Genomic DNA, 72,089 nt, shown 5'->3' with positions numbered 1-72,089 from the left:
TTTGTCTTTGCGTTGTGTTAACACGTTTTGGCGGGCTAGTTGGTTAAGCATCTTGAACAAACAGCGCGAACAAAGACGAGCACAAAAGACAAGAAAGCGAACGACACGGCGCTGCGTTGTGTCATTGTAAGCATGATTTACCAACACGCCCAGCAAGTGGTGTAAAGGAAGAGCGAAAGACGTCATTGTACTCAACTCGCGCCCGCACGAGAACTAAACACCGTTCGCTGCAGTGATTCAAACTTTGTGGACCTATCCGTTTCGAAAAGGAAAACAGAACGAAAAAAAAAAAACGAGCGTCGGTGTCACTGTCAGCCGAGGCAGAACTCCGACCTGCGTTTATAGACAGAGGTCTCGCGTAGTCGGACGTCTTCATCGTTTCAGCATGGGCTCTGCGCGTTCTGTTTGAATGTGTCCAAATTGAGATCATGCGGGTGGATCACATTCTGGGTTGTGTTTTGCCAGCAACGGGTCGTGAGGGATGCTTCGAGGTGAGTTGCTCAAAATCGGTCCGGGAGATACGGTAGCCGTGAAGACATTCGTGACCAGATCACGATTCCGGCCGGACACGTCTTCCCCTGTTTTCAAGCGAAAGCTTTACTAGCCTAGCAGGAGCGAGCGAACTCGCCCCCCCCCCCCCCCCGATAAACATGACGTCACAACCCTGTGAAGTCACGTGACGTGGCGTCGCTGCCATAGCAACGCGACACGTGACTTCGACGCGCCGCCGAGCGAGCCTTCGCCGTCGCTGCGCCGGGGCTTTACAGTCGCGGAGCGACTGCTGCCTGACCACGTGATCTACTCGAGCCTCAGGTGGATGAAAAAAAATTAGCTGCGGTTTAACTTTTTCTGAACCTGCTATACCCTTGTCACACGAGCAGCCTTAACGGCAGTTATACCTACCTGCAGTGACCAGACTTAACCATCGTTACCGTAAATTGAACTGCGGCGCTGCTACAAGCTCCTAAATACAGCAGCAAAAACGATCACGTGGCCTTGACGTTTTCGCAGTTCTTCCTCAAGTTTAAAAACTTGTAAACATAAAAAAATAAGAGCATTCGGCTGGAGATGTAACTTAAATGTATCTATAAATAGTTTTCTTAAGTCTGAAATATATCAAAGTGTGATTGTTCTGACTTTAACGAGAAACATAAAAGCAGTCTTTAAACAGTGGTAGTTTTTGGCTTCGTAGTTATATATTTAGCCGCAAATAGCCCGAGATCCTAGAGCCGGAGTTGATTGTGTAGGCCGAACGGGCGTTTCGAGGCAACGTGCTGCACTTGCGATATTACCCTTGTGGTCCTGCGTCAATGGCACAGTGAGCGAAGTGCGCCTCGGCGAAAAGTACAGAGCGCGCTGGTGATTACCAAGTTGGTGAGACCTCACCTCTCAGCGGCCAGCTGCGTGAAAATCGATGGCACAGCGTGGGCATGATGACGATTTCATGGCTATGTTCACCATGCAGCAAGCGGCGCTTCATCAGTGTCGCATCCAGCAGTTGCGCTTACTGGAAGAAATCGACGCAGCAGAAGAGAAGCGTCAACACGCTGAAAGAATGTGTCGCCGCATCATCGCGATAGCGGCGCGGCTCTGTTCCTCGATCCGAACGTCGGTCATGGGCTTATCCGCGAGGGCAGTCTTGGTACTAGACTACGGTGCCGCACTTGCCAGACAGTGAGTTTAGGGCGCATTTCAGAGTGACCCGCACTACTTTCCGGTACCTCCTGAATTTGTGTGAGTGTATGACGCGGCAGGATACGACCATGCGACGAGGAATCCCCCTGTACAAGCGTGTGGCTATAAGCCTGTATCGTCTCGCGTCCTCTGCGGAAGAACGAACAATCGCCAATGCTTTTGGCGTAGGTCGGTCGATTGTCAACACTATATTTCGCGAGTTTTGCGCCGTTGTTGTACGTCAGCTGGGCGCAAAATTGGTGCGCTTTCCCAAGCAAAGTGAGTTGGCAGAACACCTACGCCAGTTTACTGCTGTCACCGGCTTTCCGCAAGGTGTGGACGCCCTCGACGGCTGTCACATTGAGGTGTGCCCGCCAGAAGAGCACGCCGCGTATTATATTAACTATAAAGGATGGTACAGTACCATCCTTTTAGCTATCGCCGACCACAACTACAGATTTCTGTATACAAATGTGGGTTCTCCAGGAAGAAACCACGACGCCGGTGTATTTGAATGCTCAACCCTTCCCGATATTCTGGCCAGTCCTCTTTTCCAAGCTGAAGGAAAATTTGTGGCAGGAGTGACAGTGGAACCGCTTTTGCTTGCCGATCAAGCGTTCCCGTTATAGTGTCACATCATGAAGCCGTTTTCAAATCCAGGCCCACCAGGTTCACCTACTGGAGTGTTCAATTACCACTTGTGCAGCGCTAGACGCATTGTTGAAAATGCATTTGGCAGGTTAAAGGCTCGTTTCCGTCCGTATCTTACTTAAAGGACTTGAGTGGGACATAATCAATGTCAACCGAGTAATCCGCACATGTTGTGTGATATACATACACAACATTGGTGAGGAAATGTCCGACTGCTGTGATGCAAGTTGGTTTGATGAGGCACGAACTCGAGACACTGGCCGACCTCAGCCAACTTGTACCAGCAGCCGGGCCGAGCCATCAGGTGTTGCAGTACGGAATGCCCTAATGAATCACTTTGTCTCAAGCTGAACATTGTCTAAATCCTTTCACTGCAGCTATTTTCTTTGAGTGAAATGTACTGGAAGTGCTTTTTATATTTACTATGCATAGTATAATCACTTCTACCGCTTCTCCCCCTTCTATGAAATATTTTGCTCCTTGTCTCAGGGTGCTTACACTGCCAAAGTTTCACTGTGAGTTATGCTTTATTGAGTGTATAATGACACGAGAAACATAAGTTGAGAAGCAGACCTGAAAAACAGAAACTTGCATTCCATTCATTTAGTTGCCTCTTTATGTGTATATCTCTTTAAGCATTGGTGCGACTTTATTTTGTGCAACAGGCAGGCAGTGTACCATGAAGGAAGAATCACGGCTATTTCACGGATGCCAATACATTTTCACAGCCTAGCCTAATAGCTGCCAATTCAGGCTTTTTGGAAGTCTTAGCTGGTTCGGGTGGTGCTCTTATCGGAGAGAATACTTGTGCAATGTTATCTCGTGTTCATTTTGAGAAATAAAAATGATTATTTTAACATGTGATTTACAATTTACCAGGGGCGGCCTCAGCCGTCCTACACAAGCAACCGGGCTGAGCCATCAAGTGTTGCGCTTCGAAATGCCCTGACAAGTTACCTTGCCTCAAGCTGAACTTTGGTTGAATCATATTGTCATACCTGTCTTTCGATCTCATATGTAATAAATGTGCTGGCCGTGTTTTGTACTGTTGGTACAGAAAAGTAAACAATGGCACCATTTCCAGTCCTTATGAAGTATTTCGCAGCTTGTCTTTTTGAGCTTTCTGTACTGCTTTACAAAGATCATTGAGGAGTTGCAATTGATTAAGTGTACAGAATGATAGAAGAAAACAAATTCTCCTAGTAGACATAGATTAGCAGGCATATATTGCAGTCATTTACTCGGCTCTTGAGAGGGATGGTCTGCAAACTCTAGTGGTACCTTGTTGTAAACGTCTATTCCAGCACTAGCATGGCTTTTCTCTTTCTTTGACAGGCAGTGATGGCAGGCACTGCAGAATGCAGGAAGCATCAGGGTTACCTTGGCTGCCTGTATGTTTTCACAACCCAGCACGAGGCATTCACAGTGCATTCTTGGTACAGCTAGCTAAACGGCAGGTCCTTTACGTTCAAAATGTGAATTGTCTCGTGCCTTTCTGTTTTAATTTAGAGATATTGCATGTATGTATTCACCTCGTGATCTTTTAAAGAAACTTAGAACAAGGATTACCATGGTTTTTTTTGTTTGACAGGTAGTGGCGGCAGGCGCTGCAGCATGCAGGAAGCATAAGGGTTACATTGGCTGCCAGTGCGAGACATTCACAGTGCATTGTTGGTACAGCTAGCTAAACGGCAGTTCGTTTAGGTTCAAAAAGGGAAGTGTCTCGTGCCTTTCTGTTTTAATGAGAGATATTGCATGTATGTATTCACCTCATGATCTTTTAAAGAAACTTAGAACAAGGATTACCATGGTTTTTTTTGTTTGACAGGTAGTGGCGGCAGGCGCTGCAGCATGCAGGAAGCATCAGGGTTACATTGGATGCCAGTATGAGACATTCACAGCGCATTGTTGGTACAGCTAGCTAAATAGCAGTTCGTTTAGTTTCAAAAAGGGAAGTGTCTCGTGCCTTTCTGTTTTAATAAGAGATATTGCATGTATGTATTCGCCTCATGATCTTTTAAAGAAACTTAGAACAAGGATTACCATGTTTTTTTTTGTTTGACAGGTAGTGGCGGCAGGCGCTGCAGCATGCAGGAAGCATCAGGGTTACATTGGATGCCAGTACGAGACATTCACAGCGCATTTTTGGTACAGCTAGCTAAACGGCAGTTCGTTTAGTTTCAAAAAGGGAAGTGTCTCGTGCCTTTCTGTTTTAATAAGAGATATTGCATGTATGTATTCGCCTCATGATCTTTTAAAGAAACTTAGAACAAGGATTACCATGGTTTTTTTTGTTTGACAGGTAGTGGCGGCAGGCGCTGCAGCATGCAGGAAGCATCAGGGTTACATTGGATGCCAGTACGAGACATTCACAGCGCATTGTTGGTACAGCTAGCTCAACGGCAGTTCGTTTAGTTTCAAAAAGGGAAGTGTCTCGTGCCTTTCTGTTTTAATAAGAGATATTGCATGTATGTATTCGCCTCATGATCTTTTAAAGAAACTTAGAACAAGGATTACCATGGTTTTTTTTGTTTGACAGGTAGTGGTGGCAGGCGCTGCAGCATGCAGGAAGCATCAGGGTTACATTGGATGCCAGTACGAGACATTCACAGCGCATTGTTGGTACAGCTAGCTAAACGGCAGTTCGTTTAGTTTCAAAAAGAGAAGTGTCTCGTGCCTTTCTGTTTTAATAAGAGATATTGCATGTATGTATTTGCCTCATGATCTTTTAAAGAAACTTAGAACAAGGATTACCATGGTTTTTTTGTTTGACAGGTAGTGGCGGCAGGCGCTGCAGCATGCAGGAAGCATCAGGGTTACATTGGATGCCAGTACGAGACATTCACAGCGCATTGGTGGTACAGCTAGCTAAACGGCAGTTCGTTTAGTTTCAAAAAGGGAAGTGTCTCGTGCCTTTCTGTTTTAATAAGAGATATTGCATGTATGTATTCGCCTCATGATCTTTTAAAGAAACTTAGAACAAGGATTACCATGGTTTTTTTTTGTGTGACAGGTAGTGGCGGCAGGCGCTGCAGCATGCAGGAAGCATCAGGGTTACATTGGCTGCCAGTACGAGACATTCACAGCGCATTGTCGGTACAGCTAGCTGAACCACAGTTCGTTCAGGTTCAAAAAGGGAAGTGTCTCGTGCCTTTCTGTTTTAATAAAAGATATTGCATGTATGTATTCACCTCATGATCTTTTAAAGAAACTTAGAACAAGGATTACCATGGTTTTTTTTGTTTGACAGGTAGTGGCGGCAGGCGCTGCAGCATGCAGGAAGCATCAGGGTTACATTGGATGCCAGTACGAGACATTCACAGCGCATTGTTGGTACAGCTAGCTAAACGGCAGTTCGTTTAGTTTCAAAAAGAGAAGTGTCTCGTGCCTTTCTGTTTTAATAAGAGATATTGCATGTATGTATTCACCGCATGATCTTTTAAAGAAACTTAGAACAAGGATTACCATGTTTTTTTTTGTTTGACAGGTAGTGGCGGCAGGCGCTGCAGCATGCAGGAAGCATCAGGGTTACATTGGATGCCAGTATGAGACATTCACAGCGCATTGTTGGTACAGCTAGCTAAATAGCAGTTCGTTTAGTTTCAAAAAGGGAAGTGTCTCGTGCCTTTCTGTTTTAATAAGAGATATTGCATGTATGTATTCACCTCATGATCTTTTAAAGAAACTTAGAACAAGGATTACCATGGTTTTTTTTGTTTGACAGGTAGTGGCGGCAGGCGCTGCAGCATGCAGGAAGCATCAGGGTTACATTGGATGCCAGTACGAGACATTCACAGCGCATTGTTGGTACAGCTAGCTAAACGGCAGTTCGTTTAGTTTCAAAAAGAGTAGTGTCTCGTGCCTTTCTGTTTTAATAAGAGATATTGCATGTATGTATTCACCTCATGATCTTTTAAAGAAACTTAGAACAAGGATTACCATGGTTTTTTTTGTTTGACAGGTAGTGGCGGCAGGCGCTGCAGCATGCAGGAAGCATCAGGGTTACATTGGCTGCCAGTGCGAGACATTCACAGCGCATTGTTGGTACAGCTAGCTAAACGGCAGTTCGTTTAGGTTCAAAAAGGGAAGTGTCTCGTGCCATTCTGTTTTAATAAGAGATATTGCATGTATGTATTCGCCTCATGATCTTTTAAAGAAACTTAGAACAAGGATTACCATGGTTTTTTTTGTTTGACAGGTAGTGGCGGCAGGCGCTGCAGCGTGCAGGAAGCATCAGGGTTACATTGGATGCAAGTATGAGACATTCACAGCGCATTGTTGGTACAGCTAGCTAAATTGCAGTTCGTTTAGTTTCAAAAAGGGAAGTGTCTCGTGCCTTTCTGTTTTAATAAGAGATATTGCATGTATGTATTCGCCTCATGATCTTTTAAAGAAACTTAGAACAAGGATTACCATGTTTTTTTTTGTTTGACAGGTAGTGGCGGCAGGCGCTGCAGCATGCAGGAAGCATCAGGGTTACATTGGATGCCAGTACGAGACATTCACAGCGCATTGTTGGTACAGCTAGCTAAACGGCAGTTCGTTTAGTTTCAAAAAGAGAAGTGTCTCGTGCCTTTCTGTATTAATAAGAGATATTGCATGTATGTATTCGCCTCATGATCTTTTAAAGAAACTTAGAACAAGGATTACCATGGTTTTTTTTGTTTGACAGGTAGTGGCGGCAGGCGCTGCAGCATGCAGGAAGCATCAGGGTTACATTGGCTGCCAGTGCGAGACATTCACAGCGCATTGTTGGTACAGCTAGCTAAACGGCAGTTCGTTTAGGTTCAAAAAGGGAAGTGTCTCGTGCCTTTCTGTTTTAATAAGAGATATTGCATGTATGTATTCGCCTCATGATCTTTTAAAGAAACTTAGAACAAGGATTACCATGTTTTTTTTTGTTTGACAGGTACTGGCGGCAGGCGCTGCAGCATGCAGGAAGCATCAGGGTTACATTGGATGCCAGTACGAGACATTCACAGCGCATTGTTGGTACAGCTAGCTAAACGGCAGTTCGTTTAGTTTCAAAAAGGGAAGTGTCTCGTGCCTTTCTGTTTTAATAAGAGATATTGCATGTATTTATTCGCCTCATGATCTTTTAAAGAAACTTAGAACAAGGATTACCATGGTTTTTTTGTTTGACATGTAGTGGCAGCAGGCGCTGCAGCATGCAGGAAGTATCAGGGTTACATTGGATGCCAGTACGAGACATTCACAGTGCATTGGGGGTACAGCTAGCTAAACGGCAGTTCGTTTAGTTTCAAAAAGGGAAGTGTCTCGTGCCTTTCTGTTTTAATAAGAGATATTGCATGTATGTATTCGCCTCATGATCTTTTAAAGAAACTTAGAACAAGGATTACCATGGTTTTTTTTTTGTGTGACAGGTAGTGGCGGCAGGCGCTGCAGCATGCAGGAAGCATCAGGGTTACATTGGCTGCCAGTACGAGACATTAACAGCGCATTGTCGGTACAGCTAGCTAAACGGCAGTTCGTTTAGTTTCAAAAAGAGAAGTGTCTCCTGCCTTTCTGTTTTAATAAGAGATATTGCATGTATGTATTCACCTCATGATCTTTTAAAGAAACTTAGAACAAGGACTACCATGGTTTTTTTTGTTTGACAGGTAGTGGTGGCAGGCGCTGCAGCATGCAGGAAGCATCAGGGTTACATTGGATGCCAGTACGAGACATTCACAGCGCATTGTTGGTACAGCTAGCTAATTGGCAGTTCGTTTAGTTTCAAAAAGAGAAGTGTCTCGTGCCTTTCTGTTTTAATAAGAGATATTGCATGTATGTATTCGCCTCATGATCATTTAAAGAAACTTAGAACAAGGATTACCATGGTTTTTTTTGTTTGACAGGTAGTGGCGGCAGGCGCTGCAGCATGCAGGAAGCATCAGGGTTACATTGGATGCCAGTACGAGACATTCACAGCGCTTTGTTGGTACAGCTAGCTAAATGGCAGTTCGTTTAGTTTAAAAAGGGAAGTGTCTCGTGCCTTTCTGTTTTAATAAGAGAGATTGCATGTATGTATTCGCCTCATGATCTTTTAAAGAAACTTAGAACAAGGATTACCATGGATTTTTTTTGTTTGACAGGTAGTGGCGGCAGGCGCTGCAGCATCCAGGAAGCATCAGGGTTACATTGGATGCCAGTACGAGACATTCACAGCGCATTGTTGGTACAGCTAGCTAAACGGCAGTTCGTTTAGTTTCAAAAAGGGAAGTGTCTCGTGCCTTTCTGTTTTAATAAGAGATATTGCATGTATGTATTCGCCTCATGATCTTTTAAAGAAACTTAGAACAAGCATTACCATGGTTTTTTTTGTTTGACAGGTAGTGGCGGCAGGCGCTGCAGCATGCAGGAAGCATCAGGGTTACATTGGATGCCAGTACGAGACATTCACAGCGCATTGTTGGTACAGCTAGCTAAACGGCAGTTCGTTTAGTTTCAAAAAGGGAAGTGTCTCGTGCCTTTCTGTTTTAATAAGAGATATTGCATGTATGTATTCGCCTCATGATCTTTTAAAGAAACTTAGAACAAGGATTACCATGGTTTTTTTTTTGTGTGACAGGTAGTGGCGGCAGGCGCTGCAGCATGCAGGAAGCATCAGGGTTACATTGGCTGCCAGTACGAGACATTCACAGCGCATTGTCGGTACAGCTAGCTGAACGACAGTTCGTTCAGGTTCAAAAAGGGAAGTGTCTCGTGCCTTTCTGTTTTAATAAGAGATATTGCATGTATGTATTCACCTCATGATCTTTTAAAGAAACTTAGAACAAGGATTACCATGGTTTTTTTTTGTTTGACAGGTAGGGGCGGCAGGCGCTGCAACATGCAGGAAGCATCAGGGTTACATTGGCTTCCAGTACGAGACATTCACAGCGCATTGTTGGTACAGCTAGCTAAATGGCAGTTCGTTTAGTTTCAAAAAGGGAAGTGTCTCGTGCCTTTCTGTTTTAATAAGAGATATTGCATGTATGTATTCACCTCATGATCTTTTAAAGAAACTTAGAACAAGGATTACCATGGTTTTTTTTGTTTGACAGGTAGTGGCGGCAGGCGCTGCAGCATGCAGGAAGCATCAGGGTTACATTGGATGCCAGTACGAGACATTCACAGCGCATTGTTGGTACAGCTAGCTAAACGGCAGTTCGTTTAGCTTCAAAAAGGGAAGTGTCTCGTGCCTTTCTGTTTTAATAAGAGATATTGCATGTATGTATTCGCCTCATGATCTTTTAAAGAAACTTAGAACAAGGATTACCATGGTTTTTTTTGATTTACAGGTAGTGGCGGCAGGCGCTGCAGCATGCAGGAAGCATCAGGGTTACATTGGATGCCAGTACAAGACATTCACAGCGCATTGTTGGTACAGCTAGCTAAACGGCAGTTCGTTTAGTTTCAAAAAGGGAAGTGTCTCGTGCCTTTCTGTTTTAATAAGAGATATTGCATGTATGTATTCGCCTCATGATCTTTTAAAGAAACTTAGAACAAGGATTACCATGGTTTTTTTGTTTGACATGTAGTGGCGGCAGGCGCTGCAGCATGCAGGAAGTATCAGGGTTACATTGGATGCCAGTACGAGACATTCACAGCGCATTGTCGGTACAGCTAGCTGAACGACAGTTCGTTCAGGTTCAAAAAGGGAAGTGTCTCGTGCCTTTCTGTTTTAATAAGAGATATTGCATGTATGTATTCACCTCATGATCTTTTAGAGAAACTTAGAACAAGGATTACCATGGTTTTTTTTGTTTGACAGGTAGAGGCGGCAGGCGCTGCAGCATGCAGGAAGCATCAGGGTTACATTGGATGCCAGTACGAGACATTCACAGCTTATTGTTGGTACAGCTAGCTAAACGGCAGTTCGTTTAGTTTCAAAAAGAGAAGTATCTCGTGCCTTTCTGTTTTAATAAGAGATATTGCATGTATGTATTCACCTCATGATCTTTTAAAGAAACTTAGAACAAGGATTACCATGGTTTTTTTTGTTTGACAGGTAGTGGCGGCAGGCGCTGCAGCATGCAGGAAGCATCAGGGTTACATTGGCTGCCAGTACAAGACATTCACAGCGCATTGTTGGTACAGCTAGCTAAATGGCAGTTCGTTTGGTTTCAAAAAGGGAAGTGTCTCGTGCCTTTCAGTTTTAGTAAGAGATATTGCATGTATGTATTCACCTCATGATCTTTTAAAGAAACTTAGAACAAGGATTACCATGGTTTTTTTTGTTTGACAGGTAGTGGGGGCAGGCGCTGCAGCATGCAGGAAGCATCAGGGTTACATTGGATGCCAGTACGAGACATTCACAGCGCATTGTTGGTACAGCTAGCGAAACGGCAGTTCGTTTAGTTTCAAAAAGGGAAGTGTCTCGTGCCTTTCTGTTTTAATAAGAGATATTGCATGTATGTATTCGCCTCATGATCTTTTAAAGAAACTTAGAACAAGGATTACCATGGTTTTTTTTTTGTGTGACAGGTAGTGGCGGCAGGCGCTGCAGCATGCAGGAAGCATCAGGGTTACATTGGCTGCCAGTACGAGACATTCACAGCGCATTGTCGGTACAGCTAGCTGAACGACAGTTCGTTCAGGTTCAAAAAGGGAAGTGTCTCGTGCCTTTCTGTTTCAATAAGAGATATTGCATGTATGTATTCACCTCATGATCTTTTAAAGAAACTTAGAACAAGGATTACCATGGTTTTTTTTGTTTGACAGGTAGTGGCGGCAGGCGCTGCAGCATGCAGGAAGCATCAGGGTTAAATTGGATGCCAGTACGAGACATTCACAGCGCATTGTTGGTACAGCTAGCTAAACGGTAGTTCGTTTAGTTTCAAAAAGAGAAGTGTCTCCTGCCTTTCTGTTTTAATAAGAGATATTGCATGTATGTATTCACCTCATGATCTTTTAAAGAAACTTAGAACAAGGATTACCATGGTTTTTTTTGTTTGAAAGGTAGTGGCGGCAGGCGCTGCAGCATGCAGGAAGCATCAGGGTTACATTGGATGCCAGTACGAGACATTCACAGCGCATTGTTGGTACAGCTAGCTAAATGGCAGTTCGTTTAGTTTCAAAAAGAGAAGTGTCTCGTGCCTTTCTGTTTTAATAAGAGATATTGCATGTATGTATTCGCCTCATGATCATTTAAAGAAACTTAGAACAAGGATTACCATGGTTTTTTTTGTTTGACAGGTAGTGGCGGCAGGCGCTGCAGTATGCAGGAAGCAACAGGGTTACATTGGTTGCTAGTACGAGACATTCACAGCGCTTTGTTGGTACAGCTAGCTAAATGGCAGTTCGTTTAGTTTCAAAAAGGGAAGTGTCTCGTGCCTTTCTGTTTTAATAAGAGAGATTGCATGTATGTATTCGCCTCATGATCTTTTAAAGAAACTTAGAACAAGGATTACCATGGATTTTTTTTGTTTGACAGGTAGTGGCGGCAGGCGCTGCAGCATCCAGGAAGCATCAGGGTTACATTGGATGCCAGTACGAGACATTCACAGCGCATTGTTGGTACAGCTAGCTAAACGGCAGTTCGTTTAGTTTCAAAAAGGGAAGTGTCTCATGCCTTTCTGTTTTAATAAGAGATATTGCATGTATGTATTCACCTCATGATCTTTTAAAGAAACTTAGAACAAGGATTACCATGGTTTTTTTTTTTTTTGACAGGTAGGGGCGGCAGGCGCTGCAGCATGCAGGAAGCATCAGGGTTACATTGGCTGCCAGTACGAGACATTCACAGCGCATTGTCGGTACAGCTAGCTGAACGACAGTTCGTTCAGGTTCAAAAAGGGAAGTGTCTCGTGCCTTTCTGTTTTAATAAGAGATATTGCATGTATGTATTCACCTCATGATCTCTTAAAGAAACTTAGAACAAGGATTACCATGGTTTTTTTTTGTTTGACAGGTAGTGGCAGCAGGCGCTGCTGCATGCAGGAAGCATCAGGATTACATTGGATGTCAGTACGAGACATTCACAGCGCATTGTTGGTACAGCTAGCTAAATGGCAGTTCGTTTAGTTTCAAAAAGGGAAGTGTCTCGTGCCTTTCTGTTTTAATAAGAGATATTGCATGTATGTATTCGCCTCATGATCTTTTAAAGAAACTTACAACAAGGATTACCATGGTTTTTTTTTGTGTGACAGGTAGTGGCGGCAGGCGCTGCAGCATGCAGGAAGCATCAGGGTTACATTGGCTGCCAGTACGAGACATTCACAGCGCATTGTTGGTACAGCTAGCTAAATGGCAGTTCGTTTAGTTTCAAAAAGGGAAGTGTCTCGTGCCTTTCTGTTTTAATAAGAGATATTGCATGTATGTATTCACCTCATGATCTCTTAAAGAAACTTAGAAGAAGGATTACCATGGTTTTTTTTGTTTGGCAGGTAGGGGCGGCAGGTGCTGCAGCATGCAGGAAGCATCAGGGTTACATTGGCTGCCAGTACAAGACATTCACAGCGCATTGTTGCTACAGCTAGCTAAATGGCAGTTCGTTAAGGTTCAAAAAGGGAAGTGTCTCGTGCCTTTCAGTTTTAATAAGAGATATGGCATATATATATTTATCGCATGATATGCTTGACATATGGTTTTTAATAATTTGCAACTGAACTATTTGTAACTTGTGGTTGGGCTAGTTGGTGGGAAGACACTACATAATGCTAATGTTGTCCTCATTGTGTTACACTTTGTGATGCAGATACCACTGTTGCATTTCCTGTACACAGAGGGTGACACATAATACACAGATACTGTAGGCAAAATAATATCTCAGTGCCCTGCTATGAAATAGAGGTTCTGAGATTGCCATTTGAGGGCCATAGCTGCTAGCATGTCATTTACCACAAAAGGTGATCTCAAAAACAGAATTTATTTGTTTTTCTGTTCGGATTGAAAATATGCCTGCAGAATTTCCACGCAAACATAAAGACAAATAAATTGAGTTTGTGAAACCACCTGCTGTGGTAAACCGTTTACCACAAAAGGTGGTCTCACAAACAATTCATTTGTCTTTCTGTTTGGATGCATAATATGCCTGCGTAACTTCCAGAAAACTTTTTTGCATCACATTGGATTCCCTCTGTAGCTGTACGAGCTCCTTTCTTAATTCAAGGTTGTCACTGGCAGCCTTGGCCGCACGTTCTTCGGCTTGCTGATGCAGCGCCATCAGGTTACTCAGTGCCGAATTGGAAGAGCGCTTCCTGCTCCTTCTCTTAACGCTGTTGCTAGAACTTGGGCTGTTGGAATGGTTCGCCACTGATGAAGAAGCTTCGTCTGCATTGGTCGCTTGGCTCTCCATTTGTGCAGGATCGCTTGCAGTCGGGAAGTCCATGCCGCTTGAATATGTGGCAACTTCACTTTCCTCTGGTGGGAAATCTACTACTGGCAGCTGTGCAGGACAAGAAAAAACGCATGTAATTTTAAGAGGTCACTGAGCAGAAGTGGATGGAAAATGCAACATTGACATGTGAAACAAAAACCCTTCACATAAAGGTTATCACATGAAACGTGACACGCAAGTAGTGTACAACACCTTGTACAAAATATGGCTATATTTAAATGAAATATATGGCAGTCATGCAGAAGTATAAGTGAATATAACCAGCTTAGCCTGTCTTGCCATCTTGCAGGCCGTGATGTGTAACACACAAGAAATCACAAAAGAAGAAAAAGAAGGTGCGTTTGAAGGCACAGTAATGTTTCAACAACTTTCAGCGTAGTGCTCTGAGGACATTACAAGATATCTGATAAGCATGCAGGCTTATGCACAAAAAGCTAGCTTGCAGCAGAAACTGCGCCCTGAACAGCTCTAGTGTCGTGGTGAAAACAGCTGGTTACCTCCACACTTTCCTCAACAAGGCTTTTGTCATTTATTGGCAGTGATCCAAGGAAAGAATGAAGCTGCCAGTAGAATGGCCATTCAATCCCTTTAGCACCTGTTGTGGTGCCACAACGCCTGTTTCCTGCATAGAAAGTTTTGTTGAATGCATGAAATTCTGCACCATGAAAATATGAATATAGTGTTGCTCCCTTTATGGTAGGCACAAACATAAAAAAACAGGTTACCAGTTGCACTCGAAAGCAGTGGGGCACCCACCTGCCACTTAAAGAAGAAAATGCCACAATTTTTAAACGGACTCTACGATACATGAAATAGTCTTCGCCTGGTACACTGGTGTAGTAGCTTATACGCGAGGCGTTCGCGCAGCTTTTAACTTCAGCGAGCTAAATGAAGGCTGTCGATAAAGCAATGAATCAGACGCGGAGCGAACGCCGACATATGATCGCGCAAGGACAAGAACGATGTCAGCTCATGACAACACATTCCAGAAACGCTGCGTATCTTCTGTCGTTTACAACACGCCGGCGCGGTGTCACGACTGTGGACAAGGCCTAACTGCACCAGGGCTAACAGCACGGTGTGCCTCTCTTGCGCGCCAGTGCTGTAACATCACACAAATTTCCGCCGGAATTCATCGTTTCATTACTAGGAATGAAGACTTCCACTCACCATAGCCGCCATAGCTTTAGCCACTTCCTCCACCACTGCCAAATACATCAACAGCGACTCTAAAAGTGCATTTCGAAAATTTGCCGAAGGAAGGGCCTACTGATCAGGAGTTCCCGGGTTCGAACCCGGCCGCGGCGGCTGCGTTTTTATGGAGCCAAAACGCTAAGGCGCCCGTGTGCTGTGCGATGTGAGTGCACGTTAAAGATCCCCAGGTGGTCGGAATTATTCCGCAGCCCTCTACTACGGCACCCCTTTTTTCCTCTCTTCTTTCACTCCCTCCTTGATCACTTCCCTTATGGCGTGGTTCAGATGTCCAACGATTTATGAGACAGATACTGCGCCATTTGCATTCCCCAAAAACCAAACATTTTTATTATTATTATTATTATTAGTATTATTATAAAGGAAGGGCCCATTCCAAAGCCATCAAAATATTTTAAAAATCTCCAATACCCGCTAGATTTTTTGTCCCCGCCCATTCGGGCCAACCTGGAAACGAGGTGGCGCACCAATTTGCCCGAGGATGCGTAGTTAACCGGGAGGTGCGTTGCCCCGACCTCAGGTCGGCCAAGGAGCGAGTGACGACCTACAAAGAAATTGCTACCCAATTCAAGAAAATTTTTTCCCATAACCACATAGATCTCTAAGTAAAACACAACAAGTCAATTGGCGGCAGCTCCAAACAGACACTTTCTTTAAACTGTACATGTACTCCACATGGTTCCCAGAGCAGTTTAGCCCCGTCTGTTCTCTCTGTGGACACCATAAGGCAGATACACCACACATACTACACTCATGTAGTCAAGACAAGCCGTCGAACAGTCTGCAGCTCTCTACCCAATCGCAGTGGGAGGCCGCGCTGCTCAGCTCGGACCCGGAGGTTAAACTCCGAGTCTCGGAGTGGGCCGAAGAGGTCGCCGAACGACGTCGGTAGGCCACCTGGCGTTCGGCCTAGAAGAGGAGCCCACCGCGGGGAGGGGAACGTCACCCCAACCCACGCCTAAGACCTCTTCTTTGCTAAAGTTTACCTCCTCCTCCTCCTTTACTGAGCCACCGCGGAGGGTGGAGCTTTCAAGGCGAAAACCTTTCTTGGCTCATGAGTGGCGAGGACAGAAGTTGTGGACGGAAGTTGTCCGTACGAACGGTCAATTTATTTATTTACAATACTGCCAGTCCCATCAGGGACCATAGCAGGTGGGCGAACAAAAATGACAAACATGATAAAAATTTGAGCCGTGCACTTTGGAATACAAATCAAACACACGTGAACAGAAAGGAACAAGAAAAATACAAGAAAAGGTAAACATTAGCAAGGAAAAAGAAAAATACATGTCTAGGAGTCGGGTAGAGCATTGCCATAAGGAATTCAATTAGAGCACATGGGAACACAGCAGCGGAAAAAATAAGACTTTCTTCACAATTAATTAACAATCTAATGAAGTGATGAGAGGCGGTTAAGTATGTCAGTGAAACTGCTTTATTCGTTAATTGATAATGATTCTATCCGTGACGTGAACTGAGATAATGTGGTTGCAGTTATGATTGAGGGATCAAGGCGATTCCATTCTCTGATCACGAGGGGAAAGTATGAATACATGAACGTGTCGTTATGGCATGAGTATTCTGTTATCGCGGCTGCGTGTTTATGCCTCGACGGGCGTGATTGCGAGAAAGATATGTATTTTGATACGTCTATCTTGTAGTAGTTGTGCATCAGGTGAAATAAAAATTTTAGTCGTGCTTGTTGCGCTCTTGATGATAGCGTCTCGAAACCCGAAATAGCCGCGAGGTTAGTTAGCGTATTCTAAAACTGGTCGAACGAAAGTAGTATATGCGAGAAGCTTTGTCGATGTGGGTGCAAGGCGCAGACATCTTCGAAGAAAAAATAGTTTGCGTAATGCTTTCGAGGTTATGCTAGCAATGTGCGCGTCCCATCTGAGGTCAGAAGTTAGTGTGATGCCTAAGTACTTATGCTGGTGAACTTTCGTCAGTATTCTGCCATTAACAAAGTACGGAAAATCATAAGGTTGCCTTTTTCTTGTTACCGTCATGCAAACAGATTTAGTCGTGTTTACCGTCATTTGCCATGTTTTGCACCATTCGGTTATTTTGTTCAATGAATCGCTGAGTGACATGTGGTCTTCGTAGCTGTTAATTGTTTTATAGATAATGCAGTCATCGGCGAAGAGTTTGATGTTAGAATCGATATTGTTGGTTATGTCGTTGATGAAAATTAAAAATAACAGTGGCCCCAACACGGATCCTTGAGGTACACCTGATATGACGGGTACTGTCGCAGATTCCATGTTCTGAAACAGTACGAATTGTGTCCGGTTTGATAAGTAATCTGAAATCCAATCTAAAATTTCCCCATCCCCGATGGCACCCCGTAACTTTGCTATTAATTTGTTGTGGCAGACGCGATCGAATGCTTTAGAAAAGTCCAATAATATAATGTCAGTCTGGCTACAGTTATTGATGGCGAATGCAAGGTCATGCACAACCTCTGTAAGCTGTGTGACGGTTGATAGCCCATGACGGAATCCATGTTGGTTTGGAGATAACAGATTGTGTGTATCAAGGAAGTTTGTTAGGTGTTGAAGGATGATATGCTCGAGCATCTTGCAAGCCGTGCTGGTGAGAGATATTGGTCTATAGTTCGATGGTTATGTGGTGTCTCCTGTTTTGTGTATTGGTATAATCTTTGCCTTCTTCCAGTCGTCCGGTAAAGTTGATGACTCGAGAGATTTACGAAATATTAGACCCAAGTATCTGCTGCACCATTCTGCGTATCGTTTCAAGAAATCGTTTGGGATATTGTCTGGTCCGGGTGATTTTTTAGGGTCAAGCGTGAGTAATAGATTAAAAATGCCGGCATCTGATATGATTAAAGGGTCAATGCGTGATGTTTGATTGCCGTAAAAGTCCGGGAGATTACCGTCATCTTTTGTGAAACTTGAGTGAAAAAACGTGTTGTACGCATTAGCATTGTTAGCTCTATCTTCTGGAGACAAGTCGGATAACGGGTTCTTAGTTGGACGGAAATGGTTCCAAAATCTATGCGGGTTGTTTGTCAGAAAGTTAGGCAGTGTTACATTGAAGTAGTGTTTCTTGGCCCGTTTGCCTATCTCTCTGAACTTCGCGATTGCGCACGCTAGTTTTGTAGTTTTAGAAGGACATGAACCATGATTTTTGATAGAAATACGCAACCTTTTCACATGACGTTTAGCGTGGATAACATCCCTTGTTACCCATGGACTGTTTCTTTGTGGACGCTTAGTCTTTAGTGGAACATGATTAGTTATGCAGTGTGAAACCATAGTCTTAAAATGATGCCAAACCCTGTTAATATTGATTGAGGGGTCGGAGACCACTTCACTGAATGCTTCAAATTCATGTGCGTGGTAGGTTAATATGCTGGCATTATCAGCCTTATCGAAGTTCAGTGTTGTCTTTACATAAAAGAAAAATGTCAGAGTTCGTTATGCAACAGTTCTTAACCAGCGTATGTGTAATGTATTAAACCAGAAATTTAAAAAATAGAATCAAAAAGCAAAAATAAATAAATAACAAAACAAAATAGCACAAACAAAAAAGAACAAACATAAAAATTGGCAGTGGCTTAGATCGGCTATCCCACGAAAGCAAGTGTGAAACTCCCCGGTTGGCCTTGTTCACATATTCCACAACGTATGAAGCACAGGCATAAACGTCCAGTATTACCTGTAGGTCCATGTTTGATTTCAGCGCCGAGGCTATCCAAGGATTGAAGGGGTCGTGTTACTCTTACGCCTAATCTCTAGGCTAACTGCACGTTGTTCTTCGGTTTCTTGAGCCCGCCGCTGAAGTCTCTTGGTCGCATTCCATCGTTCATCACGGGCCGTCTTCAGTGAAGCAGAACTCAGGTCTCTACTCCGGCTGCTGTCGCTGCTGCTAGCGGTAGAGACACCAGACGTTAAACGTGCCTGTCTCGCGGCGGCCTATTCACGGCGGCGTTTAGCCAGTCGTTCGGCGCGCTGTTCGTCTGTTTCCTGGGCGATTCGTTTCCTCTTCATCTCGTTCCGCTGTCGATTCCAGGCCTCCTCCAGCTTATCAGAATTGTCGCCGTCCATACTGTCGCCTCAACTGTGGTTGCGGCGCACGCCAGCTCTCCTTTTCAATCCTGTGACATCACGCATGCGACGCAGCTGCCGAAGCGAGCGGAGGCGAGCGCCACGATGAGGAACGCGGTGTCACGTCCTACCAAACGGCGGCGGCGGCGAGCGGCGCTGTGCGACGTCATGCCACATGGCGCGACGAGCGCGCGAAGCACAGTAACCTTCCTCGGCGGGGCCTCATGTTGGAGTACCGCCACGGCGAAATCGCGAGCTTGCGACCAATAAAGCTGTCGCTGTAAAAATCAAAATAAATTGGAGGACGCTCAAGCTTTGTCATTAAGAGTGGGACGCGACAGCTTGTTGCAGCGTTCACGTACGGGCGCGACGCGTTGCCCGTTGAACAATTTAAGGAAAGGAAGTGACGCCTGCCTTGCATACCTCGGTGGACACCCGAACCGCGCTGTATGGAAAAATTTCCGGCGCGCGGTGCCGACGACTACTACAACTACTACTACAATGAAGCCAACCGCTTTTTCGACCGATGTCGACGTTGTCGCGTAATAAAAACACAAAAAATATGTGATAATAACAGAAAACGAAAATGAAAGTAGAATCCGCCTTTTTTCACGACACGATGGATGGATGGATGGATGGATGGATACGGCTGAACCCTTTACATCGGGCGGTGGCTCAAGCCACCTAGCCATGTCTTGTGAAATTTTACTCCTGTCTTGCTTTTAGCCACCAATCAGATAACCTTCGCTTGGTTACTTCTAACCTCTTAAAATCCACTTTCCCTTCACTATCCCTAAACCCCAATGCCTTGGGTAAGTCAGCCCCGCTGCCTTCCACTGTAGGGTGAAGCCCTTTACAGAAAAGTATCAAGTGTTCAGCCGTTTCCTCCTCCTCTCCGCACGCAATGCACAAAGTGTCTATCTCCTGGTACCTGACTCTATACTTCTTAGTCCGCAAAACTCCAGTCCTGGCCTCAAACAACAAAGAACTTCCCCTACAATTATCATAGATATTTTCTTTGACAATTTCCTGTTTAAAGGTCCGGTATGTTTCTAGTGCCGATTTCTTCAGCATCCCTGTTTTCCACAAAGCTCTCTCTGTTCCTTTAACCTTTTTCTTAACCGATAATTGCTGATTTGCCCCCTTACTGCTGTCCAGATATTTGCACGATTGCGCATGCGCCTATCCCCTGGCGGCAGTGTCGCGAAACATATTGGAAGTGTAAACAAACCGGCTTCCTGCGCAGTCAGCGTTGGCGGGGTGCGTTGCTGCAGCCGTCGGGCGTTCAGTGCGACGCATTTGGCGATGCCTACGACGTGTGTTGCATACGGCTGCAATGCCCGATATGTAAAGGGAAGCAAACTCGGATTTTTTCGCTTTCCGAACGCTTCCCGGGATCGCCTTCGACGCGAAGCGTTGATAAAAGCAGTTCGCCGGCTCGACGATCATGGCCGCCCTTGGGCACCGTCAAGCGCTTCAAGACTGTGTGGGAATCACTTTGAGACAGGTACGGACGAGGTACTGTGGTTAAATGCGTGTGCAGTCTATCACGAATTGTACTTTTTGGTGCACTTTTCATCAGTTTCTTCATCATCGGTAGTGTCCCTTTTGGCTAAGATCAGAGCCGTGAGGCTGCTGGTTTTCAGAGAGGCAAATCCACGCGCCTGGAGCGTAGCTGTCTGTAGCCCCGCTCCCGGAAGGAGGCCCCCATCCCCCTGGAGGATCGTCGTCCCGGCGCCGGGCTTTTGGCCGGTCGCCCGGGAATCCCGGCCGCCCAGCCTACCCCGGAGCTTGGTGGAGGTGCTGACCGTGGCCCCCCACCCTCTACGCGCCGCCCATCTGCTGATCCAGGTCCCAGGCCCGGCTCAAGCATGGTTTCTACCGGTCCCGCTGGCGGACCAACTTTCCGCGCGCCTCCCCCGAAGGCGCACTGCTTCAACTTCTCGTTAACGACCTCGGCCGACGACGTAGTCGACGGCATCGAAGCTGTTGTCGGCCCGAAGGGGCTGGAGTCGCTCCAGCACCAGGGCGGTTACAAGTTCTGCGTCGCCGTAGTCTCTGCTGCGGCGGCTCACAAGCTTTTCGCAGCGGGTGCCTTCCTTGTGAACGGCACCTCAGTCCCGGTCTCCTGCGTGGATCCTGCGGTCGTGAACGTCACGGTGTTCAGGCTGCCGCTCTTCGTAGGTGGCGCCTCGCTCGCCTCGGCCGCCGCCGGGGGACCCGGGGCTCCCCGACCTGGGCCGCCCAAGGGACCTGGAGATGACACCTTGCGACGCCCCGCCGAGCAGCGGCCGGCTGACACCCCTCGGGGGGGCCAGGCCGCAGGCTTCCCCGTCGACACCCCCGGGGAGGACCAGGCCGCGTACCCTCCGCTCGCCACCCCCAGAGAGGATCAGACTGAGCACCCCCCGGACGCCTCCCCCCGAGAGGAGCAGAGTGCGAACCCCCCGGCTGCCACCCCCATGTGCCACCCCAGCGTGGACCCCACCTTTGACGCGCTGCCAGAGAGCTTCTCGGAACTTTTCTCCTTTCACTCCCCTTCGTCCCCGGCCGCCATCTCTGATGCAACGGGCGCCTTCTCGCCGGAGCCGCTCGCATCTTTCGGCTCGGAGGACGACTCGAGCCAGGACTCTGAGTCCACCTCGTCCCAGACGGATCAGGACGGGCCGTCCGTGAGCGGTGCAGTGTTGCGCCTGACGGGGGACCCGACCTGCGAGCAGCGTCAAGCCCTCTCCACCTCGGTACACCAAGCCCTGCCCTGTCAAGCGCCCCGCCCTCAGCCCAAGGGAGAGGAGACGCAACCAGCCGGTGGTGGCTTGTCGCCAACACCGGTCGCTACTTCATCGGCGTCGAGTGGAACGCTGAGTCACCACGTGACGGTCAGTCAGCCGCTCGATCTGCGAGCAGTGGCCGAAATGGACACAGGAAAGCTAGCGGGGAAGCACGCGAGGGACGCGGATGATAATTCCGATGGCGCTGTCTCGCCCCAGGCAAAAAAGTCTGCCCCAAGCTCCGCTCTTGGCGGGGCTCCCTAAAGGAGTACTGTCACCGTCGACGCTCTGTATCACCATCATGGCGTTAGTGCACCTTCTCTCCCTGAATGTTCAGGGATTTAGGTCGCCGGACAAGTAGAGAGAGGTGATGCACTTCGCCCGAGCGCAGGGCGTCGACATCCTGTTTTTACAGGAAACTAACCTACGTTACCCACGCGAGGTCTCCAATTTTAAGTCCAGGTTTTGTGTTCATGCTTTTTTTTTCGTTAACTACTTCTGTTTCGTGCGGTGTTGGTGTGGTTTTTGTTAACAGCTCTTTTCGCTCTGGCGCGCACTGCATTTACGGCATTCACGGTCGCACACTTGCGGTGGATTTTTATTTGGGTAGCAGGCGTGTCAGGGCGGTAGTGGTCTATGCACTAGCCCGCCGTTCTGATTCGTCTAGTTTCTTTAATTTGTTAGATTCTTTTTTGTTGGACTGTTATCCTTGTTTTCTAGTTGGCGATTTCAATTGTGTTCTAGATCCCGTTCGTGATGTTCGCGGTCCAGGCCAGGGGCGACCCTACGCCGGGGCGCGGTCACTGCGGGATATTTGTATTCAATTTTATTTGACCGACGCGTGGGTACAACTACATGGTGACAGTTTTGGTGCTACCTGGGAGAGGGGCAGGTCAGCTAGTCGTCTCGACAAATTCCTGTTTCCTCGCGAGTTGGATTGTTGTGTGGTATCGCGTGACGTGCTCGCGTTTCCCCCGGGCTCCCCACGTATTAGCGACCATCGACCTCTGTCAGCAGTACTGGACATGGGCGGTGGCGCCCCCCCCCCCCCCCCCGTGTCGACGCGTGGCGTATGGATCCATGTCTGCTGACAGATTGGTCGAGCGTGACCTCTATTGAACAGGCGTTGGAAGGCCCGGTTGGAGACATTGCAAGTGCCAACACCTGGGATGACCTCAAATCGGCATGGCGGGCGCTTTTAGTTAGCGAAGGGCGCCAGCGCAGGAGGCGTATCTCGGAGGAGATAAACACAACACTTGCCCGTATTCGCATTGTGCAGCGCGGCGCGCCGCTTACCTTTGCCATGCGCGATTACCTCGCCCTTTTAAAATCGCGCTATCACATGCTTCTACGCAAGTCCTCGCGAGCCGCAAGTCAGGCACTAGTGCAGGGTAGACCTGTGTCTGATCCAACAGTGCTGCGGCAGGTGCGCACTGGTAGTCTTGACGTGACACGTCAGGTTCGCGTGGAGGAGGTCGTTTTGCCGGACGGTTCCAGGAGCAGCAGCGCGGCTGTCATCTCTGCCGTTTTTCAGCATCACTTCTCACAGCTGTTTGTTTCTGAGGCCGGACGGTGGGACGCCGCCTCCTTCACGGTCGCTTTAAGCAGTTTTCTCGGCCATCTGCCGCAGGTGCCGAGCGATGTCTGCACACAGCTTGGCGCTCCGGTGAGCTCAGAGGAACTCTTGGCCACAGTTAAAGGCATGAACGCTGCCTCAGCTCCAGGCCCTGACGGCATTCCCATTAGCTTTTATGCGCGGTTTTACACCGTTCTGGAGAAACACCTTCTCCAGATGGTGAACGCCTTCGTCAGGGACGACGAGAGGCCGGAGTCCTTCAGAGAGAGCCGTATTGTCCTCATCCTTAAGCCTGGCGGGAGCCCATCTGATCCGCAGGCGTGGCGCCCGATCACACTGCTTAATGCAGATTACAAGATTGTGGCGTCACTGCTGGCTAAAAGGTTGAGTATGGTTTTAGCGGAGCTCATAAGCCCTGCACAGACATGCAGTGTGCCCGGACGATCGGTGTTCTCGTCTCTCGCACTAACGCGTGACTTGTTCACGTTCACCTCGAGAACGGGAATACCGGGTTGTTTCGTCTCACTTGATCAGGCTAAAGCCTTCGACCGAGTTGAGCACCGCTACCTTCTTGGACTTCTCGGGGCTTTCGGCTTTCCGCCCGAGTTCGTGGCGCGGTTAGCGCAGTTGTACTCCGGCCTTACAGCTCGGTTGTTTTTTAACGGTTCGTTGAGCGACCACTTCAATATCGAGCGCGGCATACGACAGGGTTGTCCCATGTCGCCTTTGCTATTCGTGTTGTGTTTAGACCCACTCCTGCGGCGCGTAACTGAGTGTCCATCGGTGCGCGGGTTCCCTTTGCCTGGCCAAGGTCAGGTGAAGGTGTCCGCGTACGCTGACGACGTGTCCCTGTTTTTGCGAGACGAGGACAGCTACGCAGCGTTCTTACGGCTTTTTGCGTGTTACAGCAAGCTGTCCGGCGCCATGCTTAACAGGGGCAAGAGCAAAGCTCTGCGCTTTGGCGCTTTTACGTCAGACCTGATGGGCGACGTTGAGTGGGTCTCGGCGGTCAAGGGCCTTGGCGCCGTGTTCCTCTCCTCAGGAGAGGTAGCTCGCGAGTCGTGGTCGCAGTTAAGAACGACCGCAGAGCGACGTCTCGCAGTGGCAGCGCGTTTTCGCTTGTCGCTATCTGAGCGCGCTTTTGTAATCAGATCATCTGTGTGCGCGCCACTCTTCTACGCAGCTCGCGTCGCCTGTCCGCCGCGCACATTCATGCGTCGTTTGGCCACAATTTGTGGCGCTTTTTTCTGGGCGGGAAAGACTGAGACCGTCGCCCGCGCGCTCCTCCGCCTTCCCACGCGCATGGGCTGGTTCAGCTTGCCCGATTTACGCACCATGTGCAGTGTTCTAGCTGTGCGAGGCGTCCGCGACCTGGTCAACGTCACCGACTACCCGGGGAGGGGACTTCTCGCCTACCTTCTTGGGACGTCGCGGCGCCTCTTTTTTGGTCCGGTAACAGGTCCTTCAGCCGAACAGCCGCCGAGGTTTTTTAGGTATGTCTGTCGGGCGGCCGAGTCTCTCATAGCCACTCTGCCCGAGGTCGACGTCACTAAGACACAGGCCTCCCGTGTATGCGAGCTCCTTGCTATCCAGGAGGCTACTCCAGAACAGCTCGCACGGAGCAGGCGGGTGCGGTGGCAAGATTTGACGTCTGGCACTCTTCCACCAGACGTTCGTGACTTCGGCTGGCTGCAAGGCTGGAGGGTCTTGCCCACGGGAGTCCCTTCTTCGCGGTGTCCTCAGTGTGGCGACACTGAAACCCTGCAGCATGCCATGTATGACTGCATGGTGGCTAGAACGTTTTGGCGGCTCATGTCGCGTATGTTTTTTGTTTCCCTGAACTCCCGCACCCGGCCACGTGAGTCATTTGTGCTGCTTCTGCTCTGTGTGGGTGCGTTTGTTTTGTGGCGGCAGAGAGGCGTGGCTTCCTTGCAGGGTCGACCTCAGCGGGCCATGTTCCCATTGTTGATGAGGGTGAGAACGCGCCTCTTCGAACAGGCGTGCTTAGACTGGGTCACCCTCGACGAGGAAGAATTCCTACGCCGGTGGAGCACTCGGTTCATCCACACAAGCAGGGGCCGCGTCACCGTGCAGCTCCTGCCATACTGAGTGTGCTGTGCGCTCCTTGTGTGCGGCGATTGTGCGCGGTGTGTTGTGCGTGCACGCCCCGCGTGCTCCCCCCCCCCCCCCCGTACGTATGGACCCTCTTTTGAACTCTTTTGGACTTTTATGCGTTTTGTATTTGTGCATTTCATGCCAACGTGCATTTTTGCATAAGTAGATTGCCGCTAAAGCATGTCATTAGTTTATGTTGGGCGAAATTACTCGCCGTTCTGTGCCTATGTTTTTGCGAGGGATACCAGTCCCTTCCAGGCCCGTGGTCAATAAACTTCTCTTCAACCTATCACGAATTGTTTTGTTCATGGACAGGGAGGCCTCGGATGTCACCGCGGCACCCAGACTTCGTTCCGACGCTTTTTTCTTATGCAAGAAGGCAAAACGGGCAAGTGCTGTGTACCGCTTTCAACGCGCGATGGAGCGGACAAAGAAAAAAGCTACGAGAGCAAGGTGCTTTCGTGTGTTCGCATCCATGAAGAGCTGTGCGTGGTATCGCCCGCATGGCTTTATGTGCGCCTCTCGCCCTCGTCTTTATGGACGCGCATGCTTGTTTAACCTATGTAGCGGTGTGCTGTGAAAAAATACAGTGAAATGATAGCAGAGCTTCTTTGTTGCGAGTACGCTTGTGCTTTTATAGCTCGTGTAGCTATTCGGCAGCGCTTGAGCACAAGGATTGCTTGTGATAACTGTTGCCACTTGCATGAAAACTTCGCATCGCTAGCTGAGCCGGCCACAGCTCGGGCACGCCTGCACATATAACAAACATGACAGCCAATGCACCTATTCGTGCAGCCCGTTGTGCTTGCCTGTCCTTTTGTTTTCATGGCATGCGCACCCGTGCCTCACCACGCACTGAACCGTGCCATCGATTAAGCGTTGAGCAGAATCGTTATGTTATAAACCTGTCCAGATATGTCACGCATATCCGTGTGATGCAGTCGAGATAGTATTAAAAAAAACTGTTAGGATAGTGCTGTGGGCATTTTTCGTTTATTGTTACTGTGGTCTCACTCAAAGCTTATTTCTTCAGTTGTTAAGTACTAAGATTGTCACATTAAAGTTGTCGTGGGCAGTTTACTACTTCGTAAACATGTCCCAAATATTGCATGACGCGTTGTGTGCCGACTGTCTTCCACGCTCAGTTTATTAGACTTGTGCATGGGCTTTGTGCTGTCGCATTCACTACTTGGTATCAAAGCACTAGTGCCGCGGTAGGATGCATCTGCTGCATGGGTTTCTCGGGGGTGCACGCTTCTTCCGTGACATCTTTATTCTTTCGCTGTTGTTTCCCCTCATAGCACCTTCATTATTATTGATCCAGGCCTTCATTTTTTTTAGGTAGCACACCATCTGGCACTCTTGTTTCTGCAGTACAGGGCGGTGGGGGTAGGTTTAGTTGTATTAGCTTTGCAGCTATGTTAAGCTCAGTATTGTTCATGACTTTTTATTTCTCCAGATGACGACATGGACATCGATGGTGACAGTGAAGGAGATTTTCATGGTTTGTGCTCTGTAACCAAAGTGATATTGCCTGGTTGGCAGCTTTATTAACACGTTGGGCTTTTATTTTTTAGGTACTCAGAACCAACAGTCTTCTGATTTATGCTGCAGCTGGCGCTTCTTCAAACAGAGGTTAGTGGTTTCTAATTTGTAAAGGGTGCAGTGGTGTGCTTTGTTTAGTTCATATAAGCTGCATGTGGTAAACTATTGCTTGCAGGCCAAAATGAGTGTGATGCTGTGCATGGCCTGCTGCTTCTGCAGACGGCAGCAACAGAGACAAGCGACATCAATGACATACAGGCGTCAGAAGAAAGGTGCCCTCAAAGTAGCGCAAAACTACTTCAAGAAAACCTATCTCTAAAAAGGAAGTACAAAAATGGAAAGTTAAATATAAAAAACTGGAAAGGCGGACACTCTCTGTTGACAACATTGACCCAACTTCATTCAAGTTCTATACTGGGCTTGCAAATAGAGGACTGTTTGGTGCCTTGTACAATCATGTTCTGAATAATGCAAACATAAAGCAGTACTGGGACTGTGCAGAAAAAAAAAGGAAGGAAATAGAAGTGAACATGGAGACAAACAGCTGACAAAAAAAGAGGAGCTTTTTATGGTGCTATACCGAATGCGCTCGGGAACATGTGCAAAAGAGATAGCCAGAAACTTTGGAGTTTCCGAGTCCACAGTGAGTAGGACATTTTGCACATGGGTGCACTTTCTATACAAAGAACTGACCTCACTGAACAGCTTTCCCACACTAGAGCAGATGAAACAAAACATGCCAGAGGCATTCAGGCCGTTTCCTGAGACCAGGATTGTGCTGGATTCCACTGAAGTCAGAATTCAGAAGCCGTCTTGCTTCGGTGCTCAAAAGCAGACGTTATCTTCTTACAAGCACTACAACACGTTTAAGGCACTAATAGGAGTTATGCCAGACGGTTATGTATCATTCATCCCTGACCTCTGGGGAGGTCACGTAAGCGACACAGAAATTGTTGTTACAAGTGGTTTGCTTGAACTCTTGCAGCCAGGAGATAGAGTGATGGCTGACAAGGGCTTTCGCTTAGAAAGCAGCCTTCCTGAATGTGTAACACTTTACATGCCTCCCTTCAAAAGAGCACCTCAGTTTTATGTTGAAGAGGTGAGAACAAAAAGAAAGGTTGCGTATGCCGGCATTCATGTAGAAAGAGTTTATAAGGCGAATCAAGGAGTTTCATTTCTTTGATAAGCCCATCCCGATAAACATGCTGGACATAGCAAGTAGTCTGTTCAGGGTTTGTGCATTGCTGTGTAACTTCCAGCCGCGTATTATGGAAGTGCGCCAACAACTACTACTTCTTTCAAGTTACATTTGGCTCGTGGGCACCTCCGCTATATACATACGGCCCTTAAATCTATGGTAAAACCTACTTTGTACCTGAAAATTCCTTTTAGGGATTGCTAGTCTCCCAGTGCACAAAGCTGAAGACAGCAGAAAATATTTGATATGTTATTATGCTTATTGCAAAGGAAAGTTTTAGTTTGGTAACTTATAAATCTCTCGTTAATACTTATTGTTTTTGACACAGATTAATTTGAGAATAATCTAAGCCAATGTTTAATGTTCCAAAGCAAAAAGCAACAAATCGATGATGAGTGACACTGGTGGGGGTCCTTTAAGGAGGGCTGGCATTGCACGCACAGCATGAGTGTTTTAATACGTAGTGTCCATCGATATAGACCCGCCATTTTTTACAAATTAGCCCGAAAAGTGCTCTGCTTGCTATTCATCCTTTGCAGGTATTTTGTAATAAGCGGTTTGTGACATCTTGCCTTGTGCAGTGGCTGCATAATTGAAAGTGTTTTTTTCACTTTTGTAGTCTGTGAAATCCATGTAATGTGTTGGGAATCTGATTCTAAGAGGCCGGGTTTGAAACATTGTGAGCTATTCAGCAATGTCTCAACCATGACACTGCTTGCTTTCGCTACAGAACTGCCCTGTTACTCTATGTTCCACAGCCATTTCTACCGTTGTATTATACCATTATTGCTGTATAATGCTCTACTACAATTGTTGTACCTAGTTGTTTTGAACAGGCTTTTTATTTTCTCTTTTTGCATGGTAGTAGCCACTCTCAAGAGTTCATCAAGCCTTCTGTTAATGATAGACTATGAATTGCACTGTGTATTATTTTTTTCCTTGTTAAGTGCTTTCGCTCGTCCCTGCAATAGGAATATCCACAACAGTGCACCTGACAAATGTTCCCTGTTAATATTGCTGGCATATGTTGTGTGACCTGTATTATGTGCTACACCTATAGGTGTTGCGTATTATGCTGTCATTCCTTGCGCATTTCCATTCTAACCTACAACGTAAGAGTATCTGTGATAATTTTGCACGTAATGAACATTCTCTGTTAATATTGCATATTGTGTGTGCATTGCAATATGTGCTGTACCTGCATTGTGTTGTATATTACGGGGTGGAATCGAAAAGTTATGCTACTCGCATATAATAATTACAACAAGATTTTGAAAAGACATTTATTTCCCAACAGAATGTGCCCATACACTAATTCACGGTACCCATTTGCCTAAAAAAAAGCTTGCAAAAAAAACGTGTTGCTGCTCACCAACCCGCCAAGGTTTGAAATGTGTTCAAGTCATCGAACCTTGTTTTCTGGAAGCAATTATTCAGGTTCGAAAATAAAATAAATGACGGGTGGCCAGATCGGGGCTGTAAGGTGGATGGCCGGGCTCTTGGAAAGCACACTTTCACGGGAGGGCCCTTGAAATTCTAATGGCAATTCGCTGCCACCACTGAGTTGATCCCCATCAAGTTGAGCATTCATTTAAAAGTGCCAAGGGACACTGGACGATCTACCATTGGCTCCAAGGGCATTGAAGCTGCCCAGGTGATGGGTGTTGCATTATATAAAGGACATTCACTGTCATATACTCAGTGTTATACTGTTAATTTGTTTTGCAGAAAAGCTTTATCACATATCAGTATTCAAGTTCAAAATTGTGAGAGGGCGCCATGTTTAACTAACTGATGCAGACTAAGAGAGGATCCAGAAGGCTTGATACTGAAACCATGCTTTGCTAGAGAGATGACCGCAACAAAGGGCATTAAGAGATTACTGTCAGATGTTTCCTCATCTGTCCCTGTATGTTGCTATTCCTTGTGCACATTCACACCTGCATAAAGCAGTAGTCATAACAGTGCCTCTGAGAGATGTCAAGTGCTTGTTTAATACAACAAAAGTGTGGAATGGTTCAGTCGCTTTAACCCTTTCACACGCTATGTACACAATTGTGTACAAACACAATTTGCAAGTTTTTCTGGCAGTGTGCTGCACCTAGCATTGATGTCCTCGTTTCGGGTGAATTGCGCTTCTTTCATGACTAAAATAAGGTGGTTTATTGTGCAAAAAAGAGAATGGAGTTAATAACATTTCGCGAAACAGTGAGGGGGTAACACGTCGCCCGCCATTTTTATGCACACTCATTATGTCCCGAGTAGAAGAATCAGTTTTTTTAGCACATTTTCAAATGTAATGTACATTTTTGTTCAGTTCAGTTCAGTTCAGTTTTATTCCTTAAAGGCCCCCATTTCAGGGGGTGTTACATAAGGGGTGGGATTACATTTGTAGTGAGGAAAACGAACAGCGATGGTAATTTAACATTGAAGGTGATCTGTTACGCTTTCTTGAAAAGCAGATGTTGAAGCGATGGCGACGATGACATGGGGTAGGCCGTTCCAGTCCGTGGCTGCTCGAAGAAATAACGAAGCTGAAAACGTAGTAGTGCGTGATAGTGGGCGGGTAACTTGAAGGGGATGACTGGTGCGGTGAGATATGCGTGATGCGGCGGCGATATACGGTGCTTGATTGAGAGAAGAATAAAAGAATTTGTGATAAAGGGTGAGGCTAGCAATGCGACGACGAAAAGAGAGGGGTGGCAGTCCGGATGTAGCTTTCAAGGATGAGACACTGACGTCATATGAATATGAGGAATGAATGAATCGGGCAGCACGATTCTGCACAGCTTCCAATGCTGTGATTAGATATGCTTGTTGTGGGCTCCAGATGGGGGATGCATATTCTAATTTGGGTCTTATAAGTGATTTATACGCGAGCAATTTAACATTTGGTGGGGCAAGACGAAGGTGACGTTTTAGAAAACCGAGTGTTTTGTTTGATGCTGAAATGATGTTACCAATATGAACCTGCCATGATAGATTAGAAGAGAGGGTGACTCCTAGATATTTATATGATTGTGCTTGCTCAATCTGTGTGTTAGAAATTGAATAATGAAAGAGATATGGGTTGTGACGACGAGTGAAGGACATGAGTTTACATTTAGTAGGATTGAGGGACATTAGCCAGTTATCACACCAATTTAGTACGTTGTTAAGCTCTGTCTGAAGAGTGTATTGATCGTGACAGTTATTAATGGTGCGGTAAATAACACAATCATCTGCGAAAATTCGAATACTACAGGAAACATGCAGGGGCAAGTCGTTAATATATATTAAGAATAGGAGGGGACCGAGGACAGAACCTTGTGGGACCCCTGAAGTAACCGGGAGAGATGTAGACAGATGGCCGTTAAGATAGACTGACTGAGAACGGTTAGTTAGGAATTCTTCAATCCATTTGAGAGTATTAGGGGGTAGGTTCAGCTTTGAGAGTTTTAGTAATAGCCGGCGGTGGGGAACGTTGTCAAAAGCTTTGGCGAAATCAAGAAAGTAGAAATTGATTTCACACTGCTTCAGGTGTTTTCCAGATAGGCCACGAAATTTGGATGTCAAGATTTCGGTTAATTATGACACTTCACACAAAATATTACACGTCCCCATAAAAAAATTAACTGCTAATATTTGGCACCGCAATACCAACCAGCTGTCTTTCTTATCACCTGTAAATGCTATTTACATGGAAAAATGTGTTTTTGAGGGAAACAGAATGGCGTGTGAAAGGGTTATACTCCAATAAAGCAAGCAGTTAATCCATATTCAATTAAGTGCATTCACTTTGCAGTGCAGGGTACAGATACTCGATAAACAATTTTTGCGCTGCCTGAAGGAACTCATTAAATCCTGCAGCATCATATTTTATGGTTACTGTTGCTACTTCGTCTTTGTTGCAGTAGACAATGAAGTCGCACTCGGGAATATTCAGAATACCCATTGTGACGTTCATCTGAGTTTGATATATCAACTTCGGCTTCTTTTCATTGAAGTCTTTAAATGAATTTTTCAATTGCAATGGGCACTTCACTTCAAGTAATCGAACAGTACCCATACAACATTCACAGTTAAATGTGACTACACCATCGGGTGATGCCCCAACTATAGGCACTTCCCTGAATATGGTGAGTCCCACATCTGCAACAGATGCAGTGTGGCCAGTTTTCTGAAGGTTAAATATATAGAAAGCCTTGGCCTCCGCTTCTTTGCGAAGTCCCACGTTCATGGCAGAGCTCTTGAATGTTGCTGACTGTAGGACTAGGTTGACAATCCCACGTATGTTGTGAGGCCGTGGTTCTTTGTCCAAGCTTCGTGTACACGTTAGGCATGCACGGGCTCTACTTGGCAGTGACCATGCCTCGCCTGTAGACCATCCACTGTGATGAGAGGGACTGCACTCTTGTTTTCTCCTCGATTTGAGCAATGTCTTCTCCTGTGTAGGCTTGCCTAAGGTAAGCCAGAAATTCGGGCCCTGTAAGTTGGCGGTGCTCTTTAATTAGGTCCGTGAGGGCTGGAACACCCTGGTGTGCTGCAGCAAAGAGGAACAAACAAGAGCTGATGCAAAGTGTGCACTGTACAGCAACACAAAAATATGGATATTCTATGCGTACACACTGCTGTTTTAAGCAGAGCTCATGTACAGCCATTCTGAAATATAAAGACCCTCAGGCGTTTTATTTTAAGTCATGTAATCGGATGGTTAAAGCTTCGCAAGTATTGGAGGTGCAAGTACACAAGTCTTTTCGGCTTCAAGAGATTTGAACCCTTGCCAATACATGACGAGCCATACAGAGTGGCTCACAAGCAATTCCCTTTGGCCGCCTCCTTCTGACAAAGGCTTCCCATATAGGCATTGCTAGCAAAATGATGCACTAGTACAGATAACGTTATCTGCTACTTGCTGCCCCAGTGGTTTTCAATATTTTGCATGAACAAGTAATGAGGCTAACATCTGCAGCAGGCTATACACTTCAGTTGCTTACTCAATGCTATATGTGATACTGCAACCAGACCTTGCTCTCACTGAAAAGCAAAAGGCAGAAAGTGCATGTCTGCCATGCTATCGATTCCTGGAATCTAGACAGCTGCATTTACCATGTTCGCCTCACTTTTGGGAGGTGGAGATTGAGGTAGTGCTGCATAAAAAAAATGTACGGAAAACTTCTCTCTCACATAGGTAATATATCGCAAGAAGCTTAATGAGCAGACAAAGGAAGGGAAACAAGGGGCTCTTCATGGTAGCTATATGAAAGAAGCCATCAATCACTGAAGCAAAGGAGTGCATACCAACGTTTTCTACGTATATTTCAATTTCTGTTGTCACAAGAAGTTATACTGAAGTGGCATGATATTTGTGTATAACTGTGCATAGAATAAAAGTCTGAACTTGTCTGGTTGTCACATTTTTGCTTCCATGGCGTGTAACCACACGTGCCTGAATTGCTGGGCTACCAGTCACCACATATGAATATAAACGTACCTGATATTGACCTCTGCTGTGGGCTGCTCGTTTTCATTTGCTTCGAGGGAAACTGAATGCTGAAACAAATCACCATAATTAAGAAACTCTGCTTTCTTAAAAGAAAAAAAGCTAATAAGTCATGTAAATAATGAATGTTCCACTCTGCCAACCATGAAAACGAATTTCACTGCAGATTCTATCATCAACTACATCAGACTGTTAAAAGCTGGTCATGAAATAATTCATCGCATGACACGTTGCAGCTTTAAGTGATGATCTGCACGAATATTTGCAAAACCATAGGAAAGAAAACCTGTTCTGTTGCTTGTTTGTTGTATCGGAGCCACAGTGCACGAGGAAAAGCATTTTGCAGCTTCCTTCTGAAGCAGCCAGCATCAGATGGCATTCCATTGGGGCAAGGGTCGTATGACCTCTTGCGCTTGAAGCCTTGCCTTCCATTAGGATCGGTTGTCTTGAAAGTGATGTCACTGGGGGGCTTGGCCACTTCCACCTTTTTGGCTACAAGAAAATGGCGTGCTTAGCACATTATTGTTGCACTCTGGTGACTTCTATGACTGATTACCTGAAGACGGCACAATCCAAGCACAGGGCAAATCTGTACATGTCAGCTCTGGTTCAGCAGCAGCACCAACTACAGCCAGCAGCAAACCTACTACGTGCTGGCAAGTTCCGCTTAAGCTGCAAATACATTAAGGCAGCACATTAGTCTTGAAAATACTGCTTCAGCACAAATATAATTTATAGCCTACATCAAGCACTATTTATGGATACCATTCCTGACCGCACAAGTATACTGATGCAACAACTTATACGCTTGGTTTATAAGGTGCAAGTGTAACAGTGAGGGAGTTAATATGCTGTTTGAGGTATCCACGAAACCGCACACACTAGCCAGAGTGACAGAAATTTCATTTTAAGGTTGAACACTATAGTCGTTGAATGTAACAAGATTCTGCAAACGTGTGGCCTTCGAGCATTTTTGCTCTGTAGTGAACTCCAAATGCCTCGGGACATGTTCAGATCTCTACCAGAAACCGTCTTTTGTTGCATGCATACAAACCACACACTCAGTAAACATAACTAGCCATATAACTTATTTAGCCACAGCTATGAATCAAGCGAAAATGCAGTAGATGCAGATGCCACTTGCGGCGGTCAGCTGGAGTGGCCTGTCAGCTGCTGTAATGTAAGGAAGTTCACCTATGAACCCTTGTAGTAACCACAGCGTTTGGTTGGCATCGAGGTCAAAGCTCTTGAAAATGATAAGCATGTGGGGAACAGTACAGCTCCGTTGTACTGAACACTGGCATGAACTTGAAACCTTTGATATTTGAGCTGATGACCATATTTTCCGCATTAACTGCTATCACCTTCTTCCCTTTCCGTTTTAGTTCTCCCTCTGTCATCAATGAAAAAGACTTTTTTTCATAGTATATTCTCGCCCCTTCTGGTTCCTCTTTCAGCGATGTGGCAAAAAAAAGTTTTTTCGTGGCTCATGCATCATCCATCGTGCCTATCCATGTCTCAACTCTGTTCTTTGTTTGTGCGCAATGCTTTCCTGCTGTGAAGCCATCGCTTACCTACGCTCACTCGCCTTGGTGGCTTTGGCGTCCGGTCGCTGATCTCAAGATCGCGGTTTCGATGCAGACCACGACAGCCGCATTTCAGTGGAGGCGAAATAGAAAAGCACTAGTGTGCTGTGTATGTCAGTGCACGTGAAGTAATTCCAGGTCGCATATATTAATACTGAGACCTCCACTGCAGCGTCCCGCACAGCCCCTGTGTCAGACGTTTAAGTCCACGTATCAATATCATGGCGTGCGCTCATCGCAGGCAACTGTTTTTACAGAAACAAGTAAAGGTGCACTGCGGCGATAGCCGAGCTGTATACTGCTCCTCACGCTTCCATTTCGTTACCAAAAATGGGTTTAGGTCTGTATCCCAGTAGGCCAAAAACTGCATGAACCGGGCATATTTAAGTTATCTGCAAAAGTTTTGCAGCGCGCACATCCGTACGGACGCGCGGACTGTTGAACGAAAGAAAAATAGCGGACACTCGAGGTAAAAATGTGGCCATTTCATCAGTTCCTATATTAAAACACTGCAAACTGGAATCGCACAACAGCAAGCACATACGAGGCTGCACATTCAGTATCGCGACGACTGTATGCAGATCGGCCTCTATGCAACTAGGCTCGGCACGATTTGATAAAGCTAAACAGCACTACCGCCAACAAATGCAAATGATGCAAATAATGTAGATTGCAAGTTAAGCAGAAGCAAATTCCTAGTCGGCAATGACCATACGATACCAAGAAAATTCACTTACCCGGCCGGACAATGGCAGTGAGCCTCGGTGATGTCCCCAGTCGTTTTCTCTGCTACGGCGTGCACGATGTAGTATCCACCTTTCATGCATGGCAGGCATATACAGCGGAAAACGCCAACCTCACTGACCGGGGATATTTCATTGAACATTAAGTTCCGAATGTAACCTTCATCTTTGAAGCGGCGGCCCTTGCTCAGCTGGCGATCGCATCGCATGCCGGATGATTGGAGATGCTGAAGGATTTGCTCTTCAGTGGGCACAGCAGCCTTCCTCGGACTTCGCACCCAGCCATCAGTCAACCCTAAAAATCCTCCAGGTACGAGGTGCTGCCCAGGACACGCCATCATTGACTGATTCCAACAAAACGTGCTCCAGAGCGGCACTCAGTCCGGCCGGGATGGGCGCGCAGTACCTATACCAGTGAGCTTTCAGCGTTGTACGCGAGGTGGCAGCACAGGAAAATGAAAAAGGCGGATTAGGAAAGCGAAACGCTTTCGCATTCGCACTCTTAAGCAGTTAGCAGTCTTAAGTGCAATCCTCAAATTTTTAAGCCAAAAGTCAACGAGCGGGTGCATTTCGAGCACATGCGCCTTTTAGTCTGTGAGGCAACACTCTGCACCTGACTAACTCGCGATTCCGCGACCTGCGCAAGCGTAGGCGCGATGGTGTCAGGTATATTGCACACGGGCATGTGAGCTTGCCTGGAAGCGAAGATGCCGATAGATCGGCCCGAGGTTTGATTTGCCGGGCTCAGGGCAGTCTCGATCCAGGATTCTCGAGGGAGCAGGCGCGCACCTTTGCAGAGCTCACGCAAATACCCCGTTTGGACTGTCGGCCTTACCCCCTCCCCATCCCTCTCATACGCACTCCCAACAGATCCTCTTCAGACGCCTCCAGACCCGCTCTCTGTCATACCCTCAGCTGTTATCCCACTACTGTGGCACGTCCCCTGCATGCTCCCTGTGCGGTGACCCTCACGCCACACTCTCCCACATACTTTGCGGCTGCCCTGCTGACCCTCCCCAGCAGGTACAGCACGGCATCTAGAGCTGGGAGGACTGTGAGGTCCTGCTCACGTCTGCATACCGGATATCGCAGCTTGCTGCGGTGACTCGGGCTGCCGACGTCATGTCCCGACATGACCTACCTGATGCAGGTCGGGAATGCGCAGTGACCCAGGGACCCAGCAGGGTCTAAAACTCACTTTCAGAAATGAAGCTTTTCTGTCTGTTCGCCCATGAATACGCGCTCTTGTAAGACGGCTTCACCGCAATTTAGTACGAAGATGCGCGGAAGCCACCCTGTGGGAGTTCACTTCCTTATGCAAAGCATTATTTGAAGCGAAAACCTTCATAAAGCAGTCGTCGCGTAGGCCGGAGAATGACCTTAAAGGACTTTCAGCCCAACTACGTGGTACAGTTATGGTGGTACAGTTATGGTGTCGAACCCTTGACCCCTGACCTCGACCCATGGCGTTTAGTTGACCTTTGGCCATTGGCATTGGGTGACCATCAGGTCGACCTTTGACCTTGAGAACACCCGATGGGGTAATGTGAAGCCACGTGATGACATCCGACGGGGGTGTCGCAAGATTATGTGATACCACGTCATAGCCCCGTCGTAATTTGGATGAACGGCTGCCGCGAGTGTGTAGCGGAGCTGCCATGGGCGAGCCTCAGACACTTTGCAGGCGTGCTTGCTTTTCGCTGAATTCCAGGGTTGGCCAGGTTAAGCCACTGCCATTTTTTAAATAAACTTTCTTTCCTTCGTGCCACGCGGACGCCCCGTGAGTGCCGTTAATCGGGATCACCGCGGTAGCTGCTCAAAACTAGGTTGCCTTGATAGAAGGGCGCGCAAAAGAGGTAATCTCCATTGGATTTATTTTACTTTGAATATGGAAACCGAACGATTGGGCTCACTTCTTCTTAATCATGGGAGACTACTGCTGTTGTAATAAGCCGCGTGGGCACACTTATTCAATTATAGTAAAATAATACTAAGTGCTGGCGCGTACAATCCCTTAAGCGTTTCACTATTGAATCCTTTCTTATCTAACGCTCAAAGTTGTCCCGGGCTAAGTTCTAAATATAGAATCTGCAATTACAAAAGCTAAACGAGAACGCGTTTGCCTCTGATACTTACGCTGCGTTCTTTACACTGCATCAAATGATTAGTTGATTTGCATATTTACCTTGACTCGTAAGACGTGACTCGTCAGTGCAGCTAGTATAAACGATTGGTTTTGAGGAAAGGAACGTAAGGCGCGTAACCGGCTCCCTCCATCAGCGGACACCTAAATCGCGATTTGAGTATCGATGGCAGATGCCGGGGCTAGCAAAGATCTTTTCCTTCCTTTTTACTATTATTTTCTTTAAAACCACTACCACCACCAGGTGCGTGGCGAAGGAGTCCAAAAAAATTGTGTTTGGAGAAAGGAAATGACGCAGTATCTGTCTCACATATTGGTGGACACCTGATCCAAGCCGTAAGGGGAGGATATAGGAGGACTAAGAGAAGAAAGGAAGAGGTGCCGTAGAGGAGGTCTCCGCAATAATTTCGACCATCTGGGGATCTTTAACGTGCATTGACATCGCAAAGCACACGGGCGCCTTAGCGTTTCGCCCCGATCGATGCGCATTCGCTGCGGTCGGTTCGAACCCGGGAACTCCGGATCAGTAGCCGAGCGCCCTGACCACTGCGCCACCGCGGCGGGTAACCACCTAGCGCACTACGCAGCTGCTGTTGTACCCCCCTAAATTTCTTTATACTAAATGGCTTGCACAAAGCTACAACAGCTTCCGTTGCAAAAGCCGCCGCCGGAAGGGGCTCATGTGCCTGGCACACGAGCGCAGCATTATCAAGAGCAGCTATTGAATGTTCATTGCGGTGAGTAGAACGGTCATATCTGACGGCGGAACCCTGAGTGTCTATCGCTGCTGGTTTCCATGCTACCCGCGCGCTGACTACGTTGGAGTCGGCAGCATCGCAGCCGATAATGGTAAATTCTCATTGCTTTTATTTATTTATTTATCGAGCACTGCCGGCCTCAGTGCGAGGTCTTGGGCAGGATTGGGCGTTATATGGCAGTTACAACACGTAATAATTCATTTTTGAATAAAAGAAAACAACAAAAAGCATAAAACAATACAAACAATGCATGGGCAAAATATAGATTCAAGTCTGTAGTTTACAGTACTGAAATAAGGGAACAATAATTGCAGAATGTGCAGCGGTTTGGTACAAATGTTAGAAAATTAGTGACTTTTAGTGTGATGCCGGTGGCAGATAAAAGCGAGACATCTTCCCTCTTTTCGCTGCTGCGCATGTGCGTGGTACGATATATGTATACGCTGTGGGCAGCAGTAAAGTTTTATCGAAGGAGCGCTTTGTGGTGTCTCCTGACTTGTCCGTGTCTGTCTTTGCGCTGTGTCATTGTAAGCATGATTTACCAACACGCCCAGCAAGTGGTGTAAAGGAAGAGCGAAAGACGTCCCTGCACTAAACTCGCGCCCGCACGAGAACTAAACACCGTTCGCTGCAGTGATTCAAACGTGTGGACCTATCCGTTTCGAAAAGGAAAACAGAACGAAAAAAAAAACGAGCGTCGGTGTCACTGTCAGCCGAGGAAGGAATCCGACCTGCGTTTATGGACAGAGGTCTCGCGTAGTCGGGCGTCTTCATCGTTTCAGCATGGGCTCTGCGCGTTCTGTTTGAATGTGTCCAAATTGAGATCATGCGGGTGGATCGCATTCTGGGTTGTGTTTTGCCAGCAACAGGTCGTGAGGGATGCTTCGAGGTGAGTTGCTCAAAATCGGTCCGGGGAGATACGGTAGCCGTGAAGACATTCGTGACCAGATCACGATTCCGGCCGGACACGTCTTCCCCTGTTTTCAAGCGAAAGCTTTACTAGCCTAGCAGGAGCGAGCGAACTCGCCCCCCCCCCCTCGATAAACGTGACGTCACAACCCCGCGAAGTCATGTGACGTGGCGTCGCTGCCATAGCAACGCGACACGTGACTTCGGACGCGCCGCCGAGCCGAGCCTTCGCCTTCGCTGCGCCGGGGCTTTATAGCCGCGGAGCGACTGCTGCCTGACCACGTGATCTAGCCGAGCCTCAGGTGGATAAAAAAAAAATTAGCTGCGGTTTAACTTTTTCTGAACCTGCTATACCCTTGTCACACGAGCAGCCTTAACCGCAGTTATACCTACCTGCAGTTACCAGACTTAACCACCGTTACCGTAAATTGAACTGCGGCGCTGCTACAAGCTCCTAAATACAGCAGCAAAAGCGATCACGTGGCCTTGACGTATTCGCAGTTCTTCCTCAAGTTTACAAACTTGTAAACATAAAAATAAGAGCATTTGGCTGGAGATGTAACATAAATGTATCTATAAATAGTTTTCTTATGTCTGAAATATATCAAAGTGTGATTTTTCCGACTTTAGCGAGTAACATAAAAGCAGTCTTTAAACAGTGGTAGTTTTTGGCTTCGTAGTTATATTTTTAGCCGCAAATAGCCCGAGATCCTAGAGCCGGAGTTAGTTGATTGTGTAGGCCGAACGGGTGGTTCGAGGCAACGTGCTGCACTTGCGATATTATCCTTGTGGTCCTGCGTCAATGGCACAGTGAGCGAAGTGCGCCTCGGCGAAAAGTACAGAGCGCGCTGGTGATTACCAAGTTGGTGAGACCGCACCTCTCAGCGGCCAGCTGCGTGAAAATCGATGGCACAGCCGTGGGCATGATGACGATTTCATGGCTATGTTCACCATGCAGCAAGCGGCGCTTCATCAGTGTCGCATCCAGCAGTTGCGCTTACTGGAAGAAATCGACGCAGCAGAAGAGAAGCGTCAACACGCTGAAAGAATGTGTCGCCGCATCATCGCGATAGCGGCGCGGCTCTGTTCCTCGATCCGAACGTCGGTCATGGCTTATCCGCGAGGGCAGTCTTGGTACGAGACTACGGTGCCGCACTTGCCCAGACAGTGAGTTTAGGGCGCATTTCAGAGTGACCCGCACTACTTTCCGGTACCTCCTGAATTTGTGTGAGTGTATGACGCGGCAGGATACGACCATGCGACGAGGGATCCCCCTGGACAAGCGTGTGGCTATAAGCCTGTATCGTCTCGCGTCCTCTGCGGAAGAACGAACAATCGCCTATGCTTTTGGCGTAGGTCGGTCGATTGTCAACACTATATTTCGCGAGTTTTGCGCCGTTGTTGTACGTCAGCTTGGCGCAAAATTGGTGCGCTTTCCCAAGCAAAGTGAGTTGGCAGAACACCTACGCCAGTTTACTGCTGTCACCGGCTTTCCGCAAGGTGTGGGCGCCCTCGACGGCTGTCATATTGAGGTGTGCTCGCCAGAAGAGCACGCCGCGGATTATATTAACTATAAAGGATGGTACAGTAACATCCTTTTGGCTATCGCCGGCAACAACTACAGATTTCTGTATACAAATGTGGGTTCTCCAGGCAGAAACCACGACGCCGGTGTATTTGAATGCTCAAGCCTTCCCGATATACTGGCCAGTCCTCTTTTCCAAGCTGAAGGAAAATTTGTGGCTGGAGTGACAGTAGAACCGCTTTTGCTTGTCGATCAAGCGTTCCCGTTATAGTGTCACGTCATGAAGCCGTTTTCAAATCCAGGCCCACCAGGTTCATACTGGAGTGTTCAATTACCACTTGTGCAGTGCTAGACGCATTGTTGAAAATGCATTTGGCAGGTTAAAGGCTCGTTTCCGTCCGTATCTTACTTAAAGGACTTGAGTGCGACATAATCAATGTCAACCGAGTAATCCGCACATGTGTGATATACACAACATTTGTGAGGAAATGTCCGACTGCTGTGATGCAAGTTGGTTTGATGAGAGCACGAACTCGAGACACTGGCCGACCTCAGCCAACTTGTACCAGCAGCCGGGAAGAGCCATCAGGTGTTGCAGTACGGAATGCCCTAATGAATCACTTTGTCTCAAGCTGAACATTGTCTAAATCCTTTCACTGCAGCTATTTTCATTGAGTGAAATGTACTGGAAGTGCTTTTTTTATTTACTATGCATAGTATAATCACTTCTACCGCTTCTCCCCCTTCTATGAAATATTTTTCTCCTTGTCTCAGGTTGCTTACACTGCCAAAGTTTCACTGTGAGTCATGCTTTATTGAGTGTATAATGACACGAGAAACATAAGTTGAGAAGCAGACCTGAAAAAACAGAAACTTGCATTCCATTCATTTAGTTGCCTCTTTCATTCCATTCATTTAGTTGCCTCTTTATGTGTATATCTCTTTAAGAATTGGTGCGACTTTATTTTGTGCAACAGGCAGGCAGTGTACCATGAAGGAAGAATCACGGCTACTTCACGGATGCCAATACATTTTCACAGCCTAGCCTAATAGCTGCCAATTCAGGCTTTTTGGAAGTCTTAGCTGGTTCGGGTGGTGCTCTTATCGGAGAGAATACTTGTGCAATGTTATCTCGTGTTCATTTTGAGAAATAAAAATGATTATTTTAACATGTGATTTACAATTTACCAGGAGCGCCCCTCAGCCGTCCTGCACAAGCAACCGGGCTGAGCCATCAAGTGTGGCGGTTCGAAATGCCCTGACAAGTTACCTTGCCTCAAGCTGAACTTTGGTTTAATCATATCGTCATACCTGTCTTTTGATCTCATATGTAATAAATGTGCTGGCCGTGTTTTGTACTGTTGGTACAGAAAAGTAAACAATGGCACCATTTCCAGTCCATATGAAATATTTTGCAGGTTGTCTTTTTGTGCTTTCTGTACTGCTTTACAAAGATCAGAGGAGTTGCAATTGATTAAGTGTACAGAAGGATAGAAGAAAACAAATTCTCCTAGTAGACATAGAATAGCAGGCATATATTGCAGGTCATTTACTCGGCTCTTGAGAGGGATGGTCTGCACACTCTAGTGGTGCCTTGTTGTAAACGTCTATTCCAGCACTAGCATGGCTTTTCTCTTTCTTTGACAGGCAGTGATGGCAGGCACTGCAGAATGCAGGAAGCATCAGGGTTACCTTGGCTGCCAGTATGTTTTCACAGCCCAGCACGAGGCATTCACAGTGCACTGTTGGTACAGCTAGCTAAACGGCAGGTTCATCTAGGTTCAAAATGTGAATTGTCTCGTGCCTTTCTGTTTTAATTTAGAGATATTGCATGTATGTATTCACCTCGTGATCTTTTAAAGAAACTTAGAACAAGGATTAGCATGGTTCTTTTCGTGTGACAGATAGTGGCGGCAGGCGCTGCAGCATGCAGGAAGCATAAGGGTTACATTGGCTGCCAGTGCGAGACATTCACAGCGCATTGTTGGTACAGCTAGCTAAACGACATTCGTTAAGGTTCAAAAAGGGAAGTGTCTCGTGCCTTTCTGTTTTAATAAGAGATATTGCATGTATGTATTTACCTCATGATCTTTTAAAGAAACTTAGAACAAGGATTAGCATGGATTTGTTTGTGTGACAGATAGTGGCGGCAGGCGCTGCAGCATGCAGGAAGCATCAGGGTTACATTGGCTGCCAGTACGGGACATTCACAGCGCATTGTTGGTACAGCTAGCTGAACGACAGTTCGTTCAGGTTCAAGAAGGGAAGTGTCTCGTGCCTTTCTGTTTTAATAAGAGATATTACATGTATGTATTCACCTCATGATCTTTTAAAGAAACTTAGAACAAGGATTACCATGGTTTTTTTTTTGTGTGACAGGTAGTGGCGGCAGGCGCTGCAGAATGCAGGAAGCATCAGGGTTACATTGGCTGCCAGTACGAGACATTCACAGCGCATTGTTGGTACAGCTAGCTGAACGACAGTTCGTTCAGGTTCAAAAAGGGAAGTGTCTCGTGCCTTTCTGTTTTAATAAGAGATATTACATGTATGTATTCACCTCATGATCTTTTAAAGAAACTTAGAACAAGGATTACCATGTTTTTTTTGTGTGTGTGACAGGTAGTGGCGGCAGGCGCTGCAGCATGCACGAAGCATCAGGGTTACATTGGCTGCCAGTACGAGACATTCACAGCGCATTGTTGGTACAGCTAGCTAAACGGCAGTTCGTTTAGGTTCAAAAAGGGAAGTGTCTCGTGCCTTCCTCTATTAATAAGAGATATTGCATGTATGTATTCACCTCATGATCTTTCAAACAAACTTAAAACAAGGATTACCATGGTTTTTTTGTGTGACAGGTAGTGACAGCAGGCGCTGCAGCATGCAGGAAGCATCAGGGTTACATTGGCTGCCAGTGCGAGACATTCACAGCGCATTGTTGGTACAGCTAGCTAAACGGCAGTTCTTTTAGGTTCAAAAAGGGAAGTGTCTCGTGCCTTTCTGTTTTAATAAGAGATATTGCATGTATGTATTCACCTCATGATCTTTTAAAGAAACTTAGAACAATGATTACCATGGTTTTTTTTTGTGTGACAGATAGTGGCGGCAGGCTCTGCAGCATGCAGGAAGCATCAGGGTTACATTGGCTGCCAGTACGAGACATTCACAGCACATTGTTGGTACAGCTCACTAAACGGCAGTTTGTTTAGGTTCAAAAAGGGAAGTGTCTCGTGCCTTTCAGTTTTAATAAGAGATATTGCATGTATGTATTCTCCTCATGATCTTTTAAACAAACTTCGAACAAGGATTACCATAGTTTTTTTTGTGCGACAGGTAGTGGTGGCAGGCGCTGCAGCATGCAGGAAGCATCAGGGTTACATTGGCTGCCAGTACGAGACATTCACAGCGCATTGTTGGTACAGCTAGCTAAACGGCAGTTCGTTTAGGTTCGAAAAGGGAAGTGTCTCGTGCCTTTCTGTTTTTATAAGAGATATTGCATGTATGTATTCACCTCATGATCTTTTAAAGAAACTTAGAACAAGGATTACCATGGTTTTTTTTGTGTGACAGGTAGTGGCGGCAGGCGCTGCAGAATGCAGGAAGCATCAGGGTTACATTGGCTGCCAGTACGAGACATTCACAGCGCATTGTTGGTACAGCTAGCTAAATGACAGTTCGTTCAGGTTCAAAAAGGGAAGTGTCTCGTGCCTTTCTGTTTTAATAAGAGATATTGCATGCATGTATTCACCTTATGATCTTTTAAAGAAACTTAGAACAAGAATTACCATGGTTTTTTTTTTTTTTTGACAGGTAGGGGCGGCAGGCGCTGCAGCATGCAGGAAGCATCAGGGTTACATTGGCTGCCAGTACGAGACATTCACAGCGCATTGCTGGTACAGCTAGCTAAATGGCAGTTCGTTAAGGTTCAAAAAGGGAAGTGTCTCGTGCCTTTCAGTTTTAATAAGAGATATTGCATATATATATTTATCGCATGATATGTTGGACATATGGTTTTTAATAATTTGCAACTGAACTATTTGTAACTTGTGGTTGGGCTAGTTGGTGGGAAGACACTACATAATGCTAATGTTGTCCTCATTGTGTTACACTTTGTGATGCAGATACCACTGTTGCATTTCCTGTACACAGAGGGTGACACATAATACACAGATACTGTAGGCAAAATAATATCTCGGTGCCCTGCTATGAAATAGAGGTTCTGAGATCGCCATTTGAGGGCCATAGCTGCTAGCGTGTCATTTACCACAAAAGGTGATCTCAAAAACAGAATTTATTTGTTTTTCTGTTCGAATTGAAAATATGCCTGCAGAATTTCCATGCAAACATAAAGACAAATAAATTCAGTTTGTGAAACCACCTGCTGTGGTAAACCGTTTACCACAAAAGGTGGTCTCACAAACAATTCATTTGTCTTTCTGTTTGGATGCATAATATGCCTGCGTAACTTCCAGAAAACTTTTTTGCATCACATTGGATTCCCTCTGTAGCTGTACGAGCTCCTTTCTTAATTCAAGGCTGTCACTGGCAGCCTTGGCCGCACGTTCTTCGGCTTGCTGATGCAGCGCCATCAGGTCACTCAAGGCCGAATTGGAAGAGCACTTCCTGCTCCTTCTCTTAACGCTGTTGCTAGAACTTGGGCTGTTGGAATGGTTCGCCACTGATGAAGGAGCTTCGTCTGCATTGGTTGCTTGGCTCTCCAATTGTGCAGGATCGCTTGCAGTCGGGAAGTCCATGTCGCTTGAATATGTGGCAACTTCACTTTCCTCTGGTGGGAAATATACTACTGGCAGCTGTGCAGGACAAGAAAAAACGCATGTAATTTAAAAAGAGGTCACTGAGCAGAAGTGGATGGAAAATGCAACATCGACATGTGAAACAAAAACCCTTCACATAAAGGTTATCACATGAAATGTGACACGCAAGTAGTGTACAACACCTTGTACAAAATATGGCTATATTTAAATGAAATATATGGCAGTCATGCAAAAGTATAAGTGAATATAACCAGCTTAGCCTGTCTTGCCATCTTGCAGGCCGTGATGTGTAACGCACAAGAAATCACAAAAGAAGAAAAAGAGAAGGTGGGTTTGAAGGCACAGTAATGTTTCAACAACTTTCAGCGTAGTGCTTTGAGGACATTACAAGATATCTGATAAGCATGCAGGCTTATGCACAAAAAGCTAGCTTGCAGCAAAAACTGCGCCCTGAACAGCTCTAGTGTCGTGGTGAAAACAGCTGGTTAACTCCACACTTTCCTCAACAAGGCTTTTGTCATTTATTGGCAGTGATCCAAGGAAAGAATGAAGCTGCCAGTAGAATGGCCATTCAATCCCTTTAGCACCTGTTGTGGTGCCACAACGCCTGTTTCCTGCATAGAAAGTTTTGTTGAATGCATGAAATTCTGCACCATGAAAATATGAATATAGTGTTGCTTCCTTTATGGTAGGCACAAACATAATAAAACAGTATCAGTTGCACTCGAAAGCAGTGGGGCACCCACCTGCCACTTAAGGAAGAAAATGCCACAATTTTTAAACGGACTCTACGATACATGAAATACACAGTTTTCGCCTGGTACACTGGTGTAGTAACTTGTACGCGAGGCGCTCGCGCAGCTTTTAACTTCAGCGAGCCAAATGAAGGATGTCGATAAAGCAATGAATCAGACGCGGAGCAAACGCCGACATATGATCGCGCAAGGACAAGAACGATGTCAGCTCATGACAACACATTCCGGAAACGTTGCGTATCTTCTGTCGTTTACAACACGCCGGCGCGGTGTCACGACTGTGGACAAGGCCTAACTGCACCAGTGCTAACAGCGTGGCGTGCCTCTCTTGCGCGCCTGTGCTGTAACATCACACAAACTTCCGCCAGAATTCATCGCTTCATTACTAAGAATGAAGACTTCCACTCACCATAGCCGCCATAGCTTTAGTCATCCCAACCCGCGCCTAAGACCTCTTCTTTACTAAAGTTTACCTCCTCCTCCTCTTTTACTGAGCCACCGCGGCGGGTGGAGCTTTCAAGGCGAAAACCTTTCTTGGCTCATGAGTGGCGCGGACGGAAGTTGTTGACGGAAGTTGTCCGTACGAACGGTCAATTATGTGCTAAATAAAAGAAAAATGTCAGAGTTCGTTATGCAACAGTTCTTAACCAGCGTATGTGTAATGTATTAAACCAGAAATTTAAAAAAATAGAATCAAAAAGCAAAAATAAATAAATAATAAAAACAAAATAGCACAAACAAAAAAGAACAAACATAAAAATTGGCAGTGGCTTAGATCGGCTATCCCACGAAAGCAAGTGTGAAACTCTCCGGTTGGCCTTGTTCACATATTCCACAACGTATGAAGCACAGGCATAAACGTCCAGTATTACCTCTAGGTCCATGTTTGATTTCAGCGCAGAGGCTATCCAAGGATTGAAGGGGTCGCGTCACTCTTACGCTAATCTCTAGGCTAACTGCACGTTGTTCTTCGGTTTCTTGAGCCCGCCGCTGAAGTCTCTTGGTCGCATTCCATCGTTCATCACGGGCCGTCTTCAGTGAAGCAGAACTCAGGTCTCTACTCCGACTGCTGTCGCTGCTGCTAGCGGTCGAGACACCAGACGTTAAACGTGCCTGTCTCGCGGCGGCCTATTCACGGCGGCGTTTAGCCAGTCGTTCGGAGCGCTGTTCGTCTGTTTCCTCCATGGTCGATTCTTTTCCTCTTCATCTCGTTCCGCTGTCGATTCCAGGCCTCCTCCAGCTTATCAGAATTGTCGCCGTCCATACTGTCGCCTCAACTGTGGTTGCGGCGCACGCCAGCTCTCCTTTTCAATCCTGTGACATCACGCATGCGACGCAGCTGCCGAAGCGAGCGGAGGCGAGCGCCACGATGAGGAACGCGGTGTCACGTCCTACCAAACGGCGGCGGCGGCGAGCGGCGCTGTGCGACGTCATGCCACATGGCGCGACGAGCGCGTGAAGCACAGTAACCTTCCTCGGCGATGCCTCATGTTGGAGTACCGCCACGGCGAAATCGCGAGCTTGCGACCAATAAAGTTTTCGCTGTAAAAATCAAAATAAATTGGAGGACGCTCAAGCTTTGTCATTAAGAGTGGGACGCGACAGCTTGTTGCAGCGTTCACGTACGGGCGCGACGCGTTGCCCGTTGAACAATTTAAGGAAAGGAAGTGACGCCTGCCTTGCATACCTCGGTGGACACCCGAACCGCGCTGTATGGAAAAATTTCCGGCGCGCGGTGCCGACGACTACTACAACTACTACTACAATGAAGCCAACCGCTTTTTCGACCGATGTCGACGTTGTCGCGTAATAAAAACACAAAAAATATGTGATAATAACAGAAAACGAAAATGAAAGTAGAATCCGCCTTTTTTCACGACACGATGGATGGATGGATGGATGGATGGATGGATGGATGGATGGATGGATGGATGGATGGATGGATGGATGGATGGATGGATGGATGGATGGATGGATGGATGGATGGATGGATGGATGGATGGATGGATGGATGGATGGATGGATGGATGGATACGGCTGAACCCTTTACATCGGGCGGTGGCTCAAGCCACCTAGCCATGTCTTGTGAAATTTTACTCCTGTCTTGCTTTTAGCCACCAATCAGATAACCTTCGCTTGGTTACTTCTAACCTCTTAAAATCCACTTTCCCTTCACTATCCCTAAACCCCAATGCCTTGGGTAAGTCAGCCCCGCTGCCTTCCACTGTAGGGTGAAGCCCTTTACAGAAAAGTATCAAGTGTTCAGCCGTTTCCTCCTCCTCTCCGCACGCAATGCACAAAGTGTCTATCTCCTGGTACCTGACTCTATACTTCTTAGTCCGCAAAACTCCAGTCCTGGCCTCAAACAACAAAGAACTTCCCCTACAATTATCATAGATATTTTCTTTGACAATTTCCTGTTTAAAGGTCCGGTATGTTTCTAGTGCCGATTTCTTCAGCATCCCTGTTTTCCACAAAGCTCTCTCTGTTCCTTTAACCTTTTTCTTAACCGATAATTGCTGATTTGCCCCCTTACTGCTGTCCAGATATTTGCACGATTGCGCATGCGCCTATCCCCTGGCGGCAGTGTCGCGAAACATATTGGAAGTGTAAACAAACCGGCTTCCTGCGCAGTCAGCGTTGGCGGGGTGCGTTGCTGCAGCCGTCGGGCGTTCAGTGCGACGCATTTGGCGATGCCTGCGACGTGTGTTGCATACGGCTGCAATGCCCAATATGTAAAGGGAAGCAAACTCGGATTTTTTCGCTTTCCGAACGCTTCCCGGGACCGCCTTCGACGCGAAGCGTGGATAAAAGCAGTTCGCCGGCTCGACGATTATGGCCGCCATTGGGCACCGTCATGCGCTTCAAGACTATGTGGGAATCACTTTGAGACAGGTACGGACGAGGTACTGTGGTTAAATGCGTGTGCAGTCTATCACGAATTGTTTTGTTCATGGACAGGGAGGCCTCGGATGTCACCGCGGCACCCAGACATCGGTCCGACGCTTTTTTCTTTCTCATGCAAGAAGGCAAAACGGGCAAGTGCTGAGAGCCGCTTTCAACGCGCGATGGAGCGGACAAAGAAAAAAGCTACGAGAGCAAGGTGCGTTTCGTGTGTTCGCATCCATGAAGAGCTGTGCGTGGTATCGCCCGCATGGCTTTATGTGCGCCTCTCGCCCTCGTCTTTATGGACGCGCATGCTTGTTTAACCTATGTAGCGGTGTGCTGTGAAAAAATACAGTGACATGATAGCAGAACTTCTTTGTTGCGAGTACGCTTGTGCGCATATATTAATACGGAGCCTGTGCATGTCAGTGCACGTGAAGTAATTCCAGGTCGCATATATTAATACGGAGCCCTCCACTGCAGCGTCCCGCACAGCCCTTGTGTCAGACGTTTAAGTCCACGTATCAATATCATGGCGTGCGCTCAAAGCAGGCAACTTTTTACAGAAAGAAGCAAAGGTGCACTGCGGCGGTAGCCGAGCTGTATACTGCGCCTCACGCTTCCATTTCGTTACCAAAAATGGGTTTAGGTCTGTATCCCAGTAGGCCAAAAACTGCATGAACCGGGCATATTTAAGTTATCTGCAAAAGTTTTGCAGCGCGCACATTCGTACGGACGGGCGGACTGTTGAACGAAAAAAAAATAGCGGACACTCGAGGTAAAAATGTGGCCATTTCATCAGTTCCTATATTAAAACACTGCAAACTGGAATCGCACAAGAGCAAGCACATACGAGGCTGCACATTCAGTATCGCGACGACTGTATGCAGATCGGCCTTTATGCAACTAGGCTCGGCACGATTTGATAAAGCTAAACAGCACTACCACCAACAAATGCGAAATGATGAAAATAATATAGATTGCAAGTTAAGCAGAAGCAAATTCCTAGTCGGCAATGACCATACGATACCAAGAAAATTCACTTACCCGGCCGGACAATGGCAGTGAGCCTCGGTGATGTCCCCAGTCGTTTTCTCTGCTACGGCGTGCACGATGTAGTATCCACCTTTCATGGATGGCAGGCATATACAGCGGAAAACGCCAACCTCACTGACCGGGGATATTTCATTGAACATTAAGTTCCGAATGTAGCCTTCATCTTTGAAGCGGCGGCCCTTGCTCAGCTGGCGATCGCACCGCATGCCGGATGATTGGAGATACTGAAGGATTTGCTCTTCAGTGGGCACAGCAGCCTGCCTCGGACTTCGCACCCAGTCATCAGTCAACCCTAGAAATCCTCCAGATACGAGGTGCTGCCCAGTACACGCCATCATTGACTGATTCCAACAAAACGTGCTCCAGGGCGGCACTCAGTCCGGGAGGGATGGGCGCGCAGTACCCTACCAGTGAGCTTTCAGCGTTGTACACGAGGTGGCAGCACAGGAAAATGAAAAAGGCGGATTAGGAAAGCGAAAAGCTTTCGCATTCGCACTCTTAAGCAGTTAGCAGTCTTAAGTGCAATCCTCGAATTTTTAAGCCAAAAGTCAACGAGCGGGTGCATTTCGAGCACATGCGCCTTTTAGTCTGTGAGGCAACACTCTGCACCTGACTAACTCGCGATGCCGCGACCTGCGCAAGCGTAGGCGCGATGGTGTCAGGTATTAGAAGAACGTCAGTTTGGGCTAGATGGTGCATTATTTGAGACAGAAATGGTAATAGCGCTGCAATTAGACGAACACAAGAAAGACTGACACAGGACATGCGCTAACTTCATCTGATTTTATTTACTGCAAAGCCAGCAAATATATGGAAAATTCAAGGCATGCGCAAACAACACCTACACAACAGGCATCAACAAAACCGTTCAAGATATGATATCTCATTCTTGAAAAGGCGAACCGAGGTATCAGTCACGCAATCTACTCCCCTCTTCCTAATGTGGAATGCTTCCAGAAGCTCCCTCGCCTTCGTATCTCCACTCCTGCCCAGAATCTTTATCTCCCGTGTTCACTCATGAGCTACCCAAAGGGGGGAGCTTACAGTTTTTAGACCTTAATATTACCCTGGGCGAGGATCATGTTTGTTGGCGTTATTCCCCTCGAGCCCAGAAGGAGCTTTTGCCTTACACATCAGCACACTCAAAAACTGTAAAACGCGCCATTGCTCGCCTCTGCCTTCAGTCGGCTCTCGTGAAGTCGTGTCACCATGCTATGCAGATGAGTTTTGACACGCAAGTTGATCGGTTGGTTTCGGCGGGGTTCCCATGCACGGTTATCACAGCAGTTGCTGAAGCCCTCCTAAGAAAGGTCAAGTGTGCGTTGTTTCACAAGTCGACTGAGCCGAACAAACAGTCGGTGAGACCAGAAGTTGTGCCTTATGTGCACAGGGTCGCGCACAATGTGAAGAAAGTGGCAAAGCGACATGGCGTGCCGGTCGTGTTTTCTGCCCCACGAAAGCTTGGCCAGCTATGCGCGCGCATTGGGAGCGATAAAAAGAGCTCCTGCAACAAAAAGCATGGTAAGCAGTACGTGAAGTGCTGCACAGGTGTGGTGTATGAAATACCACTAACCTGCGGAAAAGCCTCCGTGGGCCAAACGGGGCGGTGCGTTAATGACCGCGCGGCTGAGCACGCAAGATCGCTTACAGATCTAGGAGGTGCGCATCTTTCACAGCATTGCGCGGAGTGCTTCGTTTGTAATCGTGCGGCAGAACATGGGCCGGGGCAAAAAAGATGCCAGCAATGCAAGAAGTGTGAGCCACGGCTTCGAGTAAATAAAATCAGATGAAGTTAGCGCATGTCCTGTGTCAGTCTTTCTTGTGTTCGTCTAATTGCAGCGCTATTACCATTTCTGTCTCAAATAATGCACCATCTAGCCCAAACTGATGTTCTTCTAAACCATCTGTCGAAAACCCAGGGCCCTTTTGTGTGTGACCACCCGTCGTCTTCCCAAATCAATACCTTTGTGTTTCTCATCGTAGCATCAACATGCCGTGCAAGATACATATCGTTTTGCCTTCGAAAGGGTTTCGTTCCAGTGGATGTGCCTGCACTGTTTGGGTGTTTGCGACCACCCGTAGGGCTACTCAAGCGCATATGCAAGTTTCTGATAACAGAGCTGTGGAGACAAATTAGAAGATGTGAAGACCATGTGCGGGCTCTATGTTACAACCTGGATCCGGGGTGGCTGGCGGAGAAGAATCTTCGTGCGATTCGTCGCCTTACAGGAAGATTGACCGAGTTTTGGTGGGCTCACACTCTGAATGAAGTGTTGCAGTCTTCTGCCGTACAGAAGACTAAGAAGCCAGCGGGAAAAGGTGTGACTATCATCGGGGAAGTAGAGCTTCCTAGCGACGTAAGAAACACGTTGAACCAGGGGCCGAAGTTCAGCCATGAACCACGGGTTCAAGCACATGAGTTCCTCGCTCTAAACAGACGCATCGCAGGAAAGGCTGCAGAAGAAAACAAGGAAAAGTGCCTCCTTGATGGTGTGGACGCACTGACCAGATCTACAAGTCGCTCCTCTACTGGACCAGGCAAGGATCCCATGGCAAAAGTGGTGTCCTACTTCAAACAGCACAGCCTCCGGCTTCTCCAAGCCGACAAGGATGGTGGCTTCGTGGTGCTCCCCGAAGGAGAGTTCCGAACAAGAGAAGGTGAAGCGATCGCCAAGAACTTTGTTCCTTTGAAAGCTAGCGCAACGAGGGTAAAAGGGAAAGCAATCTTGTTGTGTAAGGACTTAGAATTAGGTAGGCTGGCAAACCACATCAGTAACAGTAAATACAATGCTCTTTCTGTATTTTTTACAGCGAAAACGCATAAACCGTCGATACCTTTTAGAACTGTGGTCAGTGAGAATGGTACGTGGCAGGTGGTTCTTAGCAAATTCTTACAGAAGCATCTGAGCTCACTTAGTGTTCATGATCCTTTCGCTACAAAAAGTTCTAAAGATGTTGTTAGGTTTCTGGAGGGAAATGCCTCTATTGGTTATGTCTGTTCTGTTGATGTAGAAGACTTGTTTTATTCGGTGCCCCACGATGCCTTGTTCACTTGCGTGAGGGAAGCCATAGAAAGTAGCGGTGCTGTTAGTTTCCAGAACTCCTCAGGCGTGTCGTTTTGTGATTTTATTAAGTTGCTTGAATTTTATCTTAGTGTGACGTTTGTCTCATTTGACAACAAATTTTACCGCCAAATACAAGGGATTTGCATCGGATCCTGCGTAGCTCCAGTTCTTACTAACATTTTTCTAGCTTTTATTGACCGCGCCCTAGAACTAAGTTTAACAGGGAAGGGAGTACTGAAAGTATTTAGGTATGTTGACGATTTTCTAGTTGTTTTTTAAAAAACAAAATAACTTGACCTACACGGATACTGTTAACACAGTTTTAGCCAACTTCCAAAAAGAGGGGAGGGGGTTGGTGTTCACTCATGAGCTACCCAAAGGGGGGAGCTTACAGTTTTTAGACCTTAATATTACCCTGGGCGAGGATCATGTTTGTTGGCGTTATTCCCCTCGAGCCCAGAAGGAGCTTTTGCCTTACACATCAGCACACTCAAAAACTGTAAAACGCGCCATTGCTCGCCTCTGCCTTCAGTCGGCTCTCGTGAAGTCGTGTCACCATGCTATGCAGATGAGTTTTGACACGCAAGTTGATCGGTTGGTTTCGGCGGGGTTCCCATGCACGGTTATCACAGCAGTTGCTGAAGCCCTCCTAAGAAAGGTCAAGTGTGCGTTGTTTCACAAGTCGACTGAGCCGAACAAACAGTCGGTGAGACCAGAAGTTGTGCCTTATGTGCACAGGGTCGCGCACAATGTGAAGAAAGTGGCAAAGCGACATGGCGTGCCGGTCGTGTTTTCTGCCCCACGAAAGCTTGGCCAGCTATGCGCGCGCATTGGGAGCGATAAAAAGAGCTCCTGCAACAAAAAGCATGGTAAGCAGTACGTGAAGTGCTGCACAGGTGTGGTGTATGAAATACCACTAACCTGCGGAAAAGCCTCCGTGGGCCAAACGGGGCGGTGCGTTAATGACCGCGCGGCTGAGCACGCAAGATCGCTTACAAATCTAGGAGGTGCGCATCTTTCACAGCATTGCGCGGAGTGCTTCGTTTGTAATCGTGCGGCAGAACATGGGCCGGGGCAAAAAAGATGCCAGCAATGCAAGAAGTGTGAGCCACGGCTTCGGGAGATAAAGATTCTGGGCAGGAGTGGAGATACGAAGGCGAGGGAGCTTCTGGAAGCATTCCACATTAGGAAGAGGGGAGTAGATTGCGTGAGTGATACCTCGGTTCGCCTTTTCAAGAATGAGATATCATATCTTGAACGGTTTTGTTGATGCCTGTTGTGTAGGTGTTGTTTGCGCATGCCTTGAATTTTCCATATATTTGCTGGCTTTGCAGTAAATAAAATCAGATGAAGTTAGCGCATGTCCAGTGTCAGTCTTTCTTGCGTTCGTCTAATTGCAGCGCTATTACCATTTCTGTCTCAAAGTGTCAGGTATATTGCACACGGGCATGTGAGCTTGCCTGGAAGCGAGGATGCCGATAGATCGGCCCGAGGTTTGATTTGCCGGGCTCAGGGCATTCTCGATCCAGGATTCTCGAAGGAGCAGGCGCGCACCTTTGCAGAGCTCACGCAAATACCCCGTTTGGACTGTCGGCCTTACCCCCTCCCCATCCCACTCATACGCACTCCCAACAGATCCTCTTCAGACGCCTCCAGACCCGCTCTCTGTCATCCCCTCAGCTGTTATCCCACTACTGTGGCCGTCCCCTGCATGCTCCCTGTGCGGTGACCCTCACGCCACACTCTCCCACATACTTTGCGGCTGCCCTGCTGACCCTCCCCAGCAGGTACAGCACGGCATCTAGAGCTGGGAGGACTGGGAGGTCCTGCTCACGTCTGCATACCGGATATCGCAGCTTGCTGCGGTGACTCGGGCTGCCGACGTCATGTCCCGACATGACCTACCTGATGCAGATCGGGAATGCGCAGTGACACAGGGACCCAGCAGGGTCTAAAACTCGCTTTCAGAAATGAAGCTTTTCTGTCTGACTGTTCGCCCATGAATACGCGCTCTTGTAAGACGGCTTCACCGCAATTTTGTACCAAGTTGCGCGGAAGCCACCCTGTGGGAGTTCACTTCCTTATGCAAAGCATTATTTGAAGCGAAAACCTTCACAAATCAGTCGTCGCGTAGGCCGGAGAATGACCTTAAAGGACTTTCAGGCCAACTACGTGGTACAGTTATGGTGGTACAGTTATGGTGTCGAACCTTTGACCTCTGACCTCGACCCATGGCGTTTAGTTGACCTTTGGCCATTGGCATTGGGTGACCATCGGGTCGACCTTTGACCTTGAGAACACCCTATGGGGTAATGTGAAGCCACGTGATGACATCCGACGGGGGTGTCGCAAGATTATGTGATACCACGTCATGGCCACGTCATAATTTGGATGAACGGCTGCCGCGAGTGTGTAGCGGAGCTGCCATGGGCGAGCCTCAGACACTTTGCAGGCGTGCTTGCTTTTCGGTGAATTCCAGGGTTGGCCAGGTTAAGCCACTGCCATTTTTTAAATAAACTTTCTTTCCTTCGTGCCACGCGGACGCCCCGTGAGTGCCGTTAATCGGGATCACCGCGGTAGCTGCTCAAAACTAGGTTGCCTTGATAGAAGGGCGCGCAAAAGAGGTAATCTGCATTGGATTTATTTTACGTTGAATATGGAAACCGAACGATTGGGCTCACTTCTTCTTAATCATGGGAGACTACTGCTGTTGTAATAAGCCGCGTGGGCACACCTATTCAATTATAGAAAATAATACTAAGTGCTGGCGCGTACAATCCCTTAAGCGTTTCACTATTGAATCCTTTCTTATCTAAAGCTCAAAGTTGTCCCGGGCTAAGTTCTAAATATAGAATCTGCAATTATAAAAGCTAAACGAGACCGCCTTTGCCTCTGATACTTACGCTGCGTTCTTTACACTGCATCAAATGATTAGTTGATTTGCATATTTACCTTGACTCGTAAGACGTGACTCGTCAGTGCAGCTAGTATAAACGATTGGTTTTGAGGAAAGGAACGTAAGGCGCGTAACCGGCTCCCTCCATCAGCGGACACCTAAATCGCGATTTGAGTATCGATGGCAGATGCCGGTGCTAGCAAAAATCTTTTCCTTCCTTTTTACTATTATTTTATTAAAAAACCACTACCACCACCAGGTGCGTGGCGATGGAGTCCAAAAAAAATTGTGTTTGGAGAAAGGAAATGACGCAGTATCTGTCCCACATATTGGTGGACACCTGATCCAAGCCGTAAGGGGAGGATATAGGAGGACTAAGAGAAGAAAGGAGGAGGTGCCGTAGAGGAGGTCTCCGCAATAATTTCGACCATCTGGGGATCTTTAACGTGCATTGACATCGCAAAGCACACGGGCGCCTTAGCGTTTCGCCCCGATCGATGCGCATTCGCTGCGGTCGGGTTCGAACCCGGGAACTCCGGATCAGTAGCCGAGCGCCCTGACCACTGCGCCACCGCGGCGGGTAACCACCTAGCGCATTACGCAGCTGCTGTTGTACCCCCTAAATTTCTTTATACTAAATGGCTTGCACAAAGCTACAACAGCTTCCGCTGCAAAAACCGCCGCCGGAATGGGGCTCATGTGCCTGGCACACGAGCGCAGCATTATCAAAAGCAGCTATTGAATGTTCATTGCGGTGAGTAGATCGGTCATATCTGACGGCGGAACCCTGAGCGTCTATCGCTGCTGGTTTCCATGCTACCCGTGCGCTGACTAACTACGTTGGAGTCGGCAGCATCGCAGCCGATAATGGTAAATTCTCATTGCTTTTATTTATTTATTTATCGAGCACTGCCGGCCTCAGTGCGAGGTCTTGGGCAGGATTGGGCGTTATATGGTAGTTCCAACACGTAATAATTCATTTTTGAATAAAAGAAAACAACAAAAAGCATAAAACAATACAAACAATGCATGGGCAAAATATAGATTCAAGTCTGTAGTTTACAGTACTGAAATAAGGGAACAATAAATGCAGAATGTGCAGCGGTTTGGTACAAATGTTAGAAAATTAGTGACATTTAGTGCGATGCCGGTGGCAGATAAAAGCGAGACATCTTCCCTCTTTTCGCTGCTGCGCATGTGCGTGGTACGATATATGTATACGCTGTGCGCAGCAGTAAAGTTTTATCGAATGAGCGCTTTGTGGTGTCTCCTCACTTGTCCGTGTTTGTCTTTGCGCTGTGTCATTGTAAGCATGATTTACCAACACGCCCAGCAAGTGTTGTAAAGTAAGAGCGAAAGACGTCACTGTACTAAACTCGCGCCCGCACGAGAACTAAACACCGTTCGCTGCAGTGATTCAAACGTTGTGGACCTATCCGTTTCGAAAAGGAAAACAGAACGAAAAAAAACGAGCGTCGGTGTCACTGTCAGCCGAAGAAGAAATCCGACCTGCGTTTATAGACAGAGGTCTCGCGTAGTCGGGCGTCTTCATCGTTTCAGCATGGGCTCTGCGCGTTCTGTTTGAATGTGTCCAAATTGAGATCATGAGGGTGGATCACATTCTGGGTTGTGTTTCACCAGCAACAGGTCGTGAGGGATGCTTCGAGGTGAGTTGCTCAAAATCGGTCCGGGAGATACGGTAGCCGTGAAGACATTCGTGACCAGATCACGATTCCGGCCGGACACGTCTTCCCCTGTTTTCAAGCGAAAGCTTTACTAGCCTAGCAGGAGCGAGCGAACTCGCCCCCCCCCCCCCGATAAACATGACGTCACAACCCTGTGAAGTCACGTGACGTGGCGTCGCTGCCATAGCAACGCGACACGTGACTTCGACGCGCCGCCGAGCCGAGCCTTCGCCGTCGCTGCGCCGGGGCTTTACAGTAGCGGAGCGACTGCTGCCTGACCACGTGATCTAGCCGAGCCTCAGGTGGATAAAAAAAAAATTAGCTGCGGTTTAACTTTTTCTGAACCTGCTATACCCTTGTCACACGAGCAGCCTTAACCGCAGTTATACCTACCTGCAGTTACCAGACTTAACCACCGTTACCGTAAATTGAACTGCGGTGCTGCTACAAGCTCCTAAATACTGCAGCAAAAATGATCACGTGGCCTTGACGTTTCCACAGTTCTTCCTCAAGTTTACAAACTTGTAAACATAAAAAATAAAAGCATTCGGTTGGAGATGTAACATAAATGTATCTATAAATAGTTTTCTGCCGCCGCGGTGGCTGAGTGGTTATGGCGCTCGGCTGCTGGCCCGAAAGACGCAGGTTCGATCCCGGCCGCGGCGGTCGAATTTCGATGGAGGCGAAATTCTAGGGGCCCGTGTACTGTGCGATGTCAGTGCACGTTAAAGAACCCCAGGTGGTCGAAATTTCCGGAGCCCTCCACTACGGCGGCCCTTATAGCCTGAGTTGCTTTGGGACGTTAAACCCCTATAAACATAAACGTAAACATATAAATAGTTTTCTTATGTCTGAAATATATCAAAGTTTGATTTTTCCGACTTTAGCGAGATACATAAAAGCAGTCTTTAAACAGTGGTAGTTTTTGGCCTCGTAGTTATATTTTTAGCCGCAAATAGCCCGAGATCCTAGAGCCGGAGTTAGTTGATTGTGTAGGCCGAACGGTTGGTTCGAGGCAACGTGCTGCACTTGCGATATTACCCTTGTGGTCCTGCGTCAATGGCACAGTGAGCGAAGTGCGCCTCGGCGAAACGTACAGAGCGCGCCGGTGATTACCAAGTTGGTGAGACCTCACCTCTCAGCGGCCAGCTACGTGAAAATCGATGGCACAGCGTGGGCATGATGACGATTTCATGGCTATGTTCACCATGCAGCAAGCGGCGCTTCATCAGTGTCGCATCCAGCAGTTGCGCTTACTGGAAGAAATCGACGCAGCAGAAGAGAAGCGTCAACACGCTGAAAGAATGTGTCGCCGCATCATCGCGATAGCGGCGCGGCTCTGTTCCTCGATCCGAACGTCGGTCATGGGCTTATCCGCGAGGGAAGTCTTGGTACGAGACTACGGTGCCGCACTTGCCAGACAGTGAGTTTAGGGCGCATTTCAGAGTGACCCGCACTACTTTCCGGTACCTCCTGAGTTTGTGTGAGTGTAAGACGCGGCAGGATACGACCATGCGACGAGGGATCCCCCTGGACAAGCGTGTGGCTATAAGCCTGTATCGTCTCGCGTCCTCTGCGGAAGAACGAACAATCGCCAATGCTTTTGGCGTAGGTCGGTCGATTGTCAACACTATATTTCGCGAGTTTTGCGCCGTTGTTGTACGTCAGCTGGGCGCAAAATTGGTGCGCTTTCCCAAGCAAAGTGAGTTGGCAGAACACCTACGCCAGTTTACTGCTGTCACCGGCTTTCCGCAAGGTGTGGGCGCCCTCGACGGCTGTCATATTGAGGTGTGCCCGCCAGAAGAGCACGCCGTGGATTATATTAACTATAAAGGATGGTACAGTACCATCCTTTTGGCTATCGCCGACCACAACTACAGATTTCTGTATACAAATGTGGGTTCTCCAGGAAGAAACCACAACCCCGGTGTATTTGAATGCTCAAGCCTTCCCGATATACTGGCCAGTCCTCTTTTCCAAGCTGAAGGAAAATTTGTGGCAGGAGTGACAGTGGAACCGCTTTTGCTTGCCGATCAAGCGTTCCCGTTATAGTGTCACGTCATGAAGCCGTTTTCAAATCCAGGCCCACCAGGTTCACCTACTGGAGTGTTCAATTACCACTTGTGCAGCGCTAGACGCATTGTTGAAAATGCATTTGGCAGGTTAGAGGCTCGTTTCCGTCCGTATCTTACTTAAAGGACTTGAGTGCGACATAATCAATGTCAACCGAGTAATCCGCACATGTTGTGTGATATACACAACATTTGTGACGAAATGTCCGACTGCTGTGATGCAAGTTGGTTTGATGAGGCACGAACTCGAGACACTGGCCGACCTCAGCCAACTTGTACCAGCAGCCGGGCAGAGCCATCAGGTGTTGCAGTACGGAATGGCCTAATGAATCACTTTGTCTCAAGCTGAACATTGTCTAAATCCTTTCACTGCAGCTATTTTCCTTAAGTGAAATGTACTGGAAGTGTCCTGGTCTCTGGGTGCTTACACTGCCAAAGTTTCACTGTGAGTCATGCTTTATTGAGTGTATAATGACACGAGAAACATAAGTTGAGAAGCAGACCTGAAAAACAGAAATTTGCATTCTATTCATTTAGTTGCCTCTTTATGTGTGTATCTCTGTAAGCATTGGTGCGACTTTATTTTGTGCAAAAGGCAGGCAGTGTACCATGAAGGAAGAATCACGGCTACTTCACGGATGCCAATACATTTTCACAGCCTAGCCTAATAGCTGCCAATTCAGGCTTTTTGGAAGTCTTAGCTGGTTCGGGTGGTGCTCTTATCGGAGAGAATACTTGTGCACTTTTATCTCGTGTTCATTTTGAGAAATAAAAATGATTATTTTAACATGTTATTTACAATTTACAAGGGGCGGCCTCAGCCGTCCTGCACAAGCAACCGGGCTGAGCCATCAAGTGTTGTGGTTCGAAATGCCCTCACAAGTTACCTTGCCTCAAGCTGAACTTTGGTTGAATCATATCATCATACCTGTCTTTTGATCTCATATGTAATAAATGTGCTGGCCATGTTTTGTACTGTTGGTACAGAAAAGTAAACAATGGCACCATTTCCAGTCCATATGAAATACTTTGCAGCTTGTCTTTTTGTGCTTTCTGTACTGCTTTACAAAGATCATTGAGGAGTTGCAATTGATTAAGTGTACAGAATGATAGAAGAAAACAAATTCTCCTAGTAGACATAGAATAGCAGGCATATATTGCAATCATTTACTCGGCTCTTGAGAGGGATGGTCTGCAAACTTTAGTGGTGCCTTGTTGTAAACGTCTATTCCAGCACTAGCATGGCTTTTCTCTTTCTTTGACAGGCAGTGATGGCAGGCACTGCAGAATGCAGGAAGCATCAGGGTTACCTTGGCTGCCAGTATGTTTTCACAGCCCAGCACGAGGCATTCACAGTGCATTGTTGGTACAGCTAGCTAAACGGCAGGTCATTTAGGTTCAAAAAGGGAAGTGTCTCGTGCCTATCAGTTTTAATAAGAGATATTGCATGTATGTATTCACCTCATGATCTTTTAAACAAACTTAGAACAAGGATGACCATGGTTTTTTTGTGTGACAGGTAGTGGCAGCAGGCGCTGCAGCATGCCGGAAGCATCAGGGTTACATTGGCTGCCAGTACAAGACATTCACAGCGCATTGTTGGTACAGCTAGCTAAACGACAGTTCGTTCAGGTTCAAAAAGGGAAGTGTCTCGTGCCTTTTCTAATAAGAGATATTGCATGTATGTATTTACCTCATGATCTTTTAAAGAAACTTAGAACAAGGATCAGCATGGATTTGTTTGTGTGACAGATAGTGGCGGCAGGCGCTGCAGCTTGCAGGAAGCATCAGGGTTACATTGGCTGCCAGTACGAGACATTCACAGCGCATTGTTGGTACAGCTAGCTAAACGGCAGTTCGTTTAGGTTCGAAAAGGGAAGTGACTCGTGCCTTTCTGTTCTAATAAGAGATATTGCATGTATGTATTTACCTCATGATCTTTTAAAGAAACTTAGAACAAGGATCAGCATGGATTTGTTTGTGTGACAGATAGTGGCGGCAGGCGCTGCAGCTTGCAGGAAGCATCAGGGTTACATTGGCTGCCAGTACGAGACATTCACAGCGCGTTGTTGGTACAGCTAGCTAAACGGCAGTTCGTTTAGTTTCAAAAAAGGGAAGTGTCTCGTGCCTTTCTGTTTTAATGAGAGATATTGCATGCATGTATTCACCTCATGATCTTTTAAACAAACTTAGAACAAAGATGACCATGGTTTTTTTGTGTGACAGATAGTGGCGGCAGGCGCTGCAGCATGCAGGAAGCATCAGGGTTACATTGGCTGCCAGTAGGAGACATTCACAGCGCATTGTTGGTACAGCTAGCTAAATGACAGTTCGTTCAGGTTCAAAAAGGGAAGTGTCTCGTGCCTTTCTGTTTTAATAAGAGATATTGCATGTATGTATTCACCTCATGATCTTTTAAAGAAACTTAGAACAAGGATTACCATGGTTTTTTTTGTGTGACAGGTAGTGGCAGCAGGGGCTGCAGCATGCAGGAAGCATCAGGGTTACATTGGCTGCCAGTACGAGACATTCACAGCGCATTGTTGGTGCAGCTAGCTAAATGACAGATCGTTCAGGTTCAAAAAGGGAAGTGTCTCGTGCCTTTCTGTTTTAATAAGAGATATTGCATGTATGTATTCAACTCATGATCTTTTAAAGAAACTTAGAATAAGGATTACCATGGTTTTTTTTTGTGTGACAGGTAGTGGCAGCAGGGGCTGCAGCATGCAGGAAGCATCAGGGTTACATTGGCTGCCAGTACGAGACATTCACAGTGCATTGTTGGTACAGCTAGCTAAATGACAGTTCGTTCAGGTTCAAAAAGGGAAGTGTTTCGTGCCTTTCTGTTTTAATAAGAGATATTGCATGTATGTATTCACCTCATGATCTTTTAAAGAAACTTAGAACAAGGATTACCATGGTTTTTTTTTGTGTGACAGGTAGTGGCAGCAGGGGCTGCAGCATGCAGGAAGCATCAGAGTTACATTGGCTGCCAGTACGAGACATTCACAGCGCATTGTTGGTACAGCTAGCTAAATGACAGTTCGTTCAGGTTCAAAAAGGGAAGTGTCTCGTGCCTTTCTTTTTTAATAAGAGATATTGCATGTATGTATTCACCTCATGATCTTTTAAAGAAACTTAGAACAAGGATTACCATGGTTTTTTTTGTGTGACAGGTAGTGGCAGCAGGGGCTGCAGCATGCAGGAAGCATCAGGGTTACATTGGCTGCCAGTACGAGACATTCACAGCGCATTGTTGGTACAGCTAGCTAAACGGCAGTTCGTTTAGGTTCAAAAAGGGAAGTGTCTCATGCCTTTTTGTTTTAATAAGATATATTGCATATATATATTTATCGCATATGTTTCACGTATGGTTTATAATAATTTGCAACTGAACTAATTGTAACTTGTGGTTGGGCTAGTTGGTGGTAAGACGCTAGATAATGCTCATGTTGTCCTCATTGTGTTACACTTTGTGATGCAGCTACCACTGTTGCATTTCCTGTACACAGAGGGTGACACATAATACACAGATACTGTAGGCAAAATAATATCTCGGTGCCCTGCTATGAAATAGAGGTTCTGAGATCGCCATTTTGTGGGCCATAGCTGCTAGCGTGTCATTTACCACAAAAAGTGATCTCAAAAACAGAATTTATTTGTTTTTCTGTTCGGCTAACTATACGAAAACCTGATCACAAAATTTTGTTGTAATATATAGACGTACAAAAAGTTTAGTTCATTGAATCACTTGTAGCGGGTGTGCCGCGCGTCTCAAAATGCCAGCCTGCGCAATTTAAGAAACGTGTTATGGTAATCAGAAAGAATTGATTAAATCACACCTTGAACTACAACTGCAACAAGTCTCCACATCACAGTCACTAGTAATAATGTGCTTATCTCTTGTTCTTCATTTTCAGATGCTCTTCTGAAGAACTGAGGAGGCAAACAAGGGCAGCTTTCCTAAAGCGATGCATTCTATCACTCTGTTTAAGTTTATGAAGTAATGTGTTTGCTTCTAGACAATTAGTAGTTTCTCACAAATCAACGTGTGCAGTAAATTAAACCATATTCAAAGCACGCTTTTAGCGGCAATGTATTTAAAGTGTACTTTCATAAATATGAAAATAATTCCTCAAAGTATACTTCGATTCCAAGGAATGAGCTGTCCGCGTAAACATATTTTCAGCACAATTCAAGCTACCGCTGAAAAACAGTCTAGTGCTCGAAATCGCGTTTCAGGAAATGGCATTTGCATGATGGCAATGTATTTAAAGTGTACTTTCGCAAATATGAAATTAATTCGGCCAAAGTTCACTTCAGTTTCAACAAATAAAGAGTCCGTGTAGAGTCCAAATGTGGATATATGGGGACCTTTTGACAAGGTGGGAATTTTTTAGATTGTGGGCATGCTCCTTACAAAAATGTGAAGATTTTCCTCCTGTAGGTATAGATATATGAGGACCTTGTGACAAGGTGGGAATTTTTGAGGTTGTAGGCATGAGAATTTCCACGCAAACATAAAGACAAATAAGTTCAGTTTGTGAAACCACCTGCTGTGGTAAACCGTTTACCACAAAAGGTGGTCTCACAAACAATTTATTTGTCTTTCTGTTTGGATGCAAAATATGCCTGCGTAACTTCCAGAAAACTTTTTTGCATCGCATTGGATTCCCTCTGTAGCTGTACGAGCTCCTTTCTTAATTCAAGGCTGTCACTGGCAGCCTTGGCCGCACGTTCTTCGGCTTGCTGACGCAGCGCCATCAGGTCACTCAGTGCCGAATTGGAAGAGCGCTTCCTGCTCCTTCTCTTAACGCTGTTGCTAGAACTTGGGCTGTTGGAATGGTTCGCCACTGATGAAGAAGCTTCGTCTGCATTGGTTGCTTGGCTCTCCATTTGTGCAGGATCGCTTGCAGTCGGAAAGTCCATGTCGCTTCAATATGTGGCAACTTCACTTTCCTCTGGTGGGAAATCTACTACTGGCAGCTGTGCAGGGCAAGAAAAAACGCATGTAATTTTAAAAGAGGTCACTGAGCAGAAGTGGACGGAAAATGCAACATCGACATATGAAACAAACACCCTTCACATAAACGTTATCTATCACATGAAACGTGACACGCAAGTAGTGTACAACACCCTGTACAAAATATGGCTATGTTTAAATGAAATATATGGCAGTCATGCTGAAGTATAAGTGAATATAACCAGCTTAGCCTGTCTTGCCATCTTGCAGGCCGTGATGTGTAACGCACAAGAAATCACAAAAGAAGAAAAAGAGAAGGTGCGTTTGAAGGCACAGTAATGTTTCAACAACTTTCAGCGTAGTGCTTTGAGGACATTACAAGATATCTGATAAGCACGCAGGCTTATGCACAAAAAGCTAGCTTGCAGCAAAAACTGCGCCCTGAACAGCTCTAGTGTCGTAGTGAAAACAGCTGGTTACCTCCACACTTTCCTCAACAAGGCTTTTGTCATTGATTGGCAGTGATCCAAGGAAAGAATGAAGTTGCCAGTAGAATGGCCATTCAATCCCTTTAGCACCTGTTGTGGTGCCACAACGCCTCAGTTTCCTGCAAAAAAATTTTGTTGAATGCATGAAATTCTGAACCATGAAAATATGAATATAGTGTTGCTCCCTTTATGGTAGGCACAAACATAATAAAACAGGCTACCAGTTGCACTCGAAAGCAGTGGGGCACCCACCTGGCACTTAAGGAAGAAAATGCCACAATTTTTAAACGGACTCTACGATACATGAAATACACAGTTTTCGCCTGGTACACTGGTGTAGTAACTTGTACGCGAGGCGCTCGCGCAGCTTTTAACTTCAGCGAGCTAAATGAAGGCTGTCGATAAAGCAATGAATCAGACGCGGAGCGAACGCCGACATATGATCGCGCAAGGACAAGAACGATGTCAGCTCATGACAACACATTCCAGAAACGCTGCGTATCTTCGGTCGTTTACAACACGCCGGCGTGGTGTCACGACTGTGGACAAGGCCTAACTGCACCAGTGCTAACAGCGCGGCGTGCCTCTCTTGCGCGCCAGTGCTGTAACATCACACAAACTTCCGCCAGAATTCATCGTTTCATTACTAGGAATGAAGACTTCCACTCACCGGTAGTGCTTGTTGAGGTTTTCAAGTTTTTGCCGAACTTGCTTAGCGGTGTACGGGCCTTCGCCCGCCGGCAGGCCTTGGTTCAACGTTTCGACCATCACGCGATATATGCGCGCGTTGCCTGTGTTTGAGCGCAGAGCCATCAACTTGTCTTCCCAGATGCGTATTAACGCCTCTGTCGTCGCTACGGTCCAGATAACACGCTTTTGGGAGGCTGTTTCGTTGGGAGCCGAGCTGCAGGCGTCGGACATGGGGGCGGCCATTTTGCCAGCTACAAGGCTTGACTGAGGTGGCCAACCTCAGTTTGAGGTAACCATGGTTAGGAGAATAACTGTGGTTGGGTTTGTCGTGTGAAAGTGCGTAACTACGGTTAGCCTTAACTGCCGTGAAACTTAACCGCGATTAGGCTGCCCGTGTGACAAGGGTATAACTAAAGAGCGAAAGCTGTGGTGTATCGGGCAAGTATGCGCGGCTTGGTGGCTGTAACGTTGAGTGCGTTCCACAGACTGGATAGGCAGCTCACTCACCCTGCTAACCTGGCAGGTAACAGTTAAACTAATGGTTGATCGCGAGAGGTTGGTAACCCAATGAGCGCTGCGGTCTATTGCTGCAGTGCCGCCTTTCTGCGGCGGAGTAGTGTGTCTTTCGTTCCTGAACAGGCGTGATGAAACCGTATCCGACTACGAGTGCTAGTGTGGAGCAGCGTCTGTGTTTCGAGAGGCCTCCTAGAGGCTCCGAGCGTTTTGTCCAACGGGCAAGGCGTCCCGCCGAACGGGCGATGGCGTTCCGTGGACTCCTTGGCAGCGCTGCAACATGCTGTCACGTCCCATTCTTGAAGACGAAGCCAAGGAAGTTTAGGCGTCCTCCATTTTTTTTATCGTTATCCACGTGCAGCGCCATCTCACCTGAAACGCGTGATAGTAATTCTCTCAAATGGAATTATTTCTCGTTTCGTTTGCGTCCGCATAAATAACTAAAAAACGTCAGAATGTCAATTCTTTGCGACCGCTTTCTAGATCAACATCGCTGCCCAGTTTGAACCTCCCGCGCTTTCTGACGTTACACAACGTGCACTCGCTAAGCCTAGCAGCTCTGCAAATACGGAAGCAATCTGAAAATTTGGATCGTTCTATCACTAAATTTTTTGCTGCGCGGGCATCTTCAGTCAAATGGTGAATTCCAATCGCAGACCCGGAGCGGTCTGCACGCTCTGTGACAGAGCGCCTGAATCCGGCGCAGAGCACGCGACCTGAAATTGCGATTGGAATACACTTGCTCTGGCCAGATCATGCAGGCCAGAGCATGTAGGGCGCCGCTATCGCCGCTGAAAAAGAACGTCACGCAAACTTCCGGTCGGATCCGCCGATTTCGGCGGAGCAGTCCCGACTGCTCCACGGAGCAATCTCGGCTCGGCAACCGCTCCCTGTCTACGATTGGAAGACGCGATTCGTGCCTCAGATCTGCGTTTGGAATACAATTGCTCCGAAAAGAGCAGGAAACGTTGCTCCAGAGGTGCTCCAACTCTGCGATTGGAAGTCACCAAAAGTGAAAGCTTCGTTTGCCGTAAACGTGAGAAACAAGGTGGCAGCAAGGACTAATCGGTGGTGAAGCAGCCGGCGCCGGCCATGTTGCCTGAGCGTGGAGCTTGCGCTGAAGTGCCCCCGCAGGAGCGCACGCATTGCATTCGCAAAATGGGAGGGAGCGATCTTCCCCGCAGTTACTCGCTCCATTCGTGATCCGGCGGAGCGCTCGCGATCTACCATTGGAATTCAACTTATCTGTCGGACGCGAGCATAGGTTTCTATAAGCATTCGCGGGCTCTCGAAAGACTGAAATCACACAGCTTGGGACTCCCGCTCTGCCACGGTTACCAGCGGCGTCTTTTGCTTCAACACCTTTTGCTTCATGGAGCAAATCGCGTCTATTAGAACCGTGATAACGTCGCGTCACTATGTTTCTCAAAATGCAACACTTCGTGCTTGATGAAGTGTTTATTTTCACGATAATTAAAATCCTGTGCGCTTCTCACTGCCCAGCACGTTGGCCATAAAGGCCATGTTGGCGGTGGTCGGTGTGGTGTGTGTGGTGTAAGCAGTCAAACCGCAAAAGAAGCAGGCTTTCTGCGCTTCCGGTCACATCGGATGCCGCTCGTCGGCGGCGGCCGGTGCATTTTTCGAAGCCAGGCGTTAAGTGAGCACCACCATGCGGAGTTCGGGGACTTTCCACCAAAACATCACTGTCATCATCATCATTAGCGCAAATACCTCAACTACAGGACAAAGCCCTCTCCCACTAACCTCCATGAACTCTGTTCAGCGCCAACTGCAACCAACTTATCCCTGGAAACTTCCTAATATATTACGCTATTACAGAAGTCCGTCATGCTTGGAGGCATGCCTTGCTTTTAACATGCCCCCTAACGTATATGGTTCGACCCCGCGGGTTCGATCCCGGCCGCGGCGGTTGAATTTCGATGGAGGCGAAATTCTAGAGGCCCGTGTACTGTGCGATGTCAGTGCACGTTAAAGAACCCCAGGTGGTCGAAAATTCTGGAGCCCTTCACTACGGCGTCCCCCATAGCCCCAATCGCTTTGGGACGTTAAGCCTCCATAAACCAAACCAAACGCATCTGGATCTCTGCTGCTGACTGTGCCAAAAGCTACACTATCCACAACAAAACCTATTATCTTCAGTACGCAGAAGATTTGTAAGTGCTGGCATTTCACAGTCCTGCCTCATAACAGCAAGAAGTTGTTCGAAAGACGGCTGTCTGAGATGTATCTACCATCCCACGCAAATTTATTCATCATACTGCATACTAGTGGAGATCGAAGCACGCGTGTGAAAAGGCGCACTTAAGCTGATTTGTCGAACACAGTACTTGGTCACGCTTTGGGTTCTACGCCGTTATACAAACTCAACGTTGCACAACTGCTCGTGTGACAAAGCTAAAAATTATTTCCAGGATAGCTGTGACCCGAACAACGGCTCATGCTTCTCGATGGCGCTTTATTAGGAAGAAGTAACTCATTATTTGCATCTAGGTCGATTCGTCTATTAGTCTTTTATTTGTATCTTTCCGTACTTCCTGGCGCCCGTACTCCATCGATAGCTTTAATGCTCTCAAGCTACCAAGTGTCGACTCCTCGGCATACCATAGGATTAGTAACCATCGCCCTACATTCCGTACTTCGTCACCGTCTTTCCGTCTTGTTCCCTTTCACTCACGTCCGTACCGCCAGCAGAAGGAGGCAGAGCAGGATCCCTGATAAATTGCTTGCGCGCCTGCTGAGAGCACAAAATCAGAGAAAATGCGATGGGCCCTTGGGGAGCTCTCGCCATTGGTAATTCAGGCCGCGCCTCATCGCGTAAGCAGAAATAGAGGCGTTTAGGGCCAGGCGTTTTACACATGAGCCGGCAAGAGATCCGTCTAGCGGAACATCAAAGATTCAGGAACCACTTCTTAAGCGTCACACGTGCGCAGTTCCTCAGAGACCGCACGCAAACTAAATATTCATTTCTTCCCTGTATTTATGCGTATTTTCCCCCAAGCACTGCTATCTATTCGCCTAAGCATTGGCTCCTAAACTGCATGCGCCACAAAATTTCTAGAGCTTCTCAACGCTTTGCAAAGGAAAAATTTTGGTGATTATACTAGGAGCGTGTAGTTCAAAATGTGCAATGAAGAACAGAATTGAAAAAGATGCGTACAATGATATAAACATTTTTTTATGATTATGGTTTGGCGTACCGCGGTAGTTTACTCGTGGTTCGATTATAACTCAGTGGTGCGTAAGGTTAGGTAATTAAGTTTTTAGTCACAGGCGGAAGGCGAAGGCATAGTTTAGTGTCTTGAAACACCTAACAGAATTCGTGGAATCAAACAACCTCCTCCGTACAAATCAGCACGGCTTCCGAAACGATCTATCAACCGTCACCCTGCTTATAGAAACTCTTCACGACTTTTATTTCAACGCATCAATAACCAATTACAGGTAGACAGAATTTCTGTGCATTTTTCAAAATTAAAATTGTAAATTGAGGGCTTTAACGTCCCAGTGTCACATATGGTCTATGAAGGACGCCGTAGTGGAGGGCTCCGGATTAATTTATACCACGTGGGGATCCTTAATGCGGGCCGACATCGCACAGAACACGGCCGCCTTTTGCGTTTCAACTTCGTCAAAACGAGGGCGCCGCGAACGGGACTGAAACCAGGTCCTCCGGCTGGGTAGCCCAGCGCCCGGAACTCTGAGCCACCGAGGTGGCCAGATTTTTTAAATGCTTTCGGTTGGGTTTCTCATTTTAAATTTCTTCACGAGTTTAACTGTCTACTTGGCAATAACCTTCTCACTGTAGGCCACTGGCCACAGATTATATTCACTGATGTATCGACTTCCTCAGATGGGATCAAGAGCGGCGTGTTTGACGTGCAAACAATTGCAGGTATTTAAAAAACAATTGGTTTTTGTGAAGTGCACACCATGCCGTTTTAAAGCGCAGTAGGCCACGTGGAAGTAAAAAGAGGGGAATTAAATTGATTGTTTTTTTTTTTGCTAGTTCTCTTGAAGCTGTTACTTGAGATGTGTAGGCCGCAAAATGTTTATTTCTTTTTCTTCGGGATTTTTGAGTGAAATGTTTTTTGAAATGTATATTACGTGAGTATTAATTACCGCCAAAGGTTTCTTTCTCACATTAGATACCTGCCCAGTTTCACGACGCAAGTAATCTGCAGCGGTCGTTGTTCTATGAACTTTTAGGGAGCGGTTAGACGGGGATTTAGGGAGCGCAGGAGGCCTCGGCTCATTCGTTAAGCTCTTTCAACGCTGGCAGCTACTGTAACGTGCTAGAACACAATCTGCTCCAGTATGCGTTAGACGGGGATTTGAAAAATGTTTTGTGTGTGTGTGTGGGGGGGCTGCAGCAAGACTATAGACCCGTTCACACAACACGAGTAGTGAAATGCTTGCTCGAAGAACGGGATGCGCAGCTGTCGGACTTGGCGCCAAAGGGCGCTGATATAAATATGAGTAAGAACACTTGGGGAACACGAAGAGCAGTCTAGCTCATGTTAACCACAGAACGACTGCAGATGATTTCGGGAGGCAGTCGGGAAGGTGTGGCACAACCTCCGCAAGCGTCCCGTATACGTTGACTCTTTGTAAGAGCCCTTGCCTCGGCGCATGGCTGATGTCAATAACGTGAGCGGGAGCTTCACCTACCATTAATATTTTGGTTTCGCATAAAAAGGGGGCTATTCGAAGGTTTTTTTAATTGTCGCTAAAGCGACCCATTTCTCCATGAATGTTTGAAAATATGAAAGTATGAAATGAGAGAACAGTTTGTAACGGTTCTTCTTGATTTGGAAGCTGTACCTTTGCGACAGCAAAATAAAGTTGCGGCCTCCGCCGTTGTGTGTGCTTTATTACGGCTGCGAACTGGGCGAGTTGGTACTGATTCATATTTGAACAGCGTAATAAAACAACGGGACACAACGAAG

General features: G+C 46.9%; 1 long non-coding RNA gene across 1 annotated transcript; it reads left to right on the top strand.

Moving 5' to 3' along the window:
- Positions 1-49,482: 49,482 nt before the first annotated feature.
- LOC144098173 (uncharacterized) lies at positions 49,483-64,426 on the top strand. The gene is made up of 3 exons (XR_013307139.1): positions 49,483-49,703; positions 49,770-49,911; positions 64,389-64,426. It is a non-coding gene; the product is annotated as an uncharacterized LOC144098173 (long non-coding RNA).
- The last annotated feature ends 7,663 nt before the right edge of the window (positions 64,427-72,089 follow it).

The sequence above is a fragment of the Amblyomma americanum genome, chromosome 1, assembly GCF_052857255.1.
Source record: "Amblyomma americanum isolate KBUSLIRL-KWMA chromosome 1, ASM5285725v1, whole genome shotgun sequence".
Taxonomy (NCBI): domain Eukaryota; kingdom Metazoa; phylum Arthropoda; class Arachnida; order Ixodida; family Ixodidae; genus Amblyomma; species Amblyomma americanum.
This window is presented reverse-complemented; position numbering and strand designations above follow the sequence as displayed.